Genomic DNA, 72,089 nt, shown 5'->3' with positions numbered 1-72,089 from the left:
AAAAGAAGGTCACAGATGCAGAGGCAGAGACCTCGGCTCCTAAGACAGCTGAGCTAGGGAGTGCCAAGGTAGGGGAATATCCCCACCCCAAATGGCAACTCGAGGCTATAGCCAAGGTCAAGGAGTGGGTCAAGGACGCCCAAAAGCACCTCGAGGATGCTGAACCCATATTAGAAGATCCTATGGATGACTTCTCCAGTGTGAGCACACCAGTCTCACTTTCAAAACCACAAGCTGCGAGCATACCTGCACCACTGGGAGTGACTCAGTAGCAGGGCCAGGGGGAAACTTGCCAGGGCAGACAGAATGCATGGCCTAGAAAAGCTAGCCTTAGGGGAAGACAAGAGCCCAATAACCTCCTCACAACCTTGTTGTCTACTCCAGTAACTCTAAGCTTAGAAGATTTGCTTAGGCAAAATCATTCCTTGTGGCAGGAGTTAAAAGACTTGATCGAGGGACACACAGGACTTGCGGGTGCTGATCCGCAAGATCATGATGCAGTTACACAGATCCCAAGTCTAACTCTACACTCAAATCCTAAGTCTTTGCACATTAACACTTTTTGGGAAGGCACTGAAATGCACACAGTTTTGCCCGTTCTAGCCTTAGGGGATATGACTTGAAAAGGAATTGTAGACACAGGTGCAAGTGTTAGCGTACTAAACCATGCAGTCTTAGAGGCATGGGGAAACCCTCCTGTAGAGACTGCCAGATTTAACGTCACGTTAGCAAATGGAATGAAGGTAAGACCATTCGGGGTCTTAAAGAATTGGCCAATAAAGATTGCCGGTGTGCAGTTTTTGGTAAACTTCATTGTCATGAAGGGAGTGGATTACGACATACTATTAGGCCGACCTTGGATGAGAAATGCGCATGTCATAGAGGACTGGGGCAATGGGTTGATTTTCCTAGGGAACAGAACTAGTGCAGTAAGGGTAGAGATGGACACTTAGAAGATGACACCTGTTGACCTAGTTGCCATCTCGGCTATGCTGAAAGGCGGTACTCAAATGACCAAACCCTATGGATCATTCGCTAAATATATTCCTTGCCCTGAGGATCAGAGGGATTGGATGCACGTTTTGGCAACCATTGACCTACCATTCTCGGATGAGGAAGAACCATATCGGCAGGCTGTTAAAGCTGCAACCATGCCAACTGAGGAGCCAATTGTGCCACTTTGCATGATGGCAGGGAGCTCACTCAACCCGGGCAAACCAGCCTCGTTCCACATCCCCAACAACAAACTAGAGCTTCAAAAAATCGTAGAGTATCTGACCAATAAATTGGAAGGAAATTTGGCTGCTAACTTAAAACCTCTACGTGATCTTTTAGCTAAGCCATAATGGAAATGGACCAAGGTCCACAACCTGAATTTGTTATATAACTGGGCTTTAGTTACTGATGACAAGGAGATTGAAGATAAAAGCTTAGGGGATGATGAGCAGTCAGAAGGACAGGACTCGGATGATGAGGAGTGTGAGGACTATCACTCTATGGGAGAAGAGAGTGAAGAAGAGATAGATACAATAGAGTACGACACGGAAGGAAAAGCGATAGAACAAATCAGGGTGGACTCGAGGCCTAGGAAAGGAAGGACCAGCCATAATGAAAAAGGAGTCATGCGGATGGAGTGTGACAGATCCTGGCTAGAATGCATAGGAGCCGTGGATTACGAGCAAGCCGAAGTGGCACGACCGTGGGTAATCCCAGTGCTCAAGACGGATGCACCTACTGAACTACGACCCCCTAGGGAAACACCTTCCTTAAGTGAGGGGTGCGATTTTAACTCAGAGTCGAAAGTCAGCACTGAGAGTGATCCCGAGATACCGCAACCCTCTAAGGTCAAACGCACCAAGGGAGACTTGCCAGTCCACCTGAGGCACAGGAGGCTAAAAGAGGAGGCTAGGAAGCAAGCAAGGGACTCAAAAGCAGAAAGGAAAAAGAAACCGCAGGATCTACCCAAACGGTTTACAAAATTTAAAAAGGGTGATAGAGTGGTGATTCTGCTAGGTGCGAAAAGACAAGGCCAAACTAGTGAACCGATCGAGGGACCTGCCAAAGTCAAGGAAGTTAACTTGGATGGGGAAGGTGAAAAGCCAAGACCAGTGTCAATTGCAGATGACTTGACGGAGGATGAGGAGACCAAACTCGTTGCGCTCTTGCAAGAGTACATTGACGTATTCACCTGGACATTGGACGAGCTTAAGGGAGTCGACCCTAGGGTTGTGACTCATAATATCCCGATGGTCCATGATGCAGTGCCAACGAAACAATGACCTTACCCCATGAATCCCAAACACGCCCATGCAGTAAAAGAGGAGATTGATAAACTCATGAGGGCAGGATTCATATATGAGATCGAGCACACGGACTGGGTATCACCTATCGTGATTATCATGAAGAAAAATGGAAAAATTTGAGTGTGCTTGAACTACAAGAAAGTGAATGCTGCTACGAAGAGGGATAACTATCCTTTACCCTACACTGAGCACATGCTTGAGAGGGTAGCAGGTAAAGAAGCCTACAGTTTTCTGGATGGTTTCTCGGGCTATAATCAAGTGCACGTGCACCCCGATGACAGGCACAAGACTGCCTTTGCCACAGAATGGGGTGTGTTCGCCTACATTGTCATGCCTTTTGAGCTAATGAACGCACCTGCAACTTTTCAATGCCTAATGTGCACTATTTTTAAGGACATGCTTAGGCGTGAACTGGAAGTGTTTGTAGACGACTTATGCTTACACTCTAGTTGGGCCGAACACTTGGAGAAATTGAGAGCTATCTTTGAAAGGTGTAGGTTGTACCACCTCTCGTTGAACCCCTTAAAGTGCCAGTTCTGGGTGAAACATGGATGCATCTTAGGGCACGTAGTGTCAAGGAACGGCATTGCCACTGACTTTTCCAAAGTCAGAGTCATTGTTGACTTACCGCCACCCGATAACTACAAGGGAGTTCAATGCTTCTTAGGACACACTGGGTATTATCGACGCTTTGTACTAAATTACGCACTAATTGCTAGACCATTGTACAAGCTGCTGATAGTGTTGGAGTGGACGGATGAATGCTAGCGCGCATATGAGGAGTTGAAAAAGGCTCTTATGACTACACCAATCTTACGAGCCCCAGATTGGAACATAACTTTCCATGTGCACATAGAGGCCTCTAAGTTTGCTATTGGGGCCGTGCTATGCCAGCCTGGTGAACATAACTTAGATTACCCGGTGAGTTTTGCCAGCAGGCAGCTCACAGAGACCGAGATGAACTATTCCACGACAGAAAGGGAGGGGTTGGCCATGGTATTTGCGGTAAAGAAATTTAGGCATTACCTATTGGCCACTCCCTTTGTCTTCTTTGTTGACCATCAAGCCTTGCTGTATCTTGTGAACAAGCCTTGCGCTACGGGACGCATAGCTAGATGGTTACTCCTTCTATTGGAGTTTGACTTCTCTGTGGTTGTACACAAAGGAAAGCAGCATTACATGGCTGACCACATGTCCCGCATACCCACAGGAGAAGCCGCTGGACAAGGCATACCTGATGATTTTTCGGATGCTCTTGCCGGATGCTCATCTCTTTAACCTGTCTAGCGAGAGAGAATTATTTAAAGCTGATCTGATGCCGTATTGGGCCGATGACATAGTGCAAGTGCTAGAAAACGGACTACCTGAGCGACCCATTGAGAAGGCCAGGCTGAGAAGACTTATCTTGAAAATTCAGCCATAGCAATTGATAGCCGGCCAACTCTACAGGTTGGGACAAGACGGTTTATTGCGCAGATGCATGTGTGAGCACGAGATGCACGATGCATTGAATGAAGCACATGGCAGAATCGCTGGAGGACACTTTAGCGGGGACACAACAGCCCGAAAGGTGCTACAATCCCAACTATGGTGGCCCACCCTCTTTCGCGATGCAGCTAAATTCGTAAAGCACTGCGATGAGTGCCAAAGGACCAAAGTGCCTGTGCGGAAAGACAAGATGGAGTTGACCCCTGTCATAGCCCGACAACCCTTTGAAAAATGGGGCATCGATTTTATTGGACCGATCAGTCCTGCGACACAATATTCCCAAGCTCGCTACATCATAGTGGCAACCGATTATCTAACGAAGTGGACAGAGGCACGAGCCACGAGGAAGAATGATGCTAGGACCACTGCAAAGTTCTTGTGGAAGCAGGTCATTTCACGGTTTGGCTGTCCAATCGAACTTGTAAGTGACCAAGGCACGCACTTCGTGTATGAGGTAATTGCCCACCTACTCTCTACCTTCCTAATAATTCATCGGAAGTCCTCTCCCTATTACGCTCAGGCTAATGGCCAAGCCGAATCCACAAATAAAATCTTAGTCAACGTGCTTACAAAGGTTGTGTCTACTTCAAGAAGTGACTGGGACAACAAGCTAATGGCGGCCTTGTGGGCCTATCGCACAGCTTATAACACAACTGTAGGACAGACGCCTTTTAGGCTGACGTATGGAATTGAAGCCATTCTGCCCTTAGAATTCTTCATCCCTAGCTTAAGACTAGCAGTCCAGGAGCGTTGGGAGGGAAGAGAGGCTTGGACCAATCACTTAGTGGAGCTAGAGCGCCTAACAGAGACTCGACTCCTCGCCACTCACTCTCTGATTTGTGAGAAGGCTTGACGAAAGATGTGGTTTGACAAGCATGTCAAACAACGAGACTTTGAGCAAGGGGACCTTGTTCTACTATACTCTGTAAAAGGACATAAACAGAAGATGAAGTTTCGGGGGCTAGGGCCTTTCAGAGTACACATGATTGGTAGAACAGGGAATGTTGAGTTAGAGACACTTGAAGGTGAAGGAATAGGCTTTTTTAATGGCAACCGCATAAAGAAGTACTATCCTCCTTCCCATCCATTACATGAGCCACCCATGCTAGAACCCCCAATGAGCGTCTGCATGGCTACTATAACCGACCTTACAGATCAGGACGAAGAAGCAGTGGCACCGGCGTATCTACAAATCACAATCATAGTAGGAGCGACGTATTCTTTTGATGCCTTGATTGATGAAAGTGCCGACTACAACATCTTGATGCATGACCATTGGACACGCATTGGTCAACCAAAACTACAGTCCACTAATGCCAAACTCACCCCGTTTGGGGGTAATGCTTATTCACTCCTAGGGAAGTGCAAGGTAGTCGTTTCTATCGAGTTTGAAAGTTTACCAGCTTTCTTCCATGTGTTGCCTGACACTAAAGGAGTCGGTAATATGTCACTATTAGGTCGTACTTTCAAGAAGCAAACAAACTATAATGTGGATTACAACCTAAGCAGCATTCACCTTGCTATAGGCAATGCGCGTATAGTGACGACTTTCAGCAAGGGCTGTCTTGACTCCTCCACCATTATGAAGCCACCAGTAGAAACCCCTATGACCATGCTCCAGGCCGAGTCTAAACAGAAGAAAACTACGACCTCGTGCCAGGCTCTCGACCCCAGGCCCAAACCCACCAAGAGTGCTTACAAGGCCAAGGAGTCCAAGCTTATATGGGTGCCAAAACGGCAAAAGCCACATCCGGGTAGACCACCCAAACGTGATCCTAAACGCCAAAATCATCAGCCACCATTACGGCCTAAGGGGAAGTCTTGCTCTTCTTCATCAGCTTGCTTGAAATCCGGACCCTCTTCGACATGTTGCTCAACCACAGATGGGATGACTAGCGATGGTGGTGGTGGCTGTTCATGCTCCTGAAAACCTAGCTCCTTGAGCTCAGCAGTGGAAAGGCCCGTACAGCGTAGGTAGCAGAATTGTTGCTCCTTAGTGATCCATGTACTCGTTGGGAGCTCCCGCTCTTGAAGACAGTATCTTAGTGCTCGAGTGGTTAGCTCCAACTTTCTTTTCACCTTTTCCACTGGATCATTGCCCTCAGCTTGTAACAAAGAATGCCGAGTCCGCCTCAACCCGATATCCCACAAGAAGAGCCTGCAGCTGCCCATCTACCTGAGCACATAGTTGCATCAAGGAGAAGAAGACAAGAATTAGCTGAGGAGGCCCAACGCCGAGCATACACACTTCCAAGACAACTTCCTGAGGAGCCCATGCCACTGAGAAATGATACACATCCTGTAGACTGGCCCTAGGAGTTGGTCATCTGGCGTCAGCGAGAGTTCCATAAGAGGCCGTTTGAGCTTTCGTTTGCTTTCCCATGCTCTCTGGACCGGGCCCTGCCTCTAGGAGTCGTAGCCAAGTTCAAGGATCTGGCTAATGAACTTGCAAACAGGTGGATAGAAGAGAGGAGCATGATAATGACTAGATGTCGACAAGAGCCACAAGAGTACTGGGAAGATAAGGTCAATCTGGTTCCCAAAACCGTCCAAGGCTATGAGGCACAGCCGAAGTGGTGGAGGAGGATTTGGGACACCAATTTTGATGCATGGACCGCCTTTTGTAGTTCACTCCCCGAAGAGTGCAATGATCCTATCTACATGCCCTACCCCCGTAGGCATGGAGTGGACTATGATAGAGACTTGCATGGGGATTATGACTTCCCGAAAATATATAATGTAAATGCAAGGAGCCCTGAGGAATGCTTAGTGTTTAGGTTAGAGGATATACTTCCTTCTATAAACCGTTTTCTTGTAGACTTCTCTTCCTGCCCAGATCCAGCGTTTTTGACCACTTGTAATTACCTTTGACTTATCAAATTCCTGCTACTCCAAAAACCTGCAGCAGAGGAAGCCCATATCCCCCCACTCTTCTTTGATATCAACCTAGGAATAGATAGTAGAGCTATGACTAGGTTAATGATGCGAGCTACTCTCCTTCCTTCCTTCTGTCTAGAGCTCTTAGAAAATATGAGTGACACCCGCTTTGCAAGGTGTAATCACCCTTTCTTGTCAACCACTCCTCTGAGAGCTAAAGCCGATATTAAAGAATACCTACAAAGTCGCATTCTTATCTCAATGCCTGCGACTGCCCCATGACTAAATGGGTGTGATATACCTTGCCAATTGTACTCCCTCTCTCATTCTTATTCAAAAAAAAAAGAAAGCCACAAGGAAACAAAGACAAGGTGACTGGAGAGCAAGACAAGAGCAAAAATAGCAAAGTTGAAAGATGAATTTACTACTAAGCAGGTTGACAAGGAGGACACTTCACATGTGCTTGCAGTCTCCCTTCACTGTTATTGTGCACCACACTCACTGCATCTAGGGTTCTCTCTAGCCCCTCCCCCACTTCACACTTAGGGCATATCAAGGGCATGACTTTCAAACCTGTCACCCTAAGTTTTGCACCACACCTCCAACGACGCACGAATTGGGTCCTCAAGTGTGGGACATTACCAAAGGCTTGCCCAAGGTTAGACCCATCTCCCAGTTCCACTGGCACGAGCACCATGCACTACACAATGAGACAGACACACCCCCTAGGAAGTGCACAACTTTTCTTGTAGGTTATGTTCGTGTTTCAAGAACTGGCTGCTTGGCTGACGAAGATCATCCACTACATCCTCCAATGACAAGGAATTTTTCCATGAATCGGACATGACTCCATTCTCGCAACTTTAGGAGCTTCGCTGCGAAAGTCTAAAGGGCTCAACAGATTTCATGTTGCCAAATATCCGTCTACTCATGGCTGCCATGACTGAACCAAATCAAGCAGACGGAAACCCCAGTGATGGATCTGCCATTGGCATAGATCTTGGAACCTCATCGTCCAATGATCCATGACCAATGCCTCAATATCTACAGATCGCTTATTGATTCCACCAACTTGAAGACCTTCAACTCAAAACTGAAGACCTTCTACTCAAAGACAAGGATCTTCAACCACAGCCACGGATTTTCAGGGCAAACAGTGTTCGGGGGGTTTCTCCAGAATAAATCCCTCTCATACCATCCTCCTAAGGGATTGCTTATTGCTTCAAGCGTTTCGGATACTCAAAGGACAACCGGCTACCTACAGGGGCGCCACAACAGTGTGAAAGATGCCGAGTATCTTCATGAAGCCTAAAGCACACCGAAATCTCTCCTGGTCATCATCATCAAACTCCATCACTTCTCATTCACAAGCATCAGTGTCATCTACCCACCAGTTCCACCTCGCAACAGCATCATCTATCCCACTACCTCCCACCACAGTGCCATGGGACTGGCACTTGGCTAGGAGGGAGGTAATGTTTACCGCATCACAGAGGAGCGGGAAATGGAATAAAGGAAATAGCAAAAGGCGCAAGACAAAAAGAAGAAAAAGGTGCTTAACTGGTAACCAGACCCTGAAAAAAAAATTAAAAGCACGGGCACGACCCTCAAGAAGTCTTAGAGTCACCCAAGGAGAGTAAAAGAGTAAAAAGTGCACCATTAAGTGTGAAAACGCTCCCAAATCCTTGTAAGAGAGCGCCAGGCTCACTCCTGTGCAAATTGTATGCATTAGTTGGGAATAGGATAGACTAGAACGGTGGGAAATGAGAAATGGGCCTAGGCTAATGGCCAGCCATGTAAAAAAGGAGATGACCGCCCATGAAAAATATAAAGTTGAAAAGTGAATGAGAAGCTCATTCTTGTGTGTGGCCAAAGCTTCTTCTTCTTCTTCTTCTTCTTCTTCTTCTTCTCTTGTTTCTTGCCTCCTTGCTTGTGCTTGAAAGAGGGATTGTGAGAGTGTGAGGGAGTGAGGGAGTGATTGTGTGAGAGTGAGGGATCTTGGAGAAGAAGCTCTCCATCTTCTCTCTTCATCTTCCCTTCCTCTCTTCTCTTCTCTTGTCTCGTGCGTGGCTATGGAGGATGAAGCTCTTGGGAGAGGGATTGAGGTTGCTTGAGCTTGCCTCAAGGATCGTGGAGCTACCGGTGTGCAAGAAAGAGGAGGGTACTCGATCGAGCAACAAGGTAAGCTCACTACACCCGTAAGGTAGGCATTGCACGTCGGCTATGTGAGAGGTAGCCATGGCCACTCGGTTCGAAACACTTGAGCAATAAGTGGTCCATAGGTCTCGGGGTAGAGCTTGAAGCTCGCCTCCACTTGCTTATGTGTGGAAGCACAACATCTACTTTTTTTTTTTACAATAATAGGGAAAAGATATTGATTTGCCACCCACAACCAAGATGAAATCTTAGGGATATAGATTCCTCTTCACTTCTTAATAGTATTTGATGTCTTGATGTGATTTCAGGGGGTTCATTAGAAGTGATACTAATTTTCCATCCATAGCAAGGGGAATACTACCTTGGGTAGACATATCTTGTATGTTTTCTCTTTTAGTGATGCATTCATTTTTGCCATGGATAATGTCTTGTTAAAATTGGATTTTCAACTCATGAGTATCATTTCATGTCGATTTGCATAGAGAATGGTTCACTACTTATCATACTAGGAGATGAGGATGTATTCAATGTCTTCAATGCATGGTGCCTTGAGTTTCCACTTGCATAGCTACTCTATCTAATCCAATGGCTAGATCCATGAAGGCCACCCAAAACAAGAGTCACTAGTAGCTCCCATACCTCGTAACTTGCAACTTGATGCACTGTGCCTTGAGTTGCTACCTACATAACTACTCTATCTAACACAAAGACTAGATCCACAAAGGTCACCTTTTTGCCATCCATTCACATAGATCTCATCTAACATACAAGTCAAGTCCCAGTATTCGTGATCACACATGATTTCTCCTCATAACGAGGGCCTTACAACTTAAAGCACCATGGATCATTGGTGGCACCTTACGAGGGTGGGGCATTGAGCATATCTAGCACCTCCCCCAATGTCCACTTGTAAGTGAACTATATCCTTGGCCTAATGCTGTCTCTAAAGATGAACTTGAAGTAGATCATTTGTAAGAGATTTGGTGAAGATATCTACTCCATTCTCCTATGTTGGATAGTAGAAAAGCTCTACTATCACACGTACATAGTGATATTGGATCTCAATGTGTTTGGTATGTGTATGAAAAATTAGACTTTTGGCAATGGTGATGCAACTCTAACTGTCACATCTTAGTATTGTTGGAAGAGAAACAATTTCCAAAAATTGATTTCATGGAATCACTGTCACTACCATATCTGAGTTGTAGTTTTTCATACGGGCAAATATAGAACTATATGTGATACCATAGTTAGGAGTTTCATTCAAGTATCTAAGCACCATCATTCCACCTGCCAATTACTTTTTTGTGGTTTGTTTAAAAATCCGCTCAAAACACCGATAGCAAAACTAATATCTGGCCTAGTGTTGCACAAGTAGATGAGGTTGCCAACCAACCTCATGTACCTCCCAATGTCCTTCATATTGACCTCCATAGGTGTAGCTACCTCCTTGCACTCAATCATGCCAATGCTTTTAAGATCTCCCACGCATACTTCTTTTGAGAGATGAATATTTTGCCAACTTCAACCCCCAAACAATAGTGCAACAAGCCCAAGTCTATTATTTTAAACTTAGAGCTCAATGGATTCGGAGTCTGATGCATCATATCTTCATAGTCACCTGCAATGAGAAGATCGTTCATATTCAGGACAATCATTACAAACTTTTCACCATTCCTATAAACATACAAGTTAACATCTAAGGTACATCTTTTAAAATTCAAGCCTAAAAAGAATTTATATATTTGTTGGTACCATGCTCTAGGGGCTTGTTTTAGCCCATACAATGCCTTCTTTAGCTTGCAAATTTTATTCTCACAATGGGGGGCCTCAAATCACAGTGGTTGATCTATGTACATCTCCTCCTTAAGGTTTCCATTCAAGAACAGTGATTTAACATCCATTTGGTAAACTTGCTACTTCTTATTAGCAATCACTACAATGACTATGTGAATAGTGGTCATTCTAGCAATCAGAGAAAATGACTCTTAAAAATCAAATCCTTCAACCTGTGAAAATCCATTTGCGACTAATCTGGCTTTGTACTTTCTAATCTTCCATTAGGCTTATACTTTGCCTTTCAAATCCACTTGGTGCTAGTAATCTTCCTCTTTTCTAGACAATCCATATTATTCATTATGCTGTCATATTCAACTTGAATAGCCACTCTCCATGCTAGATCAATAAGTGCTTCTTCCAAGTCTGTTGGCTCCTTTACTTCTCTTATGATCTCAGCCATTAAGGCCATATTGACTATGTGAGCAGAAGCCTTTCTTTGCTCCTTTCTTCTTAGAGACCTCTTTGGTCCACTTTCCTTTGCTCAACAATGATAGGCATAGGATTAATGTGATCATAGAGTTGCTTCACCCATCACGGTAATGGATTTTCCGATAGCGTGATTGCAAGTTGGTGAACCTTTTCCTCATCATCGGAAGATGATGTTTCCTCCTCCTTGAGGATAGGGATAGCTCTTGGGATGGGCTCATAATGAACTACTTCTTTACTTGATGACAAGTGGAAGAACATATATTCTCCTCCTCCACTGTACATGACCAATCCTTGAACACCACATCACATCTTGCTTTAATCTTCTTTTTCTCTTGGTCATACAATTTGTAAGCCTTTTCCTCATCAGTATAATCCAAGAAGATACATTATGTACTTTTTTTGTTTAACTTGTTTCTCTTATCCTTTGAAACTTGTGTATAACATTCACATCCAAAGTTCTAAAGTGTGAGATAAATGGTTTCTTATCAGAAAAGGCCTCATGAGGATTTTTTTCCTTAAGAGCCTTTGTGTAGCTTTGATTGAGAATATAAATTGCATTATAACTTCTTCCCAAAACTGGTTAGGCAATGCCTTGCTCCTAAGTATGCACCTTGTGTCATTCCCACAATGGTGCAATTTCAGTATTTAATAATACCATTCTGATAAGATGTATGAGGTGTCATCAATTGATGTTGAATCCCTTTTCTCTTGCAACAATCTTCAAACTCCTTTGTATATAAATAAACAATGAATTTTGCGACCCTGTATAGGTAACATCACAACGCACATGCAATGATAGTCAAGCACAGGGAGAAGAGTTGGGTTTGACAGGCTTAGCTCCTCAGGTCCTCCTCTCACCACACATTTAGAAGTCATGTGACCATTCCCACCTCTAAGTGGAGGGCATGCAACCCTCATTACCGCCATAGGAAGCCCTGACCAACATCTCTGATGGTGTAGATGGGGCACCGTCCCTTCCTATACACCTTTTCCCTTTTCGGTCTATCCTTATCCTTACATCGCTGCAACGGGTTTGTAAATGCATTGGAAAGCCTGGTTATGCACCACGTGTTTCTGATTTAAAATGATATTTGAGCACTTTAGGATCATTCACTTTTGCATGTGCATGAAGGTCATGGTATCATAATAAAAAGGCCTAGATGCATAGCACATGTTTTCAATGACAATGATCCATGCTTGAGTGTGGAACGGCATCCTAAGCCGTAGGATAGACGTTTGTTTCTTGGGGAATTATTTGGTAAGGACACATGGTATCTCCTGGAGTACTCTCAAAATGAAAGAGTGGAGTTTGTTTGTTTGTTCTATATGTTGAGTAGCGCATCGAGGGGCCAATCCTTGCGATGTAGGAGAGCTGCAGTGGGGCCGTGGTGATTCCACCGAGAGGTTGCCTCCCATGTATGTGATTATCGTGGTATTTATTGCCAATATATATGGGTTCTCCCTCTGTGGAGTTTATAGAAAGAGAAATGTTGGACTACAAAACTATAAACGTATAGATTAGGCTTTAGGACAATTCGTCCTTTAGCAGCAGAAAGACGCTCCTGGCTTGCGAGGCCATGAGGGTGTGTTTGTATGTTATGAGCATGAGGTCCGGCTAGTGTCATAGCCAGTGCCGGCCCATTTGAGGTCCCATCATAAAGCACCTTATCGACATAATTAAATTGAATAGAAAGAAATTCAAAACCAAGTTGAAGAACTGTTAACACAGGAACAACATTAGGGTTCAAAACTTGGCCTCCAACATTTGGAGGAGCCAATTGACTTGCCATAGGCATAGTCACATTGGGAGGAGCTGGCAGCAAAGGTACATTTTGAACCATGCTTCCTCTCCCATTAGGGTTATTCATAGACATCCCTTGACTTCCATTCATTAATGGTAAATTGCCTCCAGGTACTAGCCCCACATTAAGATTTATTCGAGAGGAGTAGGCCGTTTGCAATCGTGACTCTACTCCTTCTGCCTGTGTAATGGCGGTGTCTATATTAGTCAAAGCCACACTGCTCAATTGTACCTGAATATTGAAATCCAATCCATGCAAGAAGTATTGCAATTGGGCAGCCGGCGGAATAGGAATATAAGTTTGTAACTTATGAAACACTTCCTTAAGCTTCTTGACATAGGCTTTCACATTCTCATGGGGGTCTTGGCGTGTTACATTCACAACACGCAACCAATATTGGCCACCTCTTTCAGGGGCATACTCTCCTTGGAAAGCTGCATAAAATTGGTCGATTGTGGTTATGGTTCTAGTCTCTATGCTATGATACCATACCGCAGCCCTTCCTTTTAACGTCGTGTTAAAGAACATCATAAGATGTCCCTCATCTTGGATACGATAATTAAACATCAATCTTTGGAATTCACAAATGTGAAACTCCGCATCTTCTTCGCATTGTATATGTCTTATACCTTACTTGTGTAACTAATGAGACATGTAAAATAATCAAGAAAGAAGACAAGAAGGGTAGCATGATCTGCGCCACATTTTGCGAGCAAATCTCAGACTGAATAGGGCACATCTTGGTTGGGGGAGACAAGAGCTCCTTCACTGCCAAACAAAGGGAGAGAAAGCCATGCAACCACAAAGTAACTGCAAAAGACTCCACTTGACATGTAAGTGCTACTCTTTCTCTGCTTTGACAAAAATGGAAGGCCACTCTTGGCTGTGTAAAATAGGGCTGAACTGTGTATTTAAAGGGCAGTAGACCATACATAAAAAAGCTCTATTATGAGTCCTAAGGAAGGACTAGGCCTGACTTGCGAATTCCTCTATCTGTTGAGTTTGATCTCCATGTCAAGAGAGACATTAATTTCACTCTCTTGAGTCCTTTAAGAGTTGAATAGGGACTGCTATTGATCTTTCAATCGTGAAATCTAAAGGGCTGAAGTTCATCTACTTGCTTTATTGATTAATCTTGATAGAAAGGACTCATTCATGCACTTGGAAGCTTACTACAATCTACCATTGTGGAAGCTTGAAGAGAGGAGTGTCAAGGAGCCTTCTTGACTTGTTTATGTGAAGAAAGTGGGCTGAATATTTCAGCCCAAACAAAGAATTGTGGGCAGCAGCACTTATCCTTCTCTTCTTGATGATTCATGATCAACCATTGGTCTTACTTGACAGTAATATGCTTGATGCAAATTGATTTTGCATAAGCATTTTGGAAGGGGTATCAAGAGAGCATCTTGATTGCTCTATGTATATGCTTGGGCTGAAATAAGAAGCCAATAATAGGGCTGACAAGGGCAATAGGATTTCCTTCTTCTCTCCTACTTCTACATGCCTATTGCAAGCTACCTTTTGCTTATCACATGCTCTTGATTATAGGACTGCTTTTGTACTTCATCAAAGTGTCTTCTTGGAAGGTAGAAGCCTTGTATATGTGCTGAAATAGGCAGCCCACACAGTGAATTTGTGGACAATAGGTCATTTTTCTTCTCTTTTTGCTTCATATGATATGATAGACACTTGTATTTGGATGTTCCATGCACCCCGTGTTAGGGGAAGTTTATGCTTTCATCAAAGGTGAATTCTAGAAGATATTTGGGCTGATTTGGGTTTGATATCTTCAGCCATATTCAAAGATTTAGCTACAGTAGAGTTCTTTTAATTCATTTCTTGCTCTACAAAAGACATCTTGTCAAAATATGCAAGTATTTGACAGGGCAATGTTTGTAGACCATTCATAGATGCTTTGGGTTGAATTAAGAGAAACTTTATCTCTTTATTTCTTGGCTATGGTATCTTGTCCTTAACATAATCTCTATTTGGAGCTCTCTTGAAGCAAGTCTCTTTGCCCTACAAACCTTGTAATTGACTCATAAGCTTTTGTCCCTTTCAGTCTACATTGAATGTAACCATGCATCATGTATGAATGATGGGAAGCAGAGTTATGATACATGACATCATATTGTACTTGATTTTATAATTTGTGATTGCTCTTACAATCAAGAAAAACAAGCTTGATTTGAGTTAGAACTTATGAAGTATTACTCTTGTGATCTTTGCTAAGAACATGCAGTTGGAAGCTCTATTAACATCTTCAAGGACTTGGCTTGATACCTTCAAACCTTCTCTTATCTCTACCATCTTTGGAGTCTAAGATCTTGAATCCTCATACATTCTTCTCTCTCTAACCCCTGTGATTGACCAAGAAATACCTCTTGAACCTTTAAACATTTTCAGTAATCTACTTATCTCTTGAAGACGCATCTCCATCTATCTTGTCCAGTTTTCTTGCCAAACCCCTGTGGTGACCTTCAACCCTATGCGTTGCGACAACGTGCCTTCGCTAAAGGTTGGTGGATGAATCCTTAGTGTTTGAGTTGTTGATATAGCACCACCACCACCTGATGCGCTAGCACCACTATCTGATGCAACAAACAACATTTCTCCTCTTTGTTTGTTGAAGCCCTTGCCTCTTGTATACTCTTCACTTCTTAGAGCCCCCTGGGCTTTGATACCATGTAGAAATTATACGATGTAGTGGAAAAAATCTGAGGAAGAAGTAGGGAACACACAACAAATATAAGAAGAACACAAACTACCTTAATTTTAAATAAACTAATACAAATATGGCTCTATCCACACACATGCTTCCATTGTGAAGCTTAGATATGGCGATCAAAATAGATGACATGTAAAGAGCTTAAGGATAGTTGGAAGAACTCTGATTAGGTGAAAGATAGATTGATAATGGATTTGGAAGGGTCTTCCTTTTATAGCTCGAGAAGGTAGTCTCATTAGCATGTCTGACCATATTATGAACCTTTCCTAGTTGGCCAAGGAATATTCTCTTTATCGTTAGCAAGCCGAAGATATTGCCATCGAACCCCTAATAGTAGGGGCCTACTAGCCTCGTGAGACCTTCCAGCCATGGGCCACTTTCACGGTCTCGAGACCCCAAACTAAGGGTCCTTGATAACTCCCAAAGCCCAAAACTCAATGCATTGTGTCTTGAGTTGCTACCAACATAACTACTCTATCTAACCCAAAGGCTAGATCCACAAAGGCCACCTTTTTGCCATCCACTCACATAAACCTTACCCAACATACAAGCCAAGACCCACAACCAATGTCTGTGCTCACACATGGCTTCTCCTCATAATGGGGGCCTTACAACTTAGAGCACCATGGATCATTGGTGGTCCATTACAAGGATGGGACCATTAAGCATATCTAACATATTCTTGATTGCCATGAATAATGGCCTATTTACATAATTGGATTATAGACCCAAGAGTATCATTCCATGTCACTTTGCATGTACAATGATTCACTACTCATGATATTGGGAGATGAGGATGTGTATTGTCTTGGTAACAAGTGTTTATATAGGGTATATATATTTGGCACTACCTAATGGTTCTCCTTTTGCCTTGTAGAATGTATGGCATATTCGAAATTTGAGTATATGGGATATATATTTGTCATTGCCTAATGGATCTTGTTTTATCTTGTGGAATCTATGGCATATTCTAGCTTGACTAAGATTCTAATTAGTATTGGAAAACTTAATGATCGTGGTCATAGAGTGATCTTTGGAGATCATGCATGGAAAATCTTGAAAGGGTCTTTTGTTATTGCTAAAGGGCATAAACCTTATACTTTGAATATTTTGAATGTTTTTGGGATTTAAGACCATATTATACTTGCCACTAAACAACCATCAATTTATTTATGATATCATTGTTTAGCACACATGTCAATTATTATAATGAAAGCTTTGTACCATTTAAATTATCTTCCATGTTTGAGCTTTTTTTATATTGGCATTTGTGAGCATTTTCTTTTTTCTAAAAAACTAAATTGTCTTATAAGAGATGTGAGATAGTAGAATATCAGAGTGCTTGGATTTGGTCCATGGTGATTTATGTGAGTCTATGTCTATAGTCTCAATATAGGTGGTGCTTCATATTTTTTCACTTTCATAGATGATGCCACTAGGAATCTTTGTGCTTATCCTCCTCGTAAGAAAAGTGATGTACTAGATGTATTTCAAAAGTTCTTAGCATTTATAAATAATCATTTGGGCAAAAATCTTAAGTCCTTGAGAATTGGAAATGGTAGGAATGCACTTCTCATACCTTTACAAAATTTTATGCAAGATGTAATATCAGAAGAGTCCTACATTTGTAACCAGTACATAATTCATAGAGGGCGCAAAACGGTCAAGAGGTCATCTATCTCTAAGGGCCATGTGTTTGTTTGGTGTGGGTGCATTTAATGGTTTTCTATTTAGTGATTGCATCGGACTGGTTTGACGAAGTGCCATTCGGAGTGGAGCTAGAATAAAGTATAATGAAATTTGGAGCGAAAATAAAAGTGACCGAAATAGAAAAGGATCAAGTGTCACCTCGTGAGAGCTTGGTAGTTTCTTGGGTACTGAGTCAAACACCTAGAGCCAATGCCATGTTCTCCTTGGGTCCATCTTCCTCCTTTTTACACGCCCGAGTATGAAAACTTTGGAAGAAACATGCGTTTAAATGAAAATATATGATGTCGAAGCTATAGGATTCATCATCTAGCAAGAGTTGTTGGTCTAGTTGTCCTAGTTAGGTAGGTAGTTTAGGGCACCACTAGGATGACCTCTTTGATGGTTCTTTCTAGCCAGTCCATGTTGGAGCAATTGGTTAGCGACTTGCTCTAGATTTCTATCAAATTATGCTACGCCTATCCCTTGAGGAGTTTCATGCCTTGATTTTGTCAAGGGGTATGGTGAGAACAGTTCTTGTTTTTCTTAAAGTATACTTTTTGTGGCAGCTTAATGCTTTTTATGGTTGTTTTTTGTGTAGATCAGTTCATGGGATTCGACGGATTGAGTCACCCTATCTCGTAGTTGCCAATGAGAGTGGATTTTAGATGACATTTTTTTGAAGTGGAAGAGAGCCTAGGAGGCCATCAAAGATCAAATTTTCATGCAAAATGAAATGGTTGTAGATCAATGAGCTGGAGTTTTCCTAGATAGAGTTCGATGCCAGGAATTCAACGCGCTTGATTCATCGATCAAAGTCTATTGTTTGACCCCCCATTTGATCCTCGTAAGGTTTCGTGTTATGAAGTAGCTATGTGATTCGAGAGACAAAAAGTTGTGTCATGGTGGCCAAGTTTAAGGTTTCGATGATGTGAAGCCAACCGGCTAGTTCAATCTCAAATCCGAGCTCATTTGCCCCTCCGAAATCAAAAAACCACTTTGCCAAAGTGTGAAAGCTCCAAATTGAACTAATTCTTTTTGTGGTTAAGTCTTAAGCCTTAGTTACTAGCTTGGGAATGAAATGTCATGAGTTTTTGAGATGTGGGCAGGGGAGGGGGATACTAATTTTTTTTGCGCCCCCCAAATTACCAAATTTTAATCATTTTTTGATCTACAACATCAAGAGGAGGCAAGAAGGGCATGAGATCTTTAATATATTCGCTATCCGTCACCGTAGAAATGAACAAAAATGATGCACTAAGTAAAAATATCTGATTTCATCTCTCTCTCCTTTGTCCTCTCTCCTCTTGTGGTTTTCTATCAATATAAAAGAGAAAGGGGTGGGTTGAGATGGAAGATTTTGATCATGTGATGATGTAGGAGTGAAAAAAAGCAAAGTGAACTGAGGTTGTATGGATCATCAATGGCCATTAAAGAGCATCACAACGGCCCTCCAATTTCAAAAAACATACATCATAATGCACAATTTAATGAGAAAAATGTAGATTTCATTATTTTATGGTCAATTTTGGTTGGAAATGGTTAGAAATGCTTGTATTTGATTGCAACATTCTGATTGATCTGTCATGTTGAAGAAATCACAAAAAATCAGCCGTATAATAATTTTATGCTAGACACTTAAAACCCAAGACTATGTAGTTTAAGGAAAAATATGCGTTTTTTTGGGTTTTGGTGTGCATAGGCTATTCTTAGGGGGTTAAAACATGCTAAGAAAATCATTTTCAGTAAGATCCATCAATCTAAACTTGTAAATCTATAATTATTAGTAATTTTTTATAAATAAATAGGAAAAATAAGAAAAAAATGATTAAAATAGATTTTTCACCTCAAAAAAATAAGAAAAAATAAGATTTACATTTTTTTATGTATGGTAGAGTTGAAGCATGAGGTTTAGACTCAATTCATCCCTATCTCTTTGTTAAAGTGAGTTTTTATTGCTTTCCTAAAAGGAAAATACATGAAAATACGCCTTAAACCTACCAATGAACGCATAACTCTAAACAGTAGGGAGAAGGGGGTTGTTGAGTGGTTGAAGTATGCTAAATTCTAATGTTTCATGATGCATGTCATATAGGGTTTGTTTTTGTTTAAAATAAAAAGGGTCTAGTAGCACGAGAAAGCTCTGTATTAGTCCCAAGCAACGAAGCAATCCCATATTAGAAGAAAGGCATGAAAAGAATTGTCTTTGTACTTTTACGTTGCTGATTGTTAATAAATAAAAATTTTTGAGCATGGTGGTCATACACAATTGCATTGCACGCACCATAGGGTATCATATCCTGGATGTATAACACCTATTGGTATGAGTGTGACCTACGTTGAGAGTGCGAGGTACCTTGAGTTGTAGGGTTAGATATTTGGTTCCTTGGGGGTTATTGGATGAGGTTTATCTATTATCTCTTGGATTGATCAATCAAAAGAGTGGAGTTTATTTCGAATATGTTCTATGTTCATGGTGCATTTAGGGCCAATCACTTGAGGTGTAGGAGAGCCATAGTGGAGCCGCATTGATCAGTCGAGGGATGCTCTCTTTGTATGTGCTATGTGGTGTGCAACACCAATATGTTTAGGGATTCCCTCTGAGGAGTGTGGGAAAAAATATTTGTTGGACTACAAAATCATACAAACGCAAAGTTCTTAGACAATCTTGGCCGTGAGGCTGTGTGGGGTGGTTTTAGGTGAGTAGTAGAGGCATGGCTAGTGCCATAGAGCCAGTGTTAGGCCCATTTTAAGTCTCAATAATTGTAATCCAACAGATATCCCTTCCTATACTCCTTAGAGAGATTCCCTACACATATCGGTATTATACACCATGTAAGCACAAACAAAGGGAGCACCCGTCTGGTTGATTGCCGTAGCCCTACTATGGCTCTTCTACACCTCGGGGATCAGCCCCAAGATGCGCCATGAACACATAAAGCACATTTGACACATACTCTACTCTTTTAATGAATAGATCTAAGAGATAATTGATAGTCCTAATTGAATATTCCCCAAGAAAATGAACCATAACCCTATAGCTCAGGGTACCTCACACTCAACGTAGGTCATCGTTCATGAAACAATTACTATGCATTCAGGATGATACCATATGGTGCATGCAATGTAATTGTGTATGACTAGAGTTCTCAAACACGTTTATTCATTAATAACTAGCATTGTGAAGGGAAAAAAAAAATTCTTTTCATGCCTTTGTTGCGTTGCTTAGGGCCATCACCAAGCATTCTCATGCTACTCGACTCTCTTAATTTTAAACCATACGTATCCTATATGCCTTGCATTAAAAAAATATCAAAATTCAGCATATTTTAGGCACTTAACACCCCCTTCTCCCTACCGCTTAAGATTGTGCATTGATTGTGCATTCGGTGGTAGGTTTAAAGAGTATTTTTAATGTATTTTTTCTTCATGAAAGCAATAAAACCCCTTTTAGCATAGAGATGGGGCTGAACTGAGACTAAATCTTGTGCCTCAATCTTATCATACACTCACAAACACAAACATTATTTTTTTCTATTTTTCAATTGATTTTTTATTTACTAATTTAGACTAATTGATATTAGTGAGAATTATTTTTCTATCATATTCCATCCCATATGAACACTATATGCACGACAAAACCCTAAAAACACATAATTTTCCTTACACCGCAATGTAAGTATCTCGTGATTGGAGGACTGTTAATGCTTTCCAACAATCGCAGATGATCCTTTTAACCTTGGTCTATGCTCCTGAATCATCCTAATCAATCTCAACTGTGTCAAGGAGAGGGACTGGGAGAGAGAAAGAAGAGAGAGAAGAAGAAGAAGAGCAGAAGAGAGAGAAAGACAGTTACAAGGAGAGAGAAAGACTAGAAATGGAGAGAGAAATACTGGAAGAGAGCGAGAGAAGACATGGAATCTTGGAGAGCACGGTGAAGGAGAAAGAAGACTTGTATTAATTATCTGATCATGAAAAATTAAGTCTCTCTCACCTTATATACCAGTTAGTGTAGCTAGTATTGCCCCGTTATTAAGTCCCCCTCTCTTACATTCCATCCCCACACCCGAAGGTTTTTGCCCTCAAAAACAATTTGGGCACGTGTGGTAACTAGGAGGGGCCGATCAGAGTACTACTCTACGACATTATTACAAGGGTATACTAATGAATGAAGAGGTATTATTGTGTATGATATGTCATGGGGTATGTACGATACATGGACCTTATTGGGGAGTTATAAACATAAGTTTTGACCCAAATATCTGGAGTAAATGCAGGCTGTAGATAGTGGACAGCATGCTGTTTACTACAGGACCCTGCTGTAGTGAATCTATCATAACTTTCTGTGGGAGGCTTCGAATGGGGTGTGCTATACATCAAAACGGAACTCTCAAGAAGTAATTTCAGCCCATGTATGGTGTGCATTGCTGTCCGTAGTGTAGAATAAAATCTGGTTTAAAATAGAGTGCTGCAATCTAGGGGAAAAAAGGACCATAGTTAGCTAGATTTCAGCCAAATCTGCTTCTAAAAGGTATGGGAACTCTTCCAAAATTGAAGCTGGCCTCCAAGAAGCTTCCTCGAGTGGTAAACCTTGCCACTTAATCAAGTATTCCATGATCGAGCGAGAGCGAATCCTCTTTTCCCTTTGTCTTATGACTTTTTTGGGTATGTATTGAATGATGCCTTCTTCATCTATCGGTGGGAGTTCCTCAACATAGTCCACTGCTGAGCCAATGAAGGGCTTCAACTGACTCACATGGAAGACATTATGGATCTTCGTAGATGGGGGTAATGCCAATCGATATGGCAAGTCTCCCACTCTCTTGACAATCCGGTATGGTCCATAGAACTTGTGTGCCAACTTATTGCTGGACCCATCTTTGAGGGAGGCATATCTAGACTTAGGCACTTTCAAGAGTACCAAATCCTCTTCTTGGAACTCCACATCCTGTCTTTTGTCATCATCATAAAGCTTCATTTGATCTTGAGCTCTCTTCAAGTTAGCTTTACACTACTGAAGTATGGCCTACATTCTATCCAATTCTTCCTTGCTTTGTGGATTTATTTTATCATTGAGGATAACCACAAGAAGGGGCACCTTGTAGCCATACAAGGCCTCAAAAGGTGAAACTCTAATGCTAGCATGTGTAGAGTTATTGTAGGTAAACTTAGCCAAATGCAACCATGAGTCCCAAGCATGCTGCACATCATGACAGAAATGCCTCAAGTAAGTTTCCAGCCATTTGTTAACCCTTTCTGTCTAACCATCTGTCTGTGGATGGTAAGCAGTGGAAGGGGCTAACTGAGTGCCCATAGAGCTAAAAACTGCCCGCCAAAAGTTACTCATAAACTTAGCATCTCGGTCATGCACAATGACTTGTGGTAAGCCATGTAATTTGAAAACATATTCCATGAATCGGCTGGCTACTTGAGAAGCATTATAGTGAGTCTTTGTGGGAATGAAATGGGTTGTCTTTGTGAGTCTGTCCACAACTACATAGATGTTGTCCCAACCTTTCTTGGTCATTGGTAGGCTGGTAATGAAGTCCATGGTGATGTGTGTCCACTTGCCTTCAGGCATAGGCAATGGCTAAAGTAAACCAGCTGGTTTTAAGGTGCTGTCCTTGTTTTGCTGACAAGGCATGTAGCCCAAGACAAAGTCTTTCACATCCCTCCAAAGGCCCTTCCAGTAAAAGCTTTTAGCAATTTTGTCATAGGTCTTAAAGACTCCCAAATGACCAGCTATAGGGGCTGAATGCATCTCCTGCATGATTTTCTGTTTGAATGGGGAGGTATGAGGGATGGCAATTCGGCCATTATACCATAAAAGCCCATTTTTCAGCTGATACGAAGAGTTTTCCACACATTGTCCTTGCTATAATTTCTGAAATACATTGCTGAAATTAGTGTCTAACAGGTAAGCCTCCTGAAGCTCATGTATCCAATCACTGTGTAACTCCATGATAGCAGAGACTTTACATGCCCACATCCTAGACAGGGAATCAACCACTACATTGTCCTTCCCACGAGTGTGGGTGATGCCAAAGTCATAGTTCTGTAAGGTGGCTACCCATCTCCTCTGCTTTGGAGTCAGATTTGACTGAGACAAGAAGTACTTGAGTACTCTATGGTCGCTTTTCACTCTAAACTGGTTGCCATACAAATAATGATGCCATTTCTTGATGGCATGAAGGATGTCTAGCATTTCTTGATCATAGACATTCATAACCCTCTCATTTTCAGCCAGCTTTCGGCTCTCAAAAGCTATGACCCCATGTTCTTGCAGCAAGAATGCACCAATTCCTCTCCCACTAGCATCACACTGAATGGTGAATTCCCTAGAAAAATCAGGGCATACCAAGATAGGGGCTGAAGTAAGCAAATCTTTTAGCTAATTAAAGCTTCTATCTGCCAATGCATCCGAGAAAAATGCTTCTTTCTTCAGCCTATCAGTGAGAGGGGTTGCAATAGTGGCATAGTGCCGAATGAATCTGCGGGTAAAATGAGGAGAGACCCAAGAATCCTCTCAAAGAGGTAGTATTTGCAAGTGTGGGCCAATCTCTGACACACTGCACTTTCTTTGGGTCAGCTCTAATGCCTGCCTCATTGACAATGTGTCCCAAGTACTCAACCTCAGTCTGCATGAATGAACACTTTGTCTCCTTAGCAAAGAGTCTATGCTGTCTAAGTATATCAAATATCTGCCTCATGTGCATAAGGTGAGCTTCCTTTGAGCGACTATAAATGAGGATGTCATCGAAAAATACCAATACAAATTTGAATAAGTAAGGCTGAAGTATTTGTTCATGAGGCTCTAAAACGTGGCTGGTGTGTTAGTCAAGCCAAAGGGCATGACCAATAAGTGATAGAGCCCACGATCTCCTAAATGCAGTCTTTATCTTATCCCCTTCACGCATGCGTATTTGATGGTAGCCAGATCTCAAATCAATCTTTGGGAAATACTTAGCTCCCTTCAACTCATCTAACAGGTCGTCCATCCTAGGAATAGGGTATCTATTCTTGATAGTGATCTTATTCAGATCTCTATAATCAATGCACATCCTGAAAGTGCCATCTTTCTTTTTGACTAGCAAGACAGGTGATGCAAAAGGGGATGAGCTAGGCTCAATGAATCCCATATCTACTAAATCTTTGACCTGCTTGGCCACTTCTTCTCTTTCACATTTGGACAACCTGTAAGGGGGTTTATTGACCGGCTTGGAGTGGGGCTCCAAATCAATGGGATGATCAACCGGTCTCTTGAGAGGTAATGCTGTAGGTAACTGAAACAAGTCACCATACTCCAGAAGTAGAGCCTTAAGGGCTGAATTATCATGCATTTTTTGGGATTGATCTACATTTTCCTTGTTTAATTGCAGCACAAAAATCTGGGAGCATTTCTTGAACTCTTTCTTGAGCTGTTTGGTTGTAATAAGCTGAAATTCACTGCTGCTTTTAATTCCCTGCAGGTGAACAAGTTGTCCAGCCTTGAAAAACTGCATATACAGCAATGAAAAATCTGTGGAAATGGTGCCCAAAGTTTTCAGCCAATCGCAGCCCAACACAATGTCTATCGGCCCCATATTGAGTGCAATCAAATCCACTTTCTGCTCATAATTTTCAGCAAGCTTAATAGGTACATCTAGGCATATATGAGTACTAATTTCCTCACTCCCATTGGCCACTTGCACCCTCATTGGTTGCTGTAAATCAGAGACAAAACATTTCAGCCTGTCCATGACTACTCTATTTATGAAACTGTGTGTGCTACCACTATCTACCAAGACAAATACATCTTTCCCGTGAATCTTGCCTTGAAGACGAAGAGTGTTGGGGCTCTTAGATCATGTCCAAGCATCCAGGTAGATAGTACAAACAGTGGCAGCAGCATGTGAACCATTCTTATCACCCATATTTACATCTACATGACCATCGGGGTCAAATGGAAAGGTGTGAGCCGGGTCAAAGGATTCTTATTGCCCACATTCCTCTTCAACCTCATCATTTTCGGCCGTGATTGCAAAGGCACTTGCATCTTCATGATCCTCATTAGATTCATCAAAGACTAACATGCTATGTACCCTTGCTTTTGCATTCCTATAAGCACATTTAGATGCATGCTCGGCTGTATACTTTTCCCCGCATTTGAAACAGTCCTTTTTCTTCCCTCTCTTTGTAGAGGTCCATCAGGATAGAGCATTGACTACCAAAAGCTGGAGCATTTTTACCCCTACTGTCCCCTTTTCTATTTTCAGCTCTTCCTTGGTTTGCAGTCCTGAAATTATTGTTTTGCCTAGAGGCATTAAAGGTGGGGTATGTGGGGATCTTCGGGGTGTTGAATGGCATATTTCTACCACCATAACTTGCCCCAAACTTCCTGGCCTTACAGCACTTCTTTGCTGCCCAAAATGTGACTGCATAGGTCCTCTTTGTTGCCCAAACAATGGCTCAAATGCCCCTCTTTGTTGTCCAAGCTGAAATGAAGCATCTTGGTGGTACTTACAAGAGTACCTCTCAGCCAACTCAATAGCTTTGAACAAATCTGATGGGCTTTGGGCTGAAACATTAGTTGAGAATTGGGGATCCAAACCATAAATGTACTTGTGAAGCTTTGCATCGTCACTAATGGACTCAACATACATTGTGAGATTGAGGAATTGGTTTGTGTAGTCATGCATCATCATCCCACGTTGCTCTAAACCATACCATTGCCTTGTAAGCTTCTCCTTCTCAACTCGAGATACAAAGAATTGAATCATAAGGGCTTTGAATGCATCCCAAGTGTCAACAAGCTGTTGATTTTCCCTCTTTATGTACCGCCACCACGTGTGGGCAAAGCCCTCTAAGTGTATCGTGGAAAAGTGTATCTTTTGATTGTCATTTCTTGGCATTATGTCAAAGTAGTCTTCAACCTTCGAGAGCCATTCTTCTAATTCAGCCGGGGAGGACGACTAGCCATTGAACTTTGAGAAAATAATTCTGTCTCTCAACTCCCTTTCATGGTTGGGGGGCTGTCCCATATACCCAAAGTGGGGCTGATCCATTGGGCTGCCAAGAAATGACCCATTGTTTGAGCGATTCCTTCCAAAAGACGGCTGAGTACGCATAGGTAGCATGAGCATGGGTGGTGGCTGAGAGTTACTCCTCATCCCATTGTTTATGGTCTCCTCATGCCTTTATGAGGGCTCTCCTTGCTCAAAGCTGATGTTGGGAATGCCTGTTCTTCCCAAAATACCTTGGGTACTTGCATAGGCTGCCATCACGGATGGGATGGTCACTCTTTCAGCTTGCATGCTTGGTCTATCCTCTTTTTTCTTGCCTTTCATTTGGGAATCCATCCACATTGAGAACTTCGCTGCAAGTGCCTCCATGGTAGAGGTCATTTGGCACATCTCCATCACCATTTGAGCTTGACCTTCCATTACTTCCCTGTGCCTCTCTGCATGTCTAGTCTCATGTGAACTGAGGGTATGATTGAGTGCACTAAGACTTCCCATGGAGTGAGAGAGGTATTCCTCTTTAACCTCAAAGTTGGTGTCATTCCTCAGGGTGTGCGCATCCCTTATCTATTGCTGAACATCTTCATTTGCTTTGTTTTTTTCCCTGTTACCCCCGCCATGTCTAGGTGCAGTCCCGTGAGACCACCTGTCACTATTCTGACTATAACTAGAGCTAGACAACTCTGATTGATCTAATTTTTTGTTCAAAATGGAGGCACAGTGCCCTCTTTGAGATGAGCATAGGCACACATTCCCAAGTTTTAAACAAAAACTTTTGTAATCAGAAATGTGGGACTGTTCTGTGCAGTCCAGCACCCTGTCCACACCTATGAAAGGCTTGTTTTGGGCTGTAGGTATTTGGTATGCTCCAAGTGGGTGTCCAAAACTGAGCGGGGTTCTTGGCAAGGCCTAAAGGTACTATCCAAGGTTAGCATCTCAATTCTTGGGAGTGGAAACACCTCTGCAAATGCAAGCAGTTTCTCTACAGCACTCTGAAATAGTCACAAGAGGGTTGAAATTTGGTTCCCCTTCTATTGCACTGTGGGATTCACTGTTTGCTTGGCATCATGCATCACTTGAGCATCCCTTAGCATGTTTGGCATCACTTTAGAATTATTGAGCATAAGAATAAGCATTCCCATGATCATATCAAACAAGATAGGCTCTCATATATACATAATCACTGCCATTACTGCATATATGATTGCATAGGTGTATCCAATGATACATACATCCATCTTCAACCCAAGTGAAGCAATACATTCCCATAAATCATTGCATACATAGCTGCATGTGTATCTAAAGATACATTTGCTGAGGTACATCCATACATGCCATGCACACAAGAGTGTGTCATGCCATAGTCATCCAAAAACTCCATCATGCCAAGTCAATTTCTCAATTTCCCAAGAAATACTTGCACCTGCAAACGAGTTTTGGGCTCCGGATCACTGGGAGGTGGGCAAAGTTCCCCCCGGGCTTGGTTATGCACCCCTCTTTTGTGTTGCCACCTTGCCTGGCACATCGGGCTTTTCCTCACCCGGAATATACATGACAGACATTTATTAATTAAACACCCAGCATGAGATGCATTTTAGGAATGGAAATTTTGGGCTTTTCATGAAGTGCATGGAATCGGAATAGGGAATAGGGATAGAGAGCTTATCGGTAGTGACTCACTGCCAACTCACCCTTATACAATGGATTTCTTAATCAATTCTTGGCTCAGCCCATTCAGAAGAAGCCAACAAGTTATGGGTAAGCAAAAATATAATCTCAATGAAGCTTCAGCATGAATAAAATCCATTCCAATGCCATAAGATCAAATGAGAATGATTGAGATTAATATTCAGCATGCATCCGATGTTTGGGACTCCTATTACCTACTTGGACTCATGCATCCTCTCATACAAGTGGATAGGATACAACAAGAGGCTTAATGGGAGAGAATGAGAGCCAAAAAATTGGTTACCTTGTGTTGTTTGATGAAGATTGCAGCCACTAATGCCACTTCAGTCCTTCATGAGAGCTCCAATTTGATCCCGCATGCTCCATAGCTCCAAAATGGTTGTGCTCCATCAAGAAGAGATGAATTCAAGCCTGGGGGAGAAGGATTCTTCCATGGGGGAAGGGCATTGCTTGCATAGACTGATCAAGAGAAGGATTCCTTCCAAATGGGCACTCCATAATGCCTTCTTGCTTTGAAGAAGCCTTCAAATCTTGAGAATGAGCTCCAATGTGGTTGTAGCTTGGAGATAGGATGGTTCAGGACCTTCCCATGAAGAGCTCTTGCTGAAATTGAAGCTCTACTTCCATAGCCATGGCTGCCCACAAGTGCATGTCTTCAAATCTTGCTTCAAATCTTCTTCCCATGCTTCTTGATGGCCAAATCTTGAGCTAGGCTTGAAGAGGGAATCCCCGGGACCAAGAAAAGACCAAAATCTTCAAGATTCTTGAGCTTGATGCCAAGCTTTCATGTCTGCCATGGACTGACATGATCAGGGTTTCTGAGGTGGAAGAGAAGTCCAAGAAGCTGAGGAAGCAGGCTTCAATCTTGCCCAAGGGACCTGCAAGAAGCTGGGAGTAAGAGCCAAGAAGGAGAGGAGGCTTGGGGTGCTGTCATTCTGGCCTGGAAGCAGCCCATGTTTGCGTCAGATTTTACGGGGCTGCTCCTGGAGGGTTGGGGATGGTCACCACAGCCTATACACTGCTTGGTTGGTTGCTCTTGAGCTCTAGAAATGCAAGGAAGAAGGCTGACACTCCATGGAAGAGAAGGGAGCAAGATTTGGGGCTGATTACCTCCATGGAAGCTTGCAGGAAGCTTGAGAAATGAGGAGAGAGAAGACCCTCCCTGAAAAGTAACCCCAACTAGACTTCTTCTAATTCCTGTGACCATGGTTACTAAGGGTTTACCTTCAAAATGGGCCAAAAATGACCCACGAGCTGCCAAAGTCGGTCTTCCTTCCTCCAAATTTGGTCCAAGCCTCCATTAATGCTCCTGCTTGCATTCCTTGTGGTCCAAAAATCTTTGGGAACTCCCCTACTGCTCCCTGTACCTGTGTACCTGTGACTCAAAATTCCATGTGACTAGAAAGTTGTAACTGGGTAAAATGAAGGACTAACTGGGACCAAGAACCTAGGCTCTGATACCAATTATCAAGGAGAGGGACTGGGAGAGAGAAAGAAGAGAGAGAAGACTATAGAGAAAAAGAAGAAGAAGAGCAAAAGAGAGAGAAAGGTAGTTACAAGGAGAGAGAAAGACTAGAAATGGAGAGAGAAAGACTGGAAGAGAGGCAAAGAAGACATGGAAGCTTGGAGAGCAAGGTGAAGGAGAAAGAAGACTTGTATTAATTATCTGATCATGAAAAATTAAGTCTCTCTCACCTTATATACTAGCCAGTGTAGCTAGTATTTCCCCATTATTAAGTCCCCCTCTCTTACAAACTGACCTCCTTTTCTCATAAAATCAACCATGGAAACACACAACAATAGGAGAGAGGAGAGACAAGAGAGAAAGACTAAAAATAGATCTCTTTATAGAATGCATCAATTTTCTAACAGATTGGAGCATTGGAGAGTGTGAAAATTTAGTATCTTGTTGCCTTCTTCCCTCTGCATCAAAGGGCACAAAAATCAAAATTTTAATCAAGAATTGAAGCACCAAAAAAATTGGCCCCTCCCCCACGATTCATGAATTTTGGATTAAGCCTTTTTAATCAAGGCTTAAAGTTAAAACAAAAAAAATTGGTTCATTTTCTTATGTTCACGCTTGGTCACTTCGATTGATGAATCAAGACTTGTGTTGGGTTCCTGGCATCCAACTCCATCTACGAAAACTCCAACTCATTGATCCGCAATCGTTTTATTTTGCATTTAAAAATTGGTCTTTAACGCTCCCAAATTCTTTTTTGCTTTAAAAATGGGTCCCAAAATTCAGCTCTCATAGCTAAATGACCTCAAGAAAGAATTAGAAGCAAAGAAGGAGATAGAGTTGAGAAAAGAAGACGAAGGCACACAGGAACTCTGGTTGGGGTAGGTCGAGAAGCTCCTGTCAAAGAAGGTAAAGGAAGAAACCAAAATGGGGATAGATTTTTCAAGCCTCAAGTAGGGACAAAAGGACATGAAAGAGGTCCTTGACCAATTGAAAATGATTGTAGATGAGCTCACAGAAGAGCTAAAAAAAGTAAAGACTCAAGCCTAGGTACAATACCTCAAGGACAAAAGCCAAAAAGAAATACTACTCAAGGAGTTGCAGAAGGTTAAGGTCCAAAAGGATAAGGAGTCAACCAAAAAGATACTAGAGGCAAAGAACCAACTTCTTGAGGCTCTCCAATAGTAAGAAAGACTACAAAAAGAGTTGGCCCACCATAAACAAGACAGAAAAAATTCTTGACACTTGGAAAGGACAAGAACAAGTAATTGCAGTGCTATTAAGAGAGCTTGGTAACAGTCAAGGAAGGATGGAGGATAAGGCTAAATCCTAGGAAGAGAAAAATGTTGGAAGGATCACAAACCTGGCAGAACGCCCCACACTAGCAAAAAGTGGAAGGGTTAGAGACATGGCAGAACACCTCATGCTAGCAAAAAGTGGAAGGATCATGGTAGAGGCAAGGGCAGAGACAAGGTTAGAAGTCCAACAACAAGCCTTCCTAAACACGATGATTCATGTGACTTAAGCAGGAGATTAGGAAAACATAGAAGGCCTAAAAAAGAAGCTAAAAACCACATGAAGAGCCATAAAGTACATGCTCCAAGAACACACTCCCAGAACTTGCTCAAGCCCAAGCTTAGAATAACAAAGGCGAATTGTGCTACTACAGGTAGGGCTCTCTAGAGAAAACTCGTAGTTGGGAGTTGGAGGCCAAGAACAGCAAGAACAACTAACCATGACCACCCAAGCGGAACCATCAACTAAAGAAGGCCTAGATTGGAAGTTGATGGAGGACCCAGAAGGGTAAGTTGTGGAACAAAGGCCACCCATATCAACAGAAGCAAAAAACCAAGAAGAAGATCCAGTCACTACAAAAAGAATCATCGAGGCCAAAAGAAAACATAGAGAGCTGGCTGATTTCACAAGGAGAAAATTTAATGCTAGCCCACAAGACATTCCATGCCCACAAGACATGTCCGAAGGCACTAGAATTAAACCATTGGGAGTAGTGGGAGAAGGGGGGCACACCATTTGAATTTGACTTCTTCTACCCTGCTATCTTGAATTGAGTGCTACCCCCTCCAATGGTTGAAGGAGCTATCCAGGTCACAAAGAGGCTAGGAGAGCAGTGGCTAGATGAGAGGGCAAGGAAACCCACACTATGGAGAAGAGAGTCTACTCGATACTAGGACAATAAGGTCAGAAAAGAACCCAAAAAGGTCAAAGGCTATGAAGCCCAACCTAAATGGCGCCAAAGAATTCGAGACAACAATTTTGAGGCATGGATGGCATTTTGCAGCATGCTACCATATGAAAGGGATGAGTCCACCACCTACATGGCTTACCTGAGGTGTTGCAATGTGGATTTTGACCAAGGGAAGCATGGTAGGTACAACTTCTCTATAATGCCTCCAGCCCTAAATAGTGGCTTATTTTTGGAGCTCAAGACCTCTTGAATTCCATCACTCATTTCCTAGATGAGTTCACAGCATGCCTTGACCCCACCTTCCTTACTACCTATAATTACCTCTGCCTCTTATAACTCCTATTAAAATAGAAGCCACCACCATAAGAAGAGTTCTTGCTACTGCTCTATTTTGACATCAATGTAGGGATAGATAGTTGTGCAATGATCCACCTAATGTTAAGGGCTGCTGTCTTGTTAGCATTTTGCATGAGTCTCTTGGAAGATATGAGTGACAGTAGGTTCTCAAAATGTAACCATCCTTTCCTCTCTACTGGCCCACACAATGTAAGGATTAATTAGAAGGGCTACATGCTAAACCTTGCATTCCTTAGAAAATCCCTTAGGCCCTCACATGAAGTCCCTAAAGAGCATGAGGATGACATCTAGCTTGTCTCCTCCTACTTGTACCAAAAGAAAAAAAAACGAACGCAAAATGAAAAATTTAAAAAAAAGGGAAGAAGAAGAATAAGAAGAAAAGGAAATAAAAAGAAAAGAGAAAATGAAGAAAAAGGGAAAGAATGAATGAAGTCCACTGTAACATCAGAGTGCCATAATCATTGCACCTAGGGGTTGTCAAGTTAAGTGCATTCTCTGGCCTCGATTGGCCAGCTCCGTGCCTAACCCCCAGCCCTTTTGTTTTCCCACTCCATACTTAGGACTCATCAAGGACATGACACACCTAGGGAGGTTACACTCACCTATGGTTAGACTTGTCTCCCTAAGCTACACCCATGGCACCTCCCCTCTACACGAACTTGGTCCTCAACTCTAAGAAAACACCCTAGGCTTGCGATCTGACTCGACTCCTAGTTTTCATGGATATGATGCTTTGCATGGAAAGGTAGACACACCCCCTAGGCAGTGCACCTTCTTTCCCTTTTCAAGTGAATTCGACCAACATTGATAATCCATCAACCTCGGAGGCCTTGTCACTCACTCAATTCACTCTCGGCCTCCACAACCTCAACCACTTTGATATGCTTCTTCTCCATGTCCAATCCTTGCAAGGCCTCATCATCAACCTCCATGACTTCAACCACCCTAGCCCTCATCAACAAAGCCCACAAGTGCCATGGGATTGTCACTTGACTAGGAGGGGGTAATGTTAACCCCAGCACAAGAAAGTAAAAAAATCGAAAGAATAAAGAAAAAGAGAATTTTAAAATATAGGGCAAAGCAGAAAAAGGTGGCCTAACAACAACACAAATAAGAGAGAAAAGGGCCAAAAGTGCAAATACACTTTAAATATCCAAGGCAAGTGCAAAAATGAAAGATGCACATTTTAAAATGCCTAGGCATTTTTAAATACTTGTAAAAGAGTGACAAGCTTCCTCTTGTGCAATTTGTAAAGAGTAGATGGGTGAAGCCTATAAATAGAAGGGAATAGGAAAAGAGAACCTAGGCTAAAATGGCTAATCACGTAAAAAAAGGGGTGGGTACCCAAAAGGGATTAGGGTATGTATAAAAGCCAAAAGCTGAATAGAGAAGCTCATTCTTGTGTGTGGTCAAAACTAGCTCTCATCTTCTCTTCTTCTTCTTGTTCTTACTTGGTTGAGCTTGTGATTGAGAGACGGAGTGTGAGGGAGGGAGTTTGTGAGGGTGAGGGACCATGGTGGAGAAGCTCTCCATCTTCTCCTCTCTTCTTCTTCTAATTCTCTTCTCTTCTCTTGTCTCGCACGTGCGGAAATGGAGCATGGAGCTTGGAGCTTGAGGATAGAGCTTGCTTGAAGCTTGCACTTGGATCGTGGAGCTACCAAAGTGCTTGAGGAAGGAGGTAACTCTATCGGCATGGAGGTAAGCTCACTACACTCGTAGGTGTGAGAGTGTGTACGGCTATGTAAGAGGTAGCCATTGCACTTGGCTTGAATCGCTTAAATAATAAGTGATCTGTGAGTCTTGGCGGTCAAGCATGAGCTCTCACATGCTTTAAAAAGAAGCTTTCTATTGGGACTCCATAGCGGATAAAAGCTTTAATGATTTGAAATCTCTTCGTATTTCAGTACCTATTCTTGCATGCCCAAACTTCTTTAAGGAGTTTATCATATGTAGGGATACTTGTGGAAGAGAAGTAGGGGTTGCTTTATATCAAGATCATGGAGTCATAGCTTACGAGATCCAAAAACTTGATGACAAGGAGAGTCAACTATATCTATGGCAGTCATTTTTATGAGCAAGAGAGGTTAGCAATATTGCATGCTATTAGAAAGCGGCATCACTATTTATGAAAGTCATTTCAAAGTCAAAAGCAATCATCGTGTGCTAAAGTACTCTCTTTTGCAAATAAATTTGTCTCTCAAGAAACAAAGATGGTTGGCCACTCTTCAAGGATATGACTTTGAGATACCATATATAGCTAGAAAAGATAACGTAGTAGCATATGCTTTGTCAAGAATGTGGGCATGTTCCATCTCCACTATTTTCATCATGCATAAAGATTGGATCCATGACATTCAAGAAGAGTACTTACTTGATGAGTAAGCATCCAAAATGATAAAGGAATTTCAACAAGGTAAAGGAGCAAAGTATCCAAAATATAAGTGGCATAATAGTCTTCTTTGGTATCATGGACTAGTCTATTTGACTCCTTACTCATCTTTCAAATATCATATTTTGCAAGAGATTCACTCTACACCTTTAGCGGGCCATCATGGTATATTCAAAAAGCTTAAGAGACAATGAAATCCTATGCGGATGAGAAATGAAGGCGTGTGGAATTTGACAAAGGTGAATGGGTTTTCTTGAAGATTCCAAAATCCCATTATGCGTCTCTTGAGGAAGGGTGTAATAAACTTGCCCATTGTTTTCATGGCCCATACAAAATAATCAAGTAAGTTGGGGATCTTGCATATCAACTTGATTTTCCTTTGACTACTCGTATCCACAATATCTTCCATATATCTCAACTTAAGAAGCATGTTGGCCCTGAAATTCAAGTTTTTGAAGAACTACCTTCCCTTGATAAAGATGGTTTGCATATTGTTCTCTACATTTTCATCGTTTTCACATGGCAATATCTCATGAATGATTCTTAGACTTTGCATTCAAGTGGTAACATGATTCATGGTAACCTAGCTATCTTGGCTATGGCTTTCTTGGGATTTTAGCGTATTTCTTTTATTTTTAGTATTTTAGCTTGATGTGGGGATTAGCTTCTTTATAGGGAGGCTTTGGACACTCTTATACTATACCTAGGATGGATATAAAAACCTCTATGGCCTAACATTTGCGGGTGTTGGAAGACGCAAATCTAGATATATGTGGTTTTTGACCAAGTATTGATAGTTCTAGTCTAGAGCGATTCGCTCCATCTATCATGGGTGGTTTTATCACACTAAGTAATGATAATTCCAATCTAAACCACACTAGTCGGGGGGGTGGTCCTATTCAAAATGGTTTTTAGATCTGTATTAGCCCATATTGAGGGCTTGGTATAGGGAGTTTTTCCCTATAGCCAATTTTTAAATTAGAAAATGGCATTAAATTTACTTTTTAAATAAAAATATTTAAAAGAAGTTTTTTTTTTGTATATATGCTCTAGAGGCATGAAACTAACCTATGCTAAAGGGTTAATTAAGAAAGCTACTTTTGAAAACTAAATGTGCTAAGATTCTAATTAGAAAACTAAAGACGTTTTGGGTGTGCACATGGAAAGTGGGAGAATGAATTTTCCAACAAGAGTTGTCCTATATTTGAATAGACACAATTAGTTACATGGCTTCTCAAGATTAGGCTTAGAGCTAAATTTTGACTTCCTTAAGGTCTAGGTCATAGATCCCAACATAGCACTCTTTTAGGGGGTGGTGTAATACTATGCCTTAAAGGTAGAGGGATAAATATGCTTCTCCCCTTCCTTTCTCACTCTCATTGAACTTAGTGTGATCGTGCTTGCTTGCTTTGAGTTATAATTGATCACACAATAGTGGCCTTCTTAACTCAATGCTAGAATAATGTTAGCAATTGTAGTTGAGTCATTATTAATCTCAAGTTGAACCTTGCATAATAGTGGTCTTCTTAACTCAATGCTAGAATAATGTTAGCAATTGTAGTTGAGTCATATTAATCTCAACTTGAACCTTGTGGGTCAAGTTGGATGCTTCCCTATGAGGTAGACTAGAAGAACCTAGATCCCTAAGCCCATGTGTTCCATGGGATCTAGATAATGATGCTTAGGACAAGTGACTATGTGACTATATTAAACATTGCTTCCTTGGTTTCCAAAGTGGATATATCTCACATGGTATCAAAGTTCAATTGCTTGAGTAGATTTAGGGAAAAAAATTAGAGACAAGGCCTAGGAATTATTTGTTGTCTCAATTTGAATTTTCCAACTACTAGCCTAGAGGATCCTTTTTTCCTCATTTCACTCTTGATTGGTCTATGGAAGAGGAGATCATTGAGGCTATATAAGCTTCAACTTGCAGTTGACCTAGTTTATCAAGTTATTGCCTTGATGATATTCAATGGTTTCCTTGGCCTAGATTCCTTGAATCCAAGACCAAAGAATAATAATGGCACCATGGATATCTCTTTGTTGATGTCGAGAATGTTACTCATACTAAGGGACATTAAGAGAGTTGAGGTCTCAAGTAGCTTCATGAGTTTATCATATAGTGTGATGCTAGTTGCCTTGGCATATGTGCTATTTTTCTATAGGAGAATGGAGCGATTGCCTTTGAAACCATTCAAATTTAGATTGATTGCCCAAATTTAAGGAGATTTTGTAACAATTTTCCATTGAAATGAGTCCTAAAACACACACTTTAACATATAAACAAAGGCAAACTAAGATAAATTCTCATGTTTCACCTTCATTATACATTTTTAAACATTCTCCTAGCTTCTTATAAATTTCAATATATAAAAACTATTTTTTCCTAAATTTCTCCCTTCTTTTAACTATTTTTCATGAGTTTTTCCATTTATTTCAACATAAGTTATTGATTTTTTTGAGTTTCTAATTTGTATGTCTTATGAGAAGTGTGATCCATTAGCATATTCAATTTCATGCCCTATGAATGTCATTTGAATCCCCAAAGTCCAAAATGACCTCACTTTTCATTAAATCTCGTGTTTCGAGTTTTGTGATTTTATTACTTTAATATGTAGAAAGGAAAATGAGTGATTTTTTGACATTGTAAATATCAACAAATATGTTTGAATCATTTGTAACCATTTTTCCATCATATGCACTAATAAATCATCATAAAATTTAAATAATAATCACTTACTCAAAAATTCACACATGCACCTCGTAATTCGAGAAATGGAGCTACTAATATAATTTCCTAGCCAATTGATGCTTCCAAATCACTTGATCTATGTCCCATTACACTTTTGAACCATCGTCCACACCACCAATTCGTCAAACCAGCCCTCACACACACACACACACACACACACACACACACACACACACACACACACACACACACACACACACACACACACACACACACACACACACACACACACACACACACACACACACACACACACACACACACACACACACACACACACATAAACGACCATATGAACAAGGAACAAGGAGGAGAGAGAAATAAGAGAGAAAGACTAGTTTATTATCTTACTAAATACTACATCATTTCTCATATATAACGGGAGCATTGAAGAGTGAAAAATTAGTGCAGCCAAGGCCTAGGAGCATCAACCAAGTGAATGATTGTGGGCCCGAAAATGCCATTTTTTGGGGGATGGAGGAGGCCTTAAAAAAATACACCCCTCCCATCCATGTCATTTAATTTTTTGCTTTTAGTCTCTCCTTAATCAAGGTTAATATAAACCTACAACTTATCTAGTTCATTTTGGCCCTTTCGCACTTGATTTGAAGTGGTTCCAGCTCAATTTAGGGGACAAACGATCTTCAAATTGCAATCCAACTTGATGAGTCACTTTTTGGCATCAAAATCTATCAAGCTCACCTCCGTCACATGCTTTTCGGCTTTTAGATCTAGTATTTGCTTGCATTGGATAAACGGATGGTTAGTGATGAACGGATGCTTGCATTGGATTCCTAGTGTCAAAATGCATCTAGGGAAACTCGAGCTCCTTGATCTGCAATAGTTTCATTTTACACTAAAAATGCCTCTTTTATGAGTGTGGAGGTCTTTTGCACTTTAAATCCCAGCTTTAAAATCCTCTTTCAAGACTCCCATATTTGAGAAACCAACAAACTTGCAACAAGGAACAAGGGGATTGTGTAGTGCAAGAGGAGACAATCAATAGCTATAATAAGAACTTGATCTTATAAAGTAGAGTTTGTCATGGAAATCAGGGATTGGAAGCGAATACGATGTCCTCATGAGATCTCATTTGATGGTGGGGGAGAAACTAGCATATGTTTGGTGGGTGATGGTAGATAATAACTATAGAGAAATTCTAGACCAAATAAAAATATTGGAATAAGAATTACCAATAGCATTGAGAGAGAAATTTATAGTTGTGGAGCATAACATCAATCTACCATTGTGGGTAAGCATAAGACTCCACTAGGATGCAAAGAAAATGTGTAGGATTGAAATGTGGAAAGATAATATAAACCTATTGCGGTGACTCCAAGGTTCTTCTCTAAACAAATACACCCAAGGAAGGGTAGGTCAAAGGAAAATATGATGTGGTTCTATCCAGATGATGTCACACCATGTACTGCATTGTGTATCACCATAGAACCTTGCACTTAGCCACTTCCACAAGGAATCCATTCAATGCACACACTCTATGCATTGAACCCACCATATTACACTTCATCCTAGTATACTACATCCCCATACACTCACATGCACATAGTTCACCATAACATTCCCTACACCCAATGCATAACATTATGGAAAATTTGAGGTTAAAAAATGGCATACAAGGGAGTTTGACCAAAATCCTTCTTTCGTACATGTAAGGTGAACAAGCTTTGAAACACACCATGCAAGGTTATCAAAGTAAAAATTTCAAAAAGTATAAGAAAAAACAAAAGGCAAAGTGTGTGGTACTTGGGACAAGTTCAAAAGATGAGAAGAAAAGTTAGGTGTGCCTGTATTGTGGAGTACAAAAGAGGGTTTAGAGCTCAAATAGACTATCAGGAGGGTGGAGGTTCATCGCTTAGATGGTATCAAAAATTAAAGGGGCAAAGGAGTCTTACATATAATTTGACTGACCTTGATATGGTAGGTATTGAGAGTATCATTACCCTTGTAAGTCTCACATATGATTGTAGGAATAATAAATAGTGAACTTGATGGAAATGATTGGAAGAGATTCAATGAATTTGTGAAGGACCATTGAGAATAGATAAAGGAACATTATTTTTTTCTCTTTCAATATTTCTTGTGATACAAAATAACTTTAAAAAGTATTGACATTGTTGGTATTTTCCTTGATGTTAATCTCTTGTATAATTAAGTTTTCTTCAATGTATAATGATATTTATTTATATGATATAATTATTAGTTTATTTGTCAATTATAAGCTTAATCTTCTTTAGTGATAATTTAAATGAATAAATGGTTTTTATTATGAAATTATTTTATTTATTATATTTAATATAAATAATAACATAATAATATATTTAAGATATGCTTTTATAAAATAAGATTTCTTTATGGAATGCTTTGCTAATTTCTTTATGTGGTTTAGTTTTAGAAAGATTTCCTAGCTTTGTTTATGAAAGTAGTAGGAATGTATGCAAAATAGGAAAACATGGTAAAACTTAGTTTTCTTGCTTCTCCCCTCATTCAAACTCAAAAATCAGAGCATTCAGAGTCATTTTGGAATGTTTTGACACAATTTAAAAGTGATGCTGATGTCAAAATGTTATGATTCGGCACATAGAATTTTTTGCATCAATTGCAACAAGCTACGAGAAACCTCTTCACATCTAAACCTCTATAGTTTGATTGTTATTTGTATTTTCTTTAAAATTAGATGTAAAATATGCATGTGATGAGCTATAACAATCAATATTTCATAATAGAGGATAGAAAACCAAGACTTTTGTCATGGGGGAGGTTGATTCCTATCACACATTTTCTCTTGTTCATTTTGAATTTCTTAACTTTCTTGATTCTTTTATATTTCATAAATTTTTTTCTATTTAATATTTGCAATGTTAGATTTAGCACATCATTCATTTCACAACACGATGAACTCTAGCTTTGATAATGTTGAGATTCTAAGTAGAACACATGAGTTAGATAAAAATTTTGTATGTTCACATTTTTTATGTAGTTCTACAAACTCTTCTCGCCATTAATAGTAAGTAATAAACCCTAAAAAGGTTCACAAGTGAAGCTCTCTTTTGTCCAATTTTCTCCTTCTCTTCTTCTTCTTCTTTTCCATGCATTGTGTGTGTCTCAACGCATCCGTAATCATTTGAGAGTTTGTAACAGTGTGAGGGAGAGAGTGAACTCAATCCAAATCCAAGTTGGTATTTTGTATGTCACCCTCTACTTCCATCTATGTGAGCTTGCCAACAACACACAAAAAGGCAATGCCCAAAAGTACTCCTTCGATCACCACTGTGTACAACATCAATTGTTGCTCCATTTGGATATAATAGTTAACTAATTAAGTTATAAGCTAATAGTGTTACTAACCTAATAAATTGTTAGACCAACATAATAATCCCCTCAGTCCATCTAAGCCACATAACATATTTCTTACAATAAAAATACAATATACCAATAATATTGAACTACAATTTGACCATTCTTTTGTAAGCTTGCATAGTGCTACCAATGATTTGTTCTTAGAATACTCCCTACAATAGCAAGATTACTCCCTAAAGATATTTGAAGTGAAGTGACACCTTCAAAGTTTTGGGGATCATGTACCAAAGTTGATAAATAACATGGAAACCTAAAAATTGAGATCAATAAAGAGAAACCCTTATGGAGTTAAAAAGGGGAGTGGTAGCTTACATTTGATGGCACTAATATCATTAGGAGGTTAGCAATAATAAATTTAGTAGCAATAGTCACAATAGCAATTGTCCAAGAGTAATTGTCCAAGAGTTAACACCATAAATGGTTTTGAAAATACAAGTCTAATATGTGGTATATAGGAAAGCATCATACAAATGAGTCTTAAGTACTTAGACATCTGAAATGGTCAAGTTCTCTCGAGGTTCTTTCAAAGCTTATGATTGATGCTATATCATTGCTACATTATCTTCACATGCAGATTGGAGCTTACTTGGGAATGTGAGGATGCTATTTTTCAATATCTTTCGTAGCATCCAGTTTAACTATGTGGTATTTTAACCTGGTCTTTGAAGAGATTAACCCAAAAACATCATCTATAGTAAGAATTGGAGTTGTAGCTATAGTTTGGTATATGAATAAACCCAATAACATCATTAGTAGACAAGTGCTAAAGCTACAATACATCATCTGCAGTAGTAAGTTTATATTCTTAGAGCTTCTAGAACTTTTCCTAGGCTTCCACACTAGCATAACATGCTTGAGGCAACCCCTTGACTAAAGCAAGGGCTCTTTATTGAATATACCTTCACTTGTACACAAGTATGGGGCTCTAGATCACCAAGAGGTAGGCAAAGCTACTCCCTCACTAAGTGGTGCACTCCTCTAGGGTCTTAACTGGTAAGGGAGGGTCACCTCTCTTTTGACTTATCACCTCACCTAGCATCGGTCTTTTCCTTAGTTGGAGTATACATGGAAAATATTTCTAATTAAGACAACCAACATGAAGTGCATGTAAGAAAGGAAACTTTGGGCCTTTTCATGAAGTGCATGGAATGGACAATAGATGGTGTGGAAGAGGGGCTTACCTTGGTAGTCCAGTGACTCACAAGATGCCAAATTAGTCTTTTACAATGGCTTAGTAATTTCTTTATGGTCAAACATTAAACAAAGGAATGTTAGAGGTAAGCATCAACCAATGATCAAACTACCCATACTAAATCTCATTCCTTATGCAATGGTAAGAGCAATCGAGCAATTCCTTACCCATAGTTATTTTCAGTAAGAAGATTAACCCTCATGGGGAAAGGTGGAATTGGAAAGAATACAGGCCCTTCTTCAACAATATAAGATGAATCTTAGAAAAGCTGAAGATCAGATGAAGTTGCATGCTTGTGAGAAGAGGTGACCTTTGGAGTTCCAAGTGGGAGAGTTAGTTCTCTTGAAAGTACCTAGTCTCGATATTCTACTCTAAAGGATTACTGCTCATAAGTTTTATGGGCCCTACACGATCTTGAAGTATATTGGAGGCTTAGCATATCGATTGGAACTTCCCTCTTCCACTAAGATTCATAATGTATTTCATGTTAGTCAGCTCAAACCCTTTTATAGTACCTAGGTGGAAATAGTTGATGAGCCACCTCCTATGGATGAATAAGATTTTATTCAGTACATTCCTAAGAAGATCATAGGTCAGTATGAAAAGAAGCTTTATTCTTGCTCTATCATTGAGTATTTGATCAAGTGGAATGGCTTATCACTTGATCAGGAAGCTTCTTGGAGGCCAGATTCCATTTTGGATGAGTTTCCCTGTCTACAGGATGCATTGGTGTGGCTGAGACATAATCACATGGGAGCCAATTGCACTCTAAAGAGGGACTGGACATTAGTTTGTTTTAGAATATGTTTTACCCTATCTAATTTTTAGGATTCAGCCATCTACATAGGGTCAAAGTACTCTTTAGTACCTATATTTTGATATGTGGTGCGTCCTATTTGGATAGTTCTATCGAAAGCTATGGAAATTTTCTTCAGCATATAACCCTTTTTTTTTTTACAGTAAGCTGTCTACTCTTTAAAAATGCTATTTCTTGAAAATTTGAAGGTTTGAATGGCTTTTGAAGGCATCCATATTACATATATGGCAGATGCTTTTATTTATATATTCATTTTAGAAAATAACTCTTCAATAGTTGATTCTTATTACATCTTTTGTATAGTTGAAATCACAATAGTACTCTATTTTATCCATCCTTATTTGCCATTGTGACTTTGTTTTTATGGGCAAAAACCTTTGAGCAAGGAAGGATTGTAAGAAGATGGGAATACATGTGTTAGTGAGAAAGAGTTATTAGCAATACATTATCACATTGACATAGGTATAAAAGGTATGAGACATGTAAATTTTGGTATCTTTTATCATAATACAATTACTATCTCTCATCTCACTTGCTTGCACTCACCTTTCATGGCTTCTCTCTCTTCTTTTCTATCATTCTAGCATTTCTCTCTTCTCATTACTCTTTCTCTCCTCTTTTCGTTCTCTTCCACTCTTCTTTCTCTCACCTCTGAGCCCTATGGTTGACAAGTGTAAGAAGTTGGGAATACATGTGTTAGTGAGAGAGAGTTATTAATAGTCATTTTATACATACTAACATATGTATAAAAGATGTGAGACTGTAATTATTGTCATCTTTTATCATATTACAATTAGTGTCTCTCATCTCAACTGCTTGCACTTAGCTTTCATGGCTTCTCTCTCTTCTTTTCTATCATTCTAGTACTTCTCTCTCCTCATCACTCTTTCACTCTCCTCTTTTCTTTCTCTTCTACTCTTTTTTCTCTCACCTCTCAACCCTCTCCTTGACAATAATACACAAGTCTTTGTACCTAGCTATAATTAAAGTCAAATTTATCTTAGGATGAGGACATCTTGATTTCTCTAAGAGAGGGAGATTATACTATACCCACCTTTGCACTTTAGTTGTTATATAGAATTTAGTGATAAAGTAACCAAGTGTGATATATATGAGTAAGCTTCAAGAGTAATGATATTTAGGGGTATTTAAAACCTTAATTTTATTGATTTTTCTAAAATATTAATGATCAATCTTGATGAAACATCATAGAGATTGATGATAATTAGATATGAGTTATTTATTTGGAATCTATTTCATTTTTAAATTATCTTATTCAACTTAAAATAATTAGTTTAGTTAAACTTTTTAGTTGTTGATGAAAAATAGTTATACTATTGGGAATATTTGCTTTATGATTTTCCTTGTGATTAACCCATAGGATAATGGAAAATCCTTAAGGGGAGGATTTGTGCTAATTTTGAGACTCACGATTGGTTTAGAGGAGGTACTATTGCATGTGTGAGGGAAACCTCCATGGTATCACCATAGAATGAGCTCATTCTCAAGCTATTTATTGATGCAGATGAGTGATATTGCACAAGTGTGGACCACCTCCATGGTTCCATTGTGGAATTTTCAATAAAGATAAGGAACCTAGAAGGACACTTTAAGATAGGCCAAAGGTTAAGTGGTGGAAATGTCACCATGGGGACAAAATTTTCTCCTATGGAAGTTTGAGAATCAAGGACTCTATGGACACTCTCATACTAGACTAGGATGGAGATAGAAACCTTAGTGTCTTGATATTTATATGTGTTGGAAGACCTAATTGTTGATATAAGTGATTTTTGGCCTTTTATGGATAGTTCCAGTCTAGAGTGGTTTGTGTAGTATCAAATGGTTTATTGAAGGCAGTTTTTTACATGATACTAATAGATACAGTCCAAAACAATCTACTCAATATCACATGTCTATCTAGATTGATGTTTGGCTTTGTGTAAGGTAGTTTTAGACCAAAGCTATGGCTTGGGCTTTTTCTAAAACTAGTTTTGTGATTGGAAGATGATCATTGAATTTACTTTGTTTGAAATAACAATTGCTTGAAAGAACTATTTTACTTGTTTTTCTATAGATGCTCTAAAAGTGAGAAACAAACACATGTTAAAGGGTGAATTTGAGAAGCTGATTTTAAATATCCAAAAAAAAGTACTAGGACTCTTATTAGAACATAAAAGGTGTATTACATGTGTTCGCGAAAAGGTGGGGGATGGCTTCCCTGAGGGGAGTTGTCCTATGTCTAGCTAGACTCAATTAGTCAAGCGGTTTCTTAATTATTAGAGATTAGAGCTAAAAATTAACTTCCTTAGGGTCTAGCTCTTAGATCCTAGCATAGCACTATTTTAGGGAGTTGATGTGTGAGACCATGCCTTATGGATAGAGGAGTTAGCATTCTACTCCCTCTTATTTCTCAATCTCATTGAACCAAGTGTGATGCTTACCCACTTCAAGTTATGATTGAACATGCAATAATGGCATTTTTAACTCAATGCTAAAATGTTATTAGCAATCTTATTCAAGTCATTAGAAACCTCATATCAATCCTTTGTGGGTCAAGCCACTAGACTCTCCGCCTGAGGTAGACCCAAAAGCAACCTAAACAGCTAAGACCCTACATTCCATGTGATGCAGGTGGTGCAAAGCAAGATTTAGGGTGATCTAGTTGATTTTGACAATGCATGCTACTACCAAGTGTATGATAGGGAAGAAATCTATTTCTTTGATTAAAATAATTTATGTACATAACTCCATCTAATAATTTTCTTACTAGAAATACAAGATATACACATTTTCTACGATCTATCTACCAAGCACAATGCAACCAATGCCATATGTAGCACTTTATGTAATAAGTCTCTATTATGTGTGGTAAATAGGAAAATGAAAGAGCATGAAGTAAATAAATAAATTGTTTAGATGTCAAGCTCTACATGAGTTAGAGTCCACTAAGTTTCTTGGTGATGGGTCAGGATATTATTCACTAGCATTTAGGTGACCGGCATGAGCATATGCCAGTGATTCTACAATCGACCCACATAGTCCTTCCTTGGTTATATCACATTCATTGTGCCACCTTTTCTTTCCTTAGGAGGTTCACACTCAGTGATTGGATGTACATATGTGTGGTACTTTCATATTAGTCTTTTATCATGTTGTAGACTTAGTTCTTTTGTGTGAAGGAAGAAGAAGAAAGAAGAAGAAGAAGATTTCAGCCCTATCTTTGTGTGTACTCAAGTCTCCATTGATTTTCTATTAGTGCTCTTAGTCTCTTCATCTCTCTCCCCTCTTATCTATTTTCATAAATAAAATCCTACTTTCATAGAAAGGAATGAGTCAATTATCATAATCTTTGCTTGGGCTTGGGGCTTAAAAAGTAACTATCTTGCATTTTGATAATTAACAAACAATATAAGCTATTGTGTCATGCAATAAATCTATAACAAATTAATGAGATATTCCAAAATACCTAGGTACTATCTCATGTAGAAATTTTTTACTACATACCCTATTTAATAAAGCCCAATCACCTTGATACTTGGGCAATATTATTTTCATTACTCTTCCTACATCCTAGTATAGCAATGGATAGTCCATAGCTCAAATTTTAATATTCATCCCCTTTTCTTAAGGGCTAAGATTAATCAATTTGAAAGATGCCTTACATTCAAAATCAAAGGAATCTTAGGCTAAGTAGATTTGTATGCGTATAGATATGTTGAAAGCACTATATTTATGTAGGTTTTCATACCTCTTCAAGAGCTTGTTCTTATTACCAAGAAATCTATCCATATCAAAATATTCAATTTTCTTTAACTATAAGTATATTTTTTATTGCAAGAAAATGTACGCAATTAATTTCAATATATCAACAACTTCAATCATAGATGATGTCATTATGTAATTTTCACTCTTGAGATCTTTCTCTAACAACAAATTATCCTACTCCAACATAATTTGGCCAAAGTTACTAAAGTCATTCAACAGAAAAAAATGATAAAATCAAGCTTCATAATTTGAGATTGACTATATTTCTTGCATCACATCTAAGGATGCATCTTCAATGCACAATAAGCCATGAAGAACCAAATAGTTAGTTGTAAGCTATTTTAAGTTTCTAAATTTGAGATAGATTTTTTTTTGTCTTAGTGGAGCTAGTTTGATGATTATTTTGATGAGAACTCTTTTCTCAAAAAGAATAAAATTGAGTGTGCTGCTAAGCATTTGAGTGACAAAGCCTTGGTGAAATATTGTCCATCATGGCTTTGATCATCCTATCACATGGAATGAATTTTAAGAAAAAGTTAAAGAATCATTTCTTGCTCAGTTTTACCTCCATGCTAGAGAAAATTAGTAAGATTTATCTTTCACAAGAAGGATATACAGTGGCCATTTACACTTAAATATTTTGACAATAACTTTATCTTTTATGTATGCTTGAGGAAGTTTTCCAAGAGCATGCTAGAATGAAAATACGTTGATGATATTCAAATCAACATCTAAGAAAATTTTAATACTCTTAAAATCTACTTCTCTTGAGGTTATTATCTCTCATATCCATGATGGAGAAAAGGAGTTTTAAACCATCAATAAAACTTGAGAGGTTTACTATATGTAAATTGTCACTATCATTATGTTCAATGCATTATTGGAAAACTCTTATATGTGAATTTATCAATAAATAAAATACACCATTATCCTATTCAATATGTGAATATTGATATTAAAATATACCTTTCTATATGTTTTGAAAAAGGTCTAAAAAAGGATTGTAAAAATCACTGTTGCTGAACTCACATGATAAAATTTTATATTTATGAGGGACCCCTTGGATGCTTAACTCATCTGAAGTCAATAGCCCAATGATAAACTCATCTAAATTTTACATTAGCCCAAATATTTGACCATATTATTTGGTGACATGTTAGCTTTTAAGGACTTTTAAGGAAATGTCCAAATAGTGCTTACGCTTCAATCAAATGCTTTATCCAAATCATCTTGATGAAAGCTTTTAAGGAAACTTTTGATCGAATAGCTTTCTTTGATATTGCCAAAATCTCTTGTGTTCTTTTTATTGCTTGCCTCCACCATAGAACAACCAATTATTCACTAAAAATTAAAAGAAATACAAATTGAACAAGAAAGAAAAGAGAAACAAGAGAGAAGAGAAATTGATAAAGCATGCACAACACAAGATTGGGTACAATTTCTCCCCATACATATGTGAGCACCTTTCCCATGCATATATTTATAATATTCAACTAAGATTTTGTGCTCAAAATACATTGAAAGCATCCTTTTTGTGTTTCTTGATTTTTCTCACTTTGTAATACTTTCTTTTATGAAAATAAATCAAAACATACTCTATTCTAATGGTTTTAAAAAATAATACTTTGTTTGATCTAATAAATTGATGGATAGTTAGTTGTGCCACCTTGCATTTGTGAAATTTGCATTCTTACATCATCTCGACAAGCATCTCGACAAAATATCAAAGTTGGGCATTTTCGCTCTAATGCTTTCTTATTGTAAAAATTACATGGCGCAGTGAACAGAATCTGAGAAAGAGATAGAGATAGAGAGTACAGAACAGATAAGAGGAGAATTAGAAAATTTCTTTAGCTCCAAACAATTAATACAGAGACGGCTTTGTCCACCCGTGCGCTTGCACAGTGAAGCTTAGATGGTGATCTAGACAGAAGATAGGTGAAGAGCTTAAGGCTAGCTAGAACAACTCTGACTAGGTGAAAGATAGATGATCAATGGCTGTGAAGGGGTTTAGCTTTTATAGCCCATGAAGGCAGTTAGGTTGGCATGACCGACCTACCATATGAGCCCCTGGGAATATTCCCTTTACCATTGGGCTGGCGGCGTCAAACCCCAAAATAGGGACACCCGCATCCCAATCGAACCCCAAAATAGGGACCCCTTTTAAATCCCTTACCCAGCAACTCGATGCAATATGCCTCGAGTTTCTACTAGCTTAACTACTGAGTCCAACCCAAAGATTAGACCCACAATGGTCACCTTTTTGCCATCCGGTCACATAGACCTCATCTGATATACAAGTCAGGACTCAACCAATGTTCGCGTTCACATTTGGCTTCTCCTCATAATGGGGGCCTTACAACTTTGAGCACCATGGACCATTGGTGGCACCTTATGAGGGTGGGGCATTGAGCATATCTAACACCCCCCCTCAATGTCCACCCATAGGTGAACTATCTCCTCGACCCAATGCCGAGTCTCTGAAGATGAAGTTGAAGCAAATGCTTCGTAAGTGCTTTAGTGAAGATATATCTGCTCCATTCTCCTCTGTTGGATAGTAGACCAGTTCCACCATCCCATCCTCCATCAAATCATGCACATAGTCATACTAGATCTCTATATGTTTGGTGCATGCATGAAACACTAGATTTTTGGCAATGGCAATGCAACTCTGATTGTCACATCTCAGCATTGTTGGTTCTTCATCCTGCACTCCCATATGCCATAGGATCTTCTCAACCATACTACTTCACATGTAGCAAAACAAGTTGCCTTGTACTCTGCTTTGGTAGAAGACAATGCCACTGTTGGCTGCTTCTTACTAATCCAAGAGAAAATTCCTCAACCCAAGAGAAATAGTAACCATAAACTAACTTCTTGGAATCACTGTCTCCTACCCAATCTGAGTCACAATTCCCCACAAGAGAAGTTCTGGAATTGTATGTGATACCACAGTCAAGAGTTTCTGTCAAGTATCGAAGCACCTGCATCCCAGCCTTCCAATGACTCTCATGAGGTTTGTGTGAGAACCTGCTCAAAACACCAATAGCAAAATTGATATCTGGCATGGTATTACACAAGTAGATTAGACTGCAAACCATCCTCCTGTACCTCCCAATGTCTGCTAGTGTTGATGTATCCTCAACAGATAACTTTGCATTCACCTCCATAGGTGTAGCTATCTCCTTGCACTCGATCATGCCAAATGCCTTCAAGATCTCCCATACATACTTCTTCTGAGAGATGAAGATCTTTCATGGCCCTTGCGAGACTTCAATTCCCAAACAATAGTGCAACAAGCCCAAGTCTGTCATTTCAAACTTAGAACTCAAAGCCTTTCGAGTTTGGTTGATCATATCTTCATAGTTACCTATAATAAGAAGATCACCCACATATAAGATAATCACTATATAGACTTTTCACCATCCCTATAAACATATAAAAGTTAGCATCAAAGGCACATCTTTTGAAGTTTAAGCTTAAAAAGAACTTATCTATCCACTGGTACCATGCTCTAGGGGCTTGTTTTAGCCCATACAATGCCTTCTTTAGCTTACACACTTTGTTCTTAAAATGGGGGGACTCAAACCTTGGTGGTTGAGTCACGTACACCTCCTCCTTGAGGTCACCATTTAATAACACTAACTTAACATCCATTTGGTAAACTGGCCACTGCTTGTGGGTGGCCACTGCAAGTACTGTGTGAATAGTGGTCATTTTGGCAGTTGGGGCAAATGACTCTTGAAAATCAAACCCTTCAACCTGTGAAAATCCTTGTGCAACCAATCTAGATTTGTACTTTTCTAAGGTACCATCAGCCTTATACTTTACCTTCCAGAGCCACTTGGTGCCAGTAACCTTCCGCTTTGCTAGCCGATCCACTAACTCCCAAGTTTCATTCTTCATTATGTTGTCATACTCGGCTTGCATAGCTGCCTTCCATGTTGGATCTGCAAGTGCTTCTTCTAAGTTAGTTTGCTCCTTTACTTCTCTCATAATCTTAGCCATCAAGGCCATGTTGACTATGTGAGCAGAAACCCTCCTTTGCTCCTCTATTCTCTGAGACTTCCTTGGTCTGTCTGCGTTCTCCTCAAAAGATGTGGGCATAGGATCATTGTGGTCATAGAGCTGCTTCACCCAACGCGGCAATGGCTTTTTCGATGGGGTGATGTCAGGTTGGTGAACTTTTTTCTCATCATCTAAAGATGATGCTTCCTCCTCCTTAAGGATAGGAATAACTCTCAGGATAGGTTCATAGTGGACTACTTCTTTACTTGATGATAAAGTGGAAGAACTTGCCTTCTCCTCCTCCACTGTATGTAGCTGCTCCTTGAACACCACATCATGGCTCGCGATGATCTTCTTTGCCTCTTGGTCATTTAATTTGTAAGCCTTTTGCTCATCATCACTATAACCCAAGAATATATATTTTCTGCTTTTTGGTTGTAACTTGTTTCTCTTCTCATTTGGAATATGTGCGTAACATTCACATCCAAAAATTCGAAAGTGTGAGACAGATGGTTTCTTACCAATGTAAGCCTCATGAGGTGTTTTTCTCTTGAGAGCCTTTGTATAGCTCGGATTTAAAATGTAAACTGCAGTATTAATAGCTTCAGCCCAAAAATGGTTAGGCAATCCCTTGCCCTTTAGCATGCATCTTGCCATCTCCACAATGGTGCGATTCCTGCGTTCCACAACACCGTTCTGTTGAGAGGTGTGAGGCATCATCAATTGACGCTCAATCCCTTTTCTCTTGCAAAAGTCTTCAAACTCCTTTGAGTTGAACTCACCACCACCATCTGTTCTAAATTTCTTCACACTTTTCCATGTTTCATTCTCATCAAGTGTTAGCCATTCTTTAAACTTACCAAAAGCTTGAACCTTATCAGGAAGGAAGTACATCCACATCTTCCTACTATAGTCGTCGACAATCAACATATGTGGGAGCTTTCGCTCAACCGCCAAGACCCACGGACTGCTTATTGTTTCAAGCATTCCAAGCGAGCTCTAATGGCTATCTCTCACCTAGCCAACGCGTCGTCGATCCTACGAGTGTAGTGAGCTTACCTTGATGCTTGATCGAGTACCCTCCTCTCTCTTGCACTCCGGTAGCTCCACGATTCTTGATGCTAGCACAAGCATCCTCAAGCCTCTTCCATCTCCAAGCTCCATTCATCATAGCCGCACACGCAAGAGAAGAGAAGAGAAGAAGAGAAGAGGAGATGGTGAAGAGCTTCACCCTCTTGATCCCTCACTCCCACATACACTCACTCCCTCACACTCTCACACTCCCTCTCTCAAGAGCACACACAAGTAAGAAGGAGAGAAGAAGAGAGGAAGAAGAAGACTCTTTTTGCCACACACCAAAGAATGAGCTTCTCATTCACTTTTCAACTTTATATACAAAGCCCTAAATCCTTTTTGGGCGGTCATCCCCTTTTCCCTTTTTTACATGGCCGGTTGTAGCCTAGGCCCTTTTTCCCATTTCCACCATTCTAATTTATCCTATTCCCAACTAATGTGTACACTTTGCACAGGAGTGAGCCTGGCACTCTTTTACAAAGATTCGGGGGCGCTCCCATATTTTAATGGTGCGCCCTTTTAGTCTTTTGTTGTCTCGGGGTGACACCGAGGCTTTCTGAGGGTCGTGCCTGAACATTTAAATTTTTCAAGGTCTGGTTACCGGTCAAGACACATTTTTCTACTTTTATCCTGTGCCTTTTTTGCTATTTCCTTTTTTTTTCCATTTTCTGCTCCTCTGTGCTACAGGGAACACCGTAACAACATAAAATAAGAAGACCCCCCCAAGACCTGTGTAGGCATCTTTCCGCACAAGTCAGCATGCACCAACTCTAGAGAAGCCTGTGCTCTATTCTTGCTTTCTTGTGGAAATGCCTTTCTCTATTGCTTGCCCATCATACAAGCTTCACATGGTTCCTTCAATTCAGTCATTGCAGGTAGGTGAGCAATCATACCTTGCTTGTGCATCTCCTTTAACACTACAAATCCAATGTGTCCAAATCTTTCATGCCAAAGCTTACTTGTGCCCACTCCAACAGTGGCTGTAAGAGCACTTAGCTCATATAGGTTGTTCCTTCTTTCTCATTTGCCAAAAACTTTGCCATCACTATCAAGAATTTATGCACCTGTCTTCTTGAACCTCACTTCATGACCAAGATCAGTTATGGCATCAACTGATAACAGATTTCTCCTAATTTTGGGAACATACAACACATTTGAAATATTTTTGACATCACCATTTGCAACAACAAGTGAAATAGTACCTGTGCCCACAGCAGAGCATTTTGCATCATTTCCAACCGTCACTGTGATGGATTCTTGTAGAGGCTCAATAGAACTGTATAGACTTTCTTGTTGGTCATGTGACGGGAGGCCCCACTATCCAACACCCATGAGTCAGTGGTAGATTCTTCTTGCGCCGAGGAGCACACCTCTTCAATGGTCGCCATGAATAACTCCAACTCTGCTTCAGTCGTATTGGCTGTCTCTTTCCCTTTACTTTTAAGGGTACCATTCTTTTCATCTGCCTTCTTGACACGACAATCTGTGATTGCATGTCCTTTTTTCTTGCAGTAGAAGCACTCTCCTTAAAACTTCTTCTTACCACCCTTCTTCTTTTTGTCACCATCATTTTTGGTGGAGGAAACACCTTTGCCTTTTGCATTGGTAGAGAATGCAGCATCTCCATTGTTGCTTCCTTCTCCGGCTTTCAACCTCAACTCCTCCTCCAGCAATAATGCACAAAACTCCTCAAAACTCAAAGCTTGAGGTCTCACTTGAGTATTAAGGGAAGTTACTAGTCCATCAAACTTTTGTGGAAAAATCCGAAGACACCTCTGAGCTAGTTCCTTGTTGGTCTTTTGTATCCCAGCACCAGCCATCTGGTCACACAAGTTCTTGATCCGAGTGATGAATGCTTCAGCTATCTCTCCTTCAACAAACTTCTCCACTACTAGTTGATTCTCCAAGTTTTGAATCCTTGTTTGGTTTCACGTTTCATACCGACTCCTCAGTACATTCCAAGCCTCTGATGCTTTGGTTGTATGCTGAATCAAAGTCAGAACACTGTCAGAACAGCTTGTAACTAAGGCACACAATGCATTTACATCCCTTTGTTTCCAAGCTGGTAGAAGATCTACATTCGAAGGAATCATCACACTACGATTTTATGGGTCGGGGTTAGGCTATGGTTCTACATCAGTCCCCAATACAGTCTCCAAAAGCTCATAAGAATCAAGGATAATTGTAATTTTGAACTTCTACAAGGTATAGTTTATACCATCTAACTTTCCTTTGCTGAAGGTTGGTGGACCAATCCTCAGTGTTTGAATAGCTGGTACAGCAGCACCACCTCCTGCACCACTTCCACAAGACGACATTGTTTCTATTTGCTGTTGAAGCCTTTGCCTCTTGCGCACTCTTCGATCCCTACAACCCCCTGGGCTATGATACCATGTAAAAATTACATGGTGCAGCGAACAGAATCTGAGAAAGAGATAGAGATAGAGAGTACACAACAGATAAGAGGAGAATTAGAAAGTTTTTTTAGCTTCAAACAAGTGATACAGAGATGGCTCTGTCCACCCGTACACTTCCACAGTGAAGCTTAGATGGCGATCTACACAGAAGATAGGCGAAGAGCTTAAGGCTAGCTGGAACAACTCTGACTGGGTGAAAGATAGATGATCGATGGTTGTGAAAGGGTTTAGCTTTTATAGCTCGCGAAGCGGTTAGGTTGGCATGATCGACCTACCATATGAGCCTCCACTAGTGAGCCAGGGAATATTCCCTTTATTGTTGGGCTGGGGGCGCTGAACCCCAAAATAGGGCCACTCTTTTAACTCCCTTACCCCGCAACTCGATGCAATGTTCCTCGAGTTGCTACCAGCTTAACTACTCAGCCCAACCCAAAGATTAGACCCACAATGATCACCTTTTTGCCATCCAGTCACATAGACCTCATCTGATATACAAGTCAGGACTCAACCAATGTCTGGGCTCACATTTGGCTTCTCCTCATAATGGGGGCCTCCTCATAATGGGGGCCTTACAACTTTGAGCACCATGGATCATTGGTGGCACCTTATGAGGGTGGGCCATTGAGCATATCTAACAGTTATGTGCCAATAGCTCCTCGAAAGTTTGTATTTGTGATACTAATCTAGCTCCTTGCATTGCCATCCCAAAATTTTGCTCTTCGAGAAGTCTCATGATGACAAGTCTCTTTTTAGGAAGTTATGGAGCATCTTCTCTTTGTCCTTCTATCGTATTAGTGATGTGTCATTCACCCACTCTTGCATTTGAATTCTTGTTATTCCAATCTACTTCTCTCCTTAAACTATAATGCATATAGGATAGGGGATAAAGTATATGCTATTTGATTATCATTCCAAAAACTTCTTTGTTATCAAATGAGCTTGGCTACAAAGACTCTAATCGGTCCTATGTACTACATATCTAAAAGTTTGGGAGAAGCGATCTCTCTTGCCCAACCTGATACATGGAATAATATGTCATGCATAAATCGATTTGGGCAAAGCATTCCAAGCTTCTTTAGGGAGAATGGCTCCCCTTCTATGTCATTTGCCTCCTCAAAAAGTGTTATATTTGATAGATATTTATTTTTCCATCTTATTTTCCTTTCATTAAGAATTCAATTTGATTTTTTATGATCTAGATAAGAAAATTACATGTTAGGTATTGCTATAGATTTATCACCTTTGGAAATGATCTAAAGAAAAAAACTTTAACACATGAGTATACTATAGTAAAGTCACTAATTTAACTATGTCAAATTTGAAAAATGATAACTAAATTTTATTTGATTTTAAGTATGATTGAACATAGTACAAGAACAAAACCCTAAACCCTAAATTTATCATGTAATGTATGATAAGTCTCTCACTAAAGTGTTTTATCTAACTACAATAGTTGTCGAGCTACTAAGGTATGGTGATTGAAATGACTGCTTCAAGGTGTGGTGATTGAAATGAGTGGTGATAAATCTACCAATAGAAAAGCTATGCAAGTCTATCATTCGTGTCATGTGTGAGTATAATCTTGGATAGTCACCTTCTAAGCGCAAGGAATATACCATATACCAGGCAAGAGAGGCTGCAAGTACACTCACATGGCCTCCAAACCTGTAAGAAATGCTCTCCTTGAACAAAAAAATCAACTTTCCACTCAACAAGAATCAAGCACGCAAAAATTCAACTTCCAAAAATAAAAATATACTCTCCCCCCACTTTGATGCAAAGGATCCTCGCGACCATAACTACAGGATCTGCAAAACAACACATAGAAGATTAGTAAACATCGAAAAGCTATAAAAAATACTAATTGTGTCATATTATAAATTAAATAAGACAAATATTTCAATTAAGGTGTACAAAAACTTGCACAAGCTAGCATTTCACTTACTCACTCTCCCCACTAGAGTGCATAACATAGTTGCATCCAATGCATAGAGCATACCAACGAGAAAGCGTTCTGGAGCCATTAAGCAATAATAATCTCTCAAGGCAATAAAACATTGCACTACTTTCCTACTAGAAATATTGCTTCTAAAATAGCGTCATTGAAAAGTAAATGTCTTTAAAAACCCATACAAAACAAACTAGTACCATAATACTATATAGGACTCCTACAGTTTAGTTGTTAACCCTCCATGTTCTACTACAACTAGTTAATGGTTCCTAATTCCCATCCTCCCTTTATTATTATTTTTTAAAAATTTTTTTTTGAGTCAAAAGAGTATATATTATTATTATTCTACCCAAGAGGTCCCACCCCAAAGAGATGCAAGGTATTAGATGTAGGGCATTGCTCAAGGAAATCCCTTGTAACGTGCTCGCTGCTTATCAGTTGTCCAAGCACGTTTTTAGCCGTCCATCGAAAGACAAGTCTAAGCGACGTCGCTCAGCACTCCCATGGAATTTCATGGGGTTTGTTGCCTAGGGTTTCCCGATTCCGCCTCGCAACAGATCGCGACCGAACCATCAACGTGAAACTTGAGTCCCTAGTGGTCAAGGTCTCCTGACAGCATTCTAGCGTCGAGTCCTGGACATCCTACTTTATGCGAAGATACCCAAGTTGAAGCAGATCCGTGCCCGCACTTGATTCAAGGAGAATGGGAAATGAGAGGGATGCGTCACTCAATCTCTCTACTTGTAGGACATAGTCCCATTTTGGTCCCCTAAAACGGCATGAATCGGGTTTCTAGGGGTCAGAAACCTTGTGAGAAGCCTCCCACTTCTTTGGGACCACCCTACCATAGAATAGACCTGTCGAGGGTTCCGCCCACCAACTTCCTTCAGTAGGCATTCTTTAGTTATCTAATTAGGTTCTATCACATTTATGTGTGACATTTAAAATCAGCTTCATTAATTAAGCCTTTTAGGGAACAGGGTTCATTTGTGTAATTTATGGCACAGACATGAATACAGAGTAAGCAATCTTTTGACAACAAGTTCAAAAAAATTCATTAACTTATCTTCAAGTTAATCTTTGTCTCCTACCCATACAGGAGAAATTATGTATCCCTTCTGTCCAATTGAAGTGCCCGGTCCAAATCACATGGCACCATAATTTCCATCCATTGTCTAGAATAGGATCTTCCAACACCCTAGATGTTGGGGCTCATGATAGTCTACAACTCCATTTTGGACTAGGAAAGGGGTGGTCAAAGCTCCAATGACCCCAAACAACCTAGGAATGAGACACAACTTCCGTGGTTGGCCTTTTCACCACTCGACTTGGGGCCCATGAATCGAGTAGTACCCTCTTGGGTTGAAATGCGGCGTGACATTGGAGATGATCCACCTACACAAAATATCCTTCCTTAATTAATCCAATTAAGAATCAAACACAATCAAGGCAATCAGTCCTAATATCATTTTCCGGGAAAACATTCCTTTCTCCCCATGGCAAGTTGTCATCACAGACCCCTGCCATGAATTTTCCAATAATCACAAGCACTTGGAATAATCATCCAAACCACAATGCAACAATAAATTGGATGTAAAAGCATTTAGGCCATTGTTTGATCAACCAACATAACAATGGCACTCTTTTCCAAACATTGCAAGGATAGTCGTGATAACCCTTCCATCGCATGTTCGCTCTCCCCCTTGGGATCTAAGCGATTCTATGCAAAATTTTTACTTAACACTTTGGCTAAGGCATATGTCAAGGGTTTTAACACTGTACGCGATGTAAGTTCTATAGGTTGCTTACATTGTTTGCTAACTCAACCTTCTTTCCAAAGAGTAGTGGTCTTTACTTTGACTCGGTCTTCTCAATCCCTTGAGTTCTCTACTTGCCTTTGGGGGCTGGAGTTGTGTTTGCATCTAACTCAATCTCTGAATTGGATTGATAAACGTAGTGGTTATCACACGGATCCCAAGGCATCTTAGTATTCAATCCTTACGTTCATTTTTTGTACCAACTAAGCACAACATTAAGATTCCCAATCTATCAAACATGAGCTATTAACGAGAGCTTGGGCAAAGGTCTAGAGTTTTTAGGAATGGATTTCCTTTAGGCTAGACTACCTACCATGCAATCCATCAAGCGTTCAAGCTACAACATACCTTTAGTGGGGTGAAAAACATTACAACTAATTTGCAACAAGGGAAAATCAACAATTCCTTGGAACTTTATACGCTGTTTATGCTATGCATGAACTTTATCGCATAACATCTAGTCATAGTTTTTCTTCTCTTGATATAAGTACTTTGCAAACTGCCTCTTCCGAATATTTGGGATGAACTTTATCCTTTCAGATAAACCATTCTTGTGCGGCATAGTATGGGTCTAATGCATCTCATGCGGAAATCAAAGAAGGCATTCGTCAATTTGGAAATGCATTACTTACAATTGGTACCACAGTTGGTTTGGTAGTGACGTCCTCGCCCAAGGCTTCATTGCGGATTATGGGATTTCCTCCCACACTCAATATCCTTTGCTTCGGGGCCATTCCCAATCTTCCTCATTCCTAGGCGCAACCTTCACAAGGTTTCTAGCAGTCTCTTGCCCGAGAGAGGGGGGGAAAATTTGGGGGGAAGTCGGCTTGTAGGGTAGGGAATACACTAAAAAGAAAAGCGCATATGGTCACCCTCTAAGGAGGGGAAGAGGAGGAGCTCCTTCAGAGAGTCTTTCTCTCCCCCCTCTTTCTCTCTCTCTCTTCCTCTTCTTCTTCTTCTCACCTCTATTCTTTCTCTCCCTCTCTCTCTCTCTCTCTCTCTCTCTCTCTCTCTCTCTCTCTCTCTCTCTCTCTCTCTCTCTCTCTCTCTCTCACTCACTCTCTCCCTCCCTCTCTCTCTCTCTATATGTGTGTGTGTGTGTGTGTGTGTGTGTGTGTGTGTGTGTGTGTGTGTGTGCGTGCGTGCGTGCGTGCGTGCGTGCGTGCGTGCGTGCGTGCGTGCGTGCGTGTGTGTGTGTGTGTAGCATCGAGCCCTTCAAGGCCTCCTTCCCTTGACAATGGGGGGGGGGGTTATATAGGAAAGAGGGTGGTGTATTATTTGGGGGGGGGGGGGGGATTGAGGTAGTTGGAAGGGGAGTGAGGTGGCACACGTGTGCCCCTCCCCCCTATTGTCATCTCCATCAACTTCCTCTCCACTCCTTCCTTGCCATTCTCGATGGCTCCCATCATCATCCACTCTCCTTTCCATGTCAGCATCATCTCTTCCACATTTTCCTCGACCTCCTCCTCTTTGTCGGCATCTCCCTCCTTCCTCGTTATTATCAGTGGCATCCTTTCCTCCCGTCGATGTGTCGCCATTGTCGTCTTCCTTCTCTCCCCGTCAACTTCCCCTTCCGCCATGTCGTCCTCCTCTTTCTCCCCCCCCCCCCCCCCCCCGTCACCTGTCTACGACGATAGGGGGAGAATTAAAAAAAAGTTGAATTTACTAAATAGAGAAAATGGGGGGGGGGGGGGGGCTACACAGCTTGGTGGGGGATATTACATCCCTACAGCCTACTAGGACCTCAAAGGCGATGGTTATCTTTTTTTGGTTTTTTTTTCATGTCTGCCTTAATTTTTAGGAGTCTGTTAAAAAAAAATCCTTTTGATGTTATTTTTAAAATTTTTCTTTTTTGGGACTTATTCTTAGACTTGTTATTTATAGGAAATGGCTAGAAAACTAGGAATGTACTCACAAAGTTGAACATTCAAACATCTTAGCTTAACAGCTTCACTTAAGAAATCTAATCTAGCACATAATATTAGTCACTCTGCCTGGGCAAATGATAAATAAAAATGTGCACCAGCTCAGTATCTCTCATCCACAATACCCCTAGAACACCATGTTAGAGAATTTGGGAATCTCCCGAGTTCCATTTTCCAATAAGGGGTAAAGTTTTGGCCATGTGGCTAAATCTTAACCCATGCTTCAAAGTGGGATTTGGAAAGACAACCTATATAATAATTAAGGTAGACTCCACTTTCAAGGAGATAATCATGTGGCCAAATATTAACTATATTGGGAATTCCCAAACTATATGAGAATTTCCAAATTCCCTAATATAGTGTTCTAGTCAAAATTTCATGGAGAGAACCTTATTACTCAACTATCCTACATCACTAAGAAACTGACAAAGTTTCAGGAGTAATCTCTATTAGATTTCTAGTCAGTCACCACATACATTGAAATTCACCAGTCATGCACACAAACCACCCCTTGAAATCATTGCCTATTGCTAATGTCCCATCCCATGGGGGTAGACTCTCATATAGACTAAACTGTTGATGTCTCTTTCAAGTTATTTTTGTTTTAAAATTTTTAGTTTTATTTATTTTGTAATTGCTTAGGCTTTTGAATCTCAAAATTATTATAATTAATATATATTTTTGTTACTTTTCTTTATGTGAAATGAATATTTATATATAATTTAGGTATGAAACAACCTATTATGTACAAGGAAATTGTAACTCCAATATTTGTTGATATAAGTATGCAGTAGTGTTGAGATTAAAAGGATAACCAAATCTACACATAAATTGTACAATAACTAGGATAGGGTGAATGGCTAGATAAATAAGTAATGGAACTCCCCTGAATAGGAATAATGTTCATATTCTCATGTTGCAATATCGATTAGCCCATCTATCCTAATCCGTTCACGAACTATTTGTTTATAGCATTGCATATCTTCACTTGGTATCGGGAAAAGACATAAACAAATCTTGATAGATGTTTTTTTACCCTTCTTTTGGTTGTTGTCATTTTTTCATTCGAGTAAAGTATAATGAACACTAAAAAAAATCTAAGAAAATAATAAACTCAGCCCAAAATCATCTACACGTTCTAAGTCAAACCTATCAACTAAACTACCAAAAATAGGATGCTCCTGAATAGCTTCTAGCATAGGCACATTAGAGGTCATAGACTCACTATCAAGTGTATCACAAAAAACTTCCATCACATCATGGAGCGAAGCCACAACTACATCATCATAATAGGGCATGGGTGCCATTTTGGTAAACATCCTAAAGAATAGCCCTCGGTCTCATCCATATACCAACATATATAATCCCAACAGGGACAACAAACATTTACTTGTTCATCAGGATATGATAGAGTAAGATGGTAAACATCAACTTGATATTGGAAAAACTCATGCTGCTCTCTACCCACCCTATAATGGGCAGCACCACACTGAGGTGTGTACACTACCATAATCGTGGTGCTGATAAGTGTAACCAATAGCATCTTGCATGATAGTGGTACCATAACGTCAGAAGTAAGTGCGACACTGCCAACACAGGAGCTACGCATGTACATAAAGATGCCACTACCACTGTCTACAACCAAATGGTGTAATGGGTAACACCACACTGAGGTGTGCATACACTACCATAATCGTGGTGCTGATAAGTGTAACCAATAGCATCTTGCATGATAGTGGTACCATAACGTCAGAAGTAAGTGCGACACTGCCAACACAGGAGCTACGCATGTACATAAAGATGCCATTACCATTGTCTACAACCAAATGGTGGATGATACTACAAACAAAAATGATCACAAAAGAAGAATCGCAAGAGGCCTCTTCCCTCGATGCATATAAGAACTTGTCATGCATTTGAAAACTTAGAATACTATAAGGCCCAACATGAATAGGATCAAAACTATCAGTAAGATGAGGGTAAAGCACATCTATCCATAGAAAAGCCATACCTACATCCCATTAAAACCCCCCAAGAGAAAAGAAACCCAAATTTAGATTAGTTAGGGGTTATTCTAACCACTAATATAAATGTACCTAACTACCTTAAGCCACAAAATGTATAAGACGTTGTCGGAGGGGTTTTTGTCGAAAGGTCGAATCCACCGGGGGTCACAAGTAGAAGGAAGTAGAGATAGGAGATGGAAGAGAAGATAGAGAATACACAAGTGGTAAACACTACAAAGACAAAGCACAATGAATTGAATCAATATGTATTGAAAGAACCTGGAATCTTCGCACTACTCAGAAGCAATCTCCAGGCATTAGTTCTCCTAGAGCTTCTTCATAGAACAAAACGTGCATAAAAATTACAACTCCCTCTCTGCTGCTCGAAACCCAAATCTGATGGCTCCGTTGACTTCGAAAGGGGGGTAAAACCCAAGGACACATACTCATGGATCTCCCATATCACTCCTTCTTTCAGTTCAATCTGCAGTTTTCAGCCTGTTTACAGCAATCACGATGCATGCAATTTCGTCAATCTCCCCTCTTAAGAAAATCCCATAATTGGCTGAAAAAGTAACTAGCTTTTTGCATGCCATCCTAATCTAGAAGATTTTTCTAATTTTTTTTTATTTTTACAATAAATAATATTAAAAATAGGCTAAAATTATCCAAAAATCTAGCATTTTTAGATAATCCATGCAACTCACACTAGTACTAATGGCTTAGATCACATTGACTCTCTAGATCAATAAAGAAGTCGGATGATGATGCATTCCATACTTTTTCACACTGTATCCTCATAACATCACGACATCCACCCCCTCTGAACCTGCACATCCTCCGGTATGTGCCAAAATCCTAGTTGTCACCGGATTCTGAGTCTTCCTCATCCTCTGCAACCATATCCTTTACTTCTTCATCTTCCATATCTTCTTGGCTAGCCCCTGTATCATGACCACTATTTTCTTCCAATTTTGGCAACTCATAGGTAGTAGATTCCCACCTTTTGAGTAATTTGATTCTTTTCCCTACTACCGAAAGTTTGATGGCTATCCCATCCATCTCATTTAATGCATAAGTAGCATTATCAAACACCTGTCTTACCACATAGGGTCCAAACCATCTTTTGAAAACTTTACGCTTGGCACTATGCTCGTTGTCTAAACTACTATCATAAACCAATACCCAATCCCCATCTTATATGGTTCTTGGTCTCAGTCTATGTCTTTTGTCAAACCATTTCTTGTTATGTATCCTTACTGCCCTTAACTTTGCAATTGCTGCCTCTATGTCTTTTGACTTTCTTTCCAACTGTCTAATGCGTAAGGCCAATAACTCCTCTCGATTCAACTCCTCCTCCCAAGGTAGCACACTCCAAGTGACTGTTATCTCTTCTATCGACATGATAGGTTTTTTACCATACATCAATTCTGCAGGCATATATCCTGTAACAGCACTATGAGTTGTTCTGTCAGCCCACAAAGCATAAGGGAGAAATCGTGGCCACTCTTTTACCTTCTCTCCACATTCTTTTGCCAATTCCTTCACAATAGGTGGATGACCTCTTTCACTTTTTCCATTTCCTTCAAGGTTATAGGCTGAAGTTAAAGCAAGCTTTATCCCCAACCATGCAAAGAAATCATGAGCTTCATCTGCATCCAACTCACCCCTATCCATTGTAATTTTTCCCACATAGTCATATCGACAAAAGATCTCTTCTAAAAGAAAAGTACACACAACATTTGTTGTCTTAGTATGTAAATCTTTCCCTTCCACTTGATTAGTCAAGACTTCACCAGCAAGCGCAAGATACCTCATTTTCCAAAGACCTGTAGGCAGTGTGACCAAATCCACCACCCACTTAAAATGAAGAGACAAAGGATATGTGGGTTACAATCCATCCCGATGTCTCACAGATGAATACATTTAACATGTCGTACATGTTTCCACAAAGTGAGCAACATCCTTATACATACCCACAAGCTTTCATGAAATTCTTGCGTTACTTTTACTTGTGAAGCTCTGTCACCCAAAACTCACAATGGCATACCCTGTTTTTTTTTAGCATGTTTCCATAAATATCCATCTTTTAAGAAAAACCTATACGATTTCCTCTTGATTTTCTTAAACTCCTCATCTGACCATTCATCTCTCTTTGTTAATGTACTAAGGTATTGAGCAATTCTCAGCCACTCTCCTCCATATTTGTCTTCCAAAAACACTTCTACACAAGATACAAAATATCTAAAGTGTCTCCTCTTTGTTGTCCAAGCTTCTGTTAATGCTGTAGCAACACCTTGCATTGCTAAATTCACTCTTGCAACATCATTTTCAACCATAAGAAAGTCATCTTCTTCCTCATCCATCATTCCATCATCATTCTCATAACGTGCTCAAGATAACATGTTTGCCACTAGGTTATCTCTTCCTACAATATGTTGAAATTCAGGGTTCAAATCAAAACCTCTTCAACTCCAAAGATAGACTTTTGTCTAGAAAGAGTTAAATGCACCTCTTCTAGACATGTCAAAATCCTCCCACAATCCACAATATGTTCTGCAACAAACTGTCAGTATCCATGACCATCCATCTCTTCATTTTTTCATCCACTGCACACCCTTTTATTGGAACATCATCCAAGAAGGGCATAGTCAATTGTGGTATAAAATCCCTGAGTACCCTATTCATAGCATTTGTCATGTGTGCCATTGAGTTTGTTGCTCCCTGAGGGAGAGTACACATCCATACTAACCCCAAGGGAGTCTTCATGGTTGTGATATCCCTGCTTTCAATTGCAAGCTGAAACTAATCATAACCCGAGTAAAGATCACCCAAAGAATAGATCACTCTGCCTGCAAAAGCCTTTGCAAATTCATCAACCACAGGACCTGCACCCACATTTCTTATGGTTACTTTATTGACTGGTTTCATGTCTTGAATAAATCTCAAAGCCCCATTCTTTTTGGGCACAGTAAACCAACGATTTGAGTATGGGGCTGAAGAAGGCTCCAAGATCTTCATGCAAATCTTTTCATTTAGCAAATCCATCAGCTTTGGCAAGTAAGCTTTAGGCACTGGAATAGGCCTCAAGTTCCATGGTACATGTGGCACCGTAAATATGACCATAGGAGAGACAACATTTGGATCCACACAACCTATTTCACTTGACTAAAATGCAAATGCCTTTCCATGTCTAGCCAACATCTGCATACAACGGTCTCTCTCAGCAGGCAAAAGAAACCCTTCTGTACCAACTTTCAATTCCTGTAATGTTTTAGATGTAAACTGATGACCTATACCTTTAGATCCCGTAAGCTTGGTTGCTTTAACACTTTTTCATACAAACCCTCACTCTCTGGTGGAAGTGGCAAAGCAATTGATTTTACCTTTTTGTCAATTGTCTTATACTTTGTCTCCACAAGTGCTTCAGTCCATTGTAATCCTTCCTGCTGAGCAAACAATGCTATAACATCATACATATCCAAAGAACATACTGACAACACTCTATTTTCAGCCTCATTTTCTGCATGTATAGTTGCCAAAATTTCAACCATAGTGTCATTAATATTCAGCCCATAAAACATGCCTGAAATGCCTTCATTTTCAGCTAACAGTCCCAATACTCTTAGTTCCTTAGTAGCCCATTTCATAGATATACGTTCAGCCCTGCACATAGCTTCCATAGGCTTAAACCAACATGAACTGTTTGCTGTAAACTAAGAATTACCAATAGTAAATACATGCTTCATTTCATCAAGAGGTGAGTACACCCTCTGAACAACACTACTGTAGCCCCACATTACATCAGTGCTTAATGAAAATCCAGGTCTTTGAATTCCCTTGCATTTGGAACCAAAGGAGACTCTTAAAGCGTATCTCGATTTCTAGGATGATTAACACAAACAGTAAGAAATTGGACTGCTTTTCTCCCATCCTTGCTTCTGACTTTTGCATAAGCAGAACCATCATCAAGCACCTTTGTTTCCATACGCACACCTGTAATATAGGGCTGTCCCAAAATCACTGCATATGAGGAATTATCTTGCACAAAGAAGTGTTGCTCTTCCTGTATATCACCAATCATCACTTTTACATTAGGACATGCAGCATAGAGCTCCCCTGAAGAATTATTTGCAACCCTTATTCGCCAACCATGATCACTGACTACGGTCCATACACCATTTATACAATCCACGATCAATGACATTTATCTCAAACCCATGGTCAAGTAAAGCAACACAAGGAGTTTCATGCTCTCCTATTTTCACTACCGTTTCAATGGTAGCTCTAGCCCAATGATTTCTTGTGTAGTGACTTCGAGGAATAAATCCTAGAGTCTCTTCTCCATATTGTTGCATTTGCCTTACTTCACCATGCATATTGCTACAAGACAATGCATTTTCAGCCACTTTCTTCTCTTTTCCACATGATGTCCTTAGTAGCATCCTGCATAGACAATCCTGTACTTACTTCATGCTCATATTCAGCCCGAATACCCAAAAAACTAGTTTCCTCTTCAAATTGCAGCAATGCAATAGTGGTATCACCAAGAAACTGACACTTCCTTTTAATTATGACAATGATCTCATCATGAAATTCTCGCTTGGCAATGCCAAGCACCTCTCCCAAGATAAATTCCACCCGACTGTTTAAGATCTGTTCTTCAAGAACCTTCTTAAGATCTGTGGCTGTCTCAATGTCAGATTGCAACTTATATCCTGGCAGCTTGCCCTTCTTTTTGCCCTCTTGTTTGTTATCCCGTTTTTCTTCCTGACTGACCTCTTCCATAACATGCTCGGGAGGTGGCTGATTTGTAGCTTTAGGCTGATCCACACTTCTTCTTGTCATTCTTTTAGATTTCCCTGCAATATCTTCATCTCTTTTTTGTTTTTCTTCCATAAGTACATCTGTGTTTTGAACCTTTGCTAAATATGCATACAATGAATATGCATCTACCGGTGATTCCCAACCAGTTATGCCACAAATGTCTTGCCCTGCATGAGACATTTCACTATCAGTGACCTTTCTCTTTTCAACGGCATGTAAAGCATGTGTCCATATTTTAGCCTTTGGACCAGCCTTTGGACCAACCATCTCTTTGCCATGCATTCTATCCAACTGTAGACCAAAAGTAGAAGCATGTACCACTGCATAAGCATTTCGGATAGCCAAGTCTTCCAACAACTTTTGCATATCTCCCTTTCCAAAATTCACAGCAAGAGGCAATCCTGTTTCTTGTGCATGGATCTTGCCATCTTTCCAAAAGATAAGGTGTCGTGCCAAGGCCTCCTGATAGGTAGCACAATCCTTTCTCTCGTGCTGCAAACTGTCACACCACATACATCTTTTTCCAGGCTTAGGGGTTGCTACCCGTCCCCTTTCCTATTGTCCTTTTTCGTCCAATTTTGCAACCTTCAATTGAAGATCCCACATGCCTTTGACTAATTCATCTAAGACATCTTCCCTAACAGAGTGAACAATAGTAGGTATAGCCATAGGGTTAGCCACAGAAGTAGGTGGCTTACTGGATACTTCAACCGTCTTGCCCATAACAATGGGCAAGCTAGAGACATGCAATCTTTCTCTTCTTCTATGCTTCTTCACAAGTGTAGTAACAGCTTCCTTGACATGTCTCCACTCTGTTTTCAAACCTTTCTCTGTAGTCTGATCCTCCAACAAATCATCAAGCTTCTCTTGAAGCTCAAGATCAGCTGCCAATTCAATTTTCTGACTTGCAAGAGCTTGCTGTTTTGCAAGATCCAACTGCTCAAACTTTCAAATTCTCTTAACAATTCCATAGCCATAAGACCCTTATTGGGTTGTAAAACCCACTCTTGAAAAGTCTTGCACATAATCAAACTGGTATCCTCAATGTAAAATTCTTCCCTGAGTGTCTTCGTGAAGGCTACCCAATTAGTATCCTGCAATAGTAACACGTACAAAATACCGGCTCCATGCAGATTGAGGCACCCCAAAGAATTCCATCATCTGAGCATAGGTATGTACATATGCAGATACATTCCTGCCATTGAATAACTTCACCTCACGCTCAACTGCTTGCAAAGCATTCATCACAACACTTTCTATTTGAGCTGAAGCTTGCATCACTTGTTGTTGTTGTTGTACCTGCATAAGCATATTCATATTTTGCACCAACTATTGTAAAAAATCACTAGAGATTGTATTCGAAGATTCTCCCATCTTGTATTTTCTTCTTTTGACAACCTTTCACGTCGGGTTCACCAATGTCGCAAGGTTTTTTGTTGAAAGGTCGAATCCACCGGGGATCAGAAGTAGAAGGAAGTAGAGATAGGAGATGGAAGAGAAGATAGAGAATACACAAGTGGTAAACACTACAAAGACAAAGCACAATGAATTGAATCAATATGTATTGAAAGAACCTGGAAACTTCGCACTACTCACAAGCAATCTCCAGGCATTAGTTCTCCTGGAGCTTCTTCGTGAAATAAAACGTGCATCAAAATTACAGCTCCCTTTACTGCTCGGAACCCAAATCTGATGGCTCCGTTGTCTCTGAAAGGGGGGTAAAACCCAAGGACACCTACTCACGGATCTCCCAAATCACTCTTTCTTCTTCTTTCAGTTCAATCTGCAGTTTTCAGCCTGTTTACAGCAATTGCGACGCACACGATTTCTCAATCTCCCTTCTTAAGAAAATCCCATAATTGGTTGAAAAAGCAACTAGATTTTTGCATGCCATCCTAATCTAGAAGCTTTTTCTAACTTTTCTGGATTTTTACAATAAATAATATAAAAAATAGGCTAAAATTATCCAAAAATCTAGTATTTTCAGATAATCCATGCAACTCACACTAGTACTAATGGCTCAGATCACATTGACTCTCTAGATCAATAAAGAAGTCGGATGATGATGCATTCCATACTTTTTCACACTGTGTCCTAATGTCCTAATAACATCATGACAATGTAGGCCATTAACCCTAAAGATCTCATTTTCAGCCTTAATATCGTGCACATCTATAGAGCCATTATCATAAACTTCAATAACCTTAAAAGGTCATAGCTAATGAATTTTAGGTTTTTCTCAAAATTTATAATGACTATCATAAAGAAAAACTAAATCACCTTCCCTAAACTCCCTTACTTTGATATTTTGATCATGCCAAGCTTTTCGGTATTTCTACATTGCTTCTAAGCTTTGTAAAGCTAATACGTGTTCCTTGTCTAACTTCAATAATTCTAAAATTCTTTACTTCAACGGTTCTACTTCTCCTAATCATAATGATGGGTCTACTCAAAGTAGGTAACTCTTGTTCAATATGGGAAAATAGCATTAGTTCCATAAACTAAGTTGAATGGTGTATTTTGCACTATCACCTTGTAGGTGGTTATATAGGCCCATAATGCCTCATATAGACACTCATGCTAATCATGCCTATGAGAAGCAGTCGTTTTAGTTAAAATCCCACAAATAATGCAATTAGTTACTTCTACTTGGCCATTAGCTCTGGAGTAATAAGACGTCGATTTGTGATCCTTAATTTTATATAATTCTATTAACTCACTAATGAGACCATTTAAGAAATGAGAACCTTGATCACTTACTAATTCTAGTGGGAAGGGGTAATAATATTCTCATATATAAACTTAGCTACCTCAATGGCTTTATCTGTCTTAAGTGTTTTCGCTTCCACCTACTTTCTCATTTAATCGGTACAAACCAAGATATAGCGATTAGATTGATATTTGGTAAGCAGATCAATTGAGCCCACAAAATCAATTCTCCATTTCTCAAAGGGTACTAATGCCAATATAGGTGTCAAAGGCATAGCAAAACTTTTAGAGGACTAACCAGTCCTTTGACTAAGTAGTAAACAAGATGAATACAATCTCCTTTTCCACTCTGTTGTATCCACATACAAAATTTGTTTTATTTAAAAACCCAGAAATTTTCCTAGTTAGTAAATTTACTATTGGCCCTCCTCACTTGATTAAGCTCAAGCATTTGGATGATGTTTATGAAATAAAATATAGATTTTTAACTTTGATGCTTAGGCTTACCTTCATGCCATCACGCCAACTAATTGTGAAATTCAATTTTTTTTGGTGAATTTCTATATTTAATTTATCAATTGTAGTTTGTCCCATGTTATTTATTTTTTATAGATCATAATCAATTTTTCAATATTAATATTAATAAGATATTTCTCATATATTTCCCTTATCTCTATTTGACACAAGTTGGGTGTAGCGCATATATTCTTATTTTGTATAAAAACATAAACACAATGTTTGAATGTGAATATTTCTTTGGAAATTTTATTTAATTTGATTCTTATTTTTATAAAATTTAAAAAGATAATTGAAAATCAAAATAATATTCTTAATTTCTCCGTGAAATATCCTAAATTTTTGATGTGGAAATATAATTTTCTATAATCAATTTTTAGATTTCTAAAATATAATAAACCTTCTTTAAGAGACTATTCATGGTATAAAATTTATTTAAAAAATATCAAAGTCAATGAATATTCACTCATAAGTTTTATAATAATTTTTATAGGCAAATTTAAAGTAGTTTTCAAGAACTTTTAGTATTTTTATATTTTCAAATTTAAATTAGAGATAAATAAATATCAACACCCATTCAAAATAAGGAATCACGCTCTAAAGCATTGTGCAAAAATTTTAAACATAATTTTAATGTTGCACCATTTATTTATGTTAAACAAAATGAGACTCTTACTTGGAGATGTGCGGATCATAATCATATCATTGGAAGTGAATCTTCACAGTCTAGTAGTTTGGCCCCCAAAGTATGTCAATCTAACCACTCCTCTGCTTAGCATCACTTTGAATATCCATTTTGGTGCTAGAATGGCCTTATTTCCTTCTCATATAGGAATTGGTTTTATAGTTCTTGTGATTAACCCTTTTAGTTAGAGGTTGGAAAGAAAAATTAACCTAATGACTCATTATTTTCTTGAAAGAACAATGGATAACTACCACCATGAATGTGTGTGTGAGAGAAGATCTATGCAACTATACTTCAAATGGTGCGGAAGGGGCGGCGATTGGAAGGGGAGAAATGATAATTTATCTTCTCATTCTTTGATTACAAAATCTTACTAATGTACTCTTCTCCCTCCTTACTTTCAACATGGGTGCTTGTAGTAATAAGCTTATGGTGGCGCACAAGATAATGGAACCATGGTAGTGAAGATACCCCGATGGCACATGATCATCATAACAAAAAAAATGGAGCCATGGTGATGATCATTCATGGAGTTGGTGCTAATCCAGAATCATCCTCACACACACACACACACAATCTCTCTCTCTCTCTCTCTCTCTCTCTCTCTCTCTCTCTCTCTCACCAACCTCACCCGGAATGGCGCCCTCACTCCCTTCTCGAGTGAGACAAATGGTGATTGAAATGATGGCATGATTGGATATGATGATGATTGGTAACTTTATTTCTCTCATTGGCGTAGACAAAACAATGTGTTCCTCCTCTCCTTCTTGGCTCTCCCCTTCCTCACGACATGCCTCCAACAGCTTCTCTCTTTTCAATGACCCCAAGATGGATGTCCTCTCCTTCTCGATGCGCCTCTTCTCATCACGCGATCCTACCCAACGGCCCCCTTTCATGTTTTGTTCTTTTTTCTTCAAATTAACCTTCTTCTCCTCCTAACCTTTAATGTCCATAAACTTCCAAATTCCGCCCCTCCCCCTCCTACAAGGTAGTAGAGACCTTAGACTTAAAAATCCCCCTCCTAAGCTTCTTCTTGTGGCCTCTTTGTGTTAAATTCATTCAAAAATATGATAATAGTGTGTCATGTAGATACAATTTTTTTGCAATGTTTGCAATTTTTGACATGTTTCTAGGTGTTGTTAGGAGAGAGAATGAGTTACAAGAAGAGAGACAAACTAGAAAATAAGAGAGAAGAGAGAGAAGCCATGAAAGCGGTCAGTGGTGAATAAGAAGGTAATATGAAGACACTATAATTGTATTATAAAGTGATACAAAACTACAAGTCTTGGCACCTTATATACCCATGCTAGTGTGACAAGGTATTATTAATCAAACCATCTAAAATAATATCTCTTTCTAGCTTCTTACAATCTAAGCCTTCCCAAAGGTTTTGGCCCACAAAAAAAATTACAGTGGTTGAAAAGGATGGAGAGAATAGAGCACTACTCTATTTACAACTGTAAAACTAATAGGAAATGAATGAAAATAATCAAATATTTTGACTAAAATGAAGGCATGAAGAGAAGCCTTTGCTACGTACACCATCGAGAGGTCTTCAAAAGAAAATTTGAGCCTTTAGATCTTCAAGAAAATGTCATTGCAATTAGTTTGAGAGCTTGCTCAAAGAACATGCCCTACTAAACAAAAATGGCCATAACTCCTCATAGAGTAGTCCAAACAAGATGTGCCACATGTCAAAACATAGTTCTTGGAGTGAGAACAAATAGTTTGGTCTTCTAAATTGGGATAGGCAAGCTTCCATGAAACTTGAAGATGAGATGGAGTGGCCTATTTTGGGTTTTCCATGCACCTACATCTAATTCTTTTTACCTTACC

Source organism: Lygodium microphyllum, chromosome 20 (assembly GCF_053477565.2).
Source record: "Lygodium microphyllum isolate KBCC chromosome 20, Lygodium_microphyllum_v1.1.10, whole genome shotgun sequence".
NCBI classification, from domain to species: Eukaryota; Viridiplantae; Streptophyta; class Polypodiopsida; order Schizaeales; family Lygodiaceae; genus Lygodium; species Lygodium microphyllum.
Note: the sequence above shows the minus strand (reverse complement) of the source record.